This window comes from Stegostoma tigrinum, unplaced genomic scaffold (genome assembly GCF_030684315.1).
Source record: "Stegostoma tigrinum isolate sSteTig4 unplaced genomic scaffold, sSteTig4.hap1 scaffold_445, whole genome shotgun sequence".
Taxonomy (NCBI): Eukaryota; Metazoa; Chordata; class Chondrichthyes; order Orectolobiformes; family Stegostomatidae; genus Stegostoma; species Stegostoma tigrinum.
Genome location: NW_026728373.1, coordinates 13793 through 77602, shown reverse-complemented (window position 1 = coordinate 77602; position 63810 = coordinate 13793). Strand labels below are relative to the sequence as shown.

The 63810-nt window shown below is 52.4% G+C and overlaps 2 protein-coding genes and 1 pseudogene across 2 annotated transcripts; 1 reads left to right on the top strand and 2 right to left on the bottom strand.

Annotated features, from left to right (window-relative positions):
• The first annotated feature begins 8139 nt into the window (after nucleotides 1-8139).
• On the top strand, nucleotides 8140-38234 carry LOC132208528 (kinesin-like protein KIF22). Its single transcript, XM_059644036.1, has 14 exons — nucleotides 8140-8613; nucleotides 12159-12382; nucleotides 14294-14421; nucleotides 14507-14667; nucleotides 15049-15258; nucleotides 15589-15698; nucleotides 16854-16974; nucleotides 21365-21518; nucleotides 21700-21817; nucleotides 30995-31178; nucleotides 31487-31637; nucleotides 32059-32132; nucleotides 36273-36329; nucleotides 37757-38234. Exons 2-14 carry the CDS (start codon nucleotides 12159-12161, stop codon nucleotides 37784-37786), a joined length of 1722 nt encoding a protein of 573 aa, XP_059500019.1. The 5' UTR covers nucleotides 8140-8613; the 3' UTR covers nucleotides 37787-38234.
• A 748-nt stretch (nucleotides 38235-38982) lies between these two features.
• On the bottom strand, nucleotides 38983-43165 carry LOC125450444 (uncharacterized). The gene is made up of 3 exons (XM_048526441.2): nucleotides 42155-43165; nucleotides 41642-41674; nucleotides 38983-39265 (listed from the first exon to the last, which is right to left on the bottom strand). Exons 1-3 carry the CDS (start codon nucleotides 43062-43064, stop codon nucleotides 39210-39212), a joined length of 999 nt encoding a protein of 332 aa, XP_048382398.1. The 5' UTR covers nucleotides 43065-43165; the 3' UTR covers nucleotides 38983-39209.
• Nucleotides 43088-57450, bottom strand: LOC132208529 (octapeptide-repeat protein T2-like; annotated as a pseudogene).
• Nucleotides 57451-63810: the final 6360 nt, after the last annotated feature.

Genomic DNA, 63810 nt, shown 5'->3' with positions numbered 1-63810 from the left:
AGAGCTCGCGCGCGCGAGAGAGAGAGAACGAGAGCTCGCGCGCGCGAGGAGAGAGAGAACGAGAGCTCGCGCGCGCGAGAGAGAGAGAACGAGAGCTCGCGCGCGAGAGAGAGAGAGAACGAGAGCTCGCGCGCGCGAGAGAGAGAGAACGAGAGCTCGCGCGCGCGAGAGAGAGAGAACGAGAGCTCGCGCGCGCGAGAGAGAGAACGAGAGCGCGCGCGCGAGAGAGAGAACGAGAGCGCGCGCGCCGAGAGAGAGAGAACGAGAGCGCGCGCGCGAGAGAGAGAGAGAACGAGAGCGCGCGCGCGAGAGAGGAGAGAACGAGAGCGCGCGCGCGAGAGAGAGAGAGAGAACGAGAGCGCGCGCGCGCGAGAGAGAGAGAGAACGAGAGCGCGCGCGCGCGAGAGAGAGAGAGAGAGAACGAGAGCGCGCGCGCGCGAGAGAGAGAGAGAACGAGAGCGCGCGCGCGCGAGAGAGAGAGAGAGAACGAGAGCGCGCGCGCGAGAGAGAGAGAACGAGAGCGCGCGCGCGAGAGAGAGACGGACGCCGCGCGAGAGAGAGAGAACGAGAGCGCGCCGCGCGAGAGAGAGAGAGAGAACGAGAGCGCGCGCGCGAGAGAGAGAGAGAGAACGAGAGCGCGCGCGCGAGAGAGAGAGAGAACGAGAGCGCGCGCGCGAGAGAGAGAGAGAACGAGAGCGCGCGCGCGAGAGAGAGAGAGAGAACGAGAGCGCGCGCGCGCGAGAGAGAGAGAGAACGAGAGCGCGCGCGCGCGAGAGAGAGAGAGAACGAGAGCGCGCGAGAGAGAGAGAGAACGAGAGCGCGCGCGACGAGAGAGAGAGAGAACGAGAGCGCGCGCGCGCGAGAGAGAGAGAGAACGAGAGCGCGCGCGCGCGAGAGAGAGAGAGAACGAGAGCGCGCGCGAGAGAGAGAGAACGAGAGCGCGCGCGCGCGAGAGAGAGAGAGAACGAGAGCGCGCGCTGCGCGAGAGAGAGAGAGAACGAGAGCGCGCGCGCGCGAGAGAGAGAGAGAACGAGAGCGCGCGCGCGAGAGAGAGAGAGAACGAGAGCGCGCGCGCGAGAGAGAGAGAGAACGAGAGCGCGCGCGCGAGAGAGAGAGAGAACGAGAGGCGCGCGCGCGAGAGAGAGAGAGAACGAGAGCGCGCGCGCGAGAGAGAGAGAGAACGAGAGCGCGCGCGCGAGAGAGAGAGAACGAGAGCGCGCGCGCGCAGAGAGAGAGAGAGAACGAGAGCGGCGCGCGCGAGAGAGAGAGAGAACGAGAGCGGCGCGCGCGAGAGAGAGAGAGAACGAGAGCGGCGCGCGCGAGAGAGAGAGAGAACGAGAGCGCGCGCGCGAGAGAGAGAGAGAACGAGAGCGGCGCGCGCGAGAGAGAGAGAGAACGAGAGCGGCGCGCGCGAGAGAGAGAGAGAACGAGAGCGGCGCGCGCGAGAGAGAGAGAGAACGAGAGCGGCGCGCGCGAGAGAGAGAGAGAACGAGAGCGGCGCGCGCGAGAGAGAGAGAGAACGAGAGCGCGCGCGCGAGAGAGAGAGAACGAGAGCGCGCGCGCGAGAGAGAGAGAACGAGAGCGCGCGCGAGAGAGAGAACGAGAGCGCGCGCGAGAGAGAGAGAACGAGAGCGCGCGCGCGCGAGAGAGAGAGAACGAGAGCTCGCGCGCGCGAGAGAGAGAGAACGAGAGCTCGCGCGCGCGAGAGAGAGAGAACGAGAGCGCGCGCGCGCGAGAGAGAGAGAACGAGAGCGCGCGCGCGCGAGAGAGAGAGAGAACGAGAGCTCGCGCGCGCGAGAGAGAGAACGAGAGCCGCGCGCGAGAGAGAACGAGAGCGCGCGCGCGAGAGAGAGAACGAGAGCGCGCGCGCGAGAGAGAGAGAACGAGAGCGCGCGCGCGAGAGAGAGAGAACGAGAGCGCGCGCGCGAGAGAGAGAGAGAGAGAACGAGAGCGCGCGCGCGCGAGAGAGAGAGAGAGAACGAGAGCGCGCGCGCGAGAGAGAGAGAGAGAACGAGAGCTGCTGCGCGCGCGAGAGAGAGAGAGAACGAGAGCGCGCGCGCGCGAGAGAGAGAGAGAACGAGAGCGCGCGCGCGCGAGAGAGAGAGAGAACGAGAGCGCGCGCGCGCGAGAGAGAGAGAGAACGAGAGCGCGCGCGCGCGAGAGAGAGAGAGAACGAGAGCGCGCGCGCGCGAGAGAGAGAGAGAACGAGAGCGCGCGCGCGCGAGAGAGAGAGAGAACGAGAGCGCGCGCGCGAGAGAGAGAGAGAACGAGAGCGCGCGCGCGAGAGAGAGAGAGAGAACGAGAGCGCGCGCGCGAGAGAGAGAGAGAGAACGAGAGCGCGCGCGCGCGAGAGAGAGAGAGAACGAGAGCGCGCTGCGCGCGAGAGAGAGAGAGAACGAGAGCGCGCGCGCGCGAGAGAGAGAGAGAACGAGAGCTCGCGCGCGCGAGAGAGAGAGAGACGAGAGCGCGCGCGCGCGAGAGAGAGAGAGAACGAGAGCGCGCGCGCGCGAGAGAGAGAGAGAACGAGAGCGCGCGCGCGAGAGAGAGAACGAGAGCGCGCGCGAGAGAGAGAGAACGAGAGCGCGCGCGCGAGAGAGAGAGAACGAGAGCGCGCGCGCGCGAGAGAGAGAGAACGTGAGCGCGCGCGCGCGAGAGAGAGAGAGAACGAGAGCGCGCGCGCGAGAGAGAGAGAGAACGAGAGCGCGCGCGAGAGAGAGAGAGAGAACGAGAGCGCGCGCGAGAGAGAGAGAGAGAACGAGAGCGGCGCGCGAGAGAGAGAGAACGAGAGCGGCGCGCGCGAGAGAGAGAGAGAACGAGAGCGGCCGCGCGCGAGAGAGAGAGAGAACGAGAGCGGCGCGCGCGAGAGAGAGAGAGAACGAGAGCGGCGCGCGCGAGAGAGAGAGAACGAGAGCGGCGCGCGCGAGAGAGAGAGAGACGAGAGCGGCGCGCGCGGAGAGAGAGAGAGAACGAGAGCGGCGCGCGCGAGAGAGAGAGAGAACGAGAGCGCGCTGTGCGAGAGAGAGAACGAGAGCGCGCGCGCGAGAGAGAGAGAACGAGAGCGCGCGCGCGAGAGAGAGAGAACGAGAGCGCGCGCGCGCGAGAGAGAGAGAACGAGAGAGCGCGCGCGCGCGAGAGAGAGAGAACGAGAGCGCGCGCGAGAGAGAGAACGAGAGCGGCGCGAGAGAGAGAACGAGAGCGCGCGCGAGAGAGAGAACGAGAGCGCGCAGCGCGCGAGAGAGAGAGAACGAGAGCGCGCGCGCGCGAGAGAGAGAGAACGAGAGCGCGCGCGCGCGAGAGAGAGAGAACGAGAGCTCGCGCGCGCGAGAGAGAGAGAACGAGAGCTCGCGCGCGCGAGAGAGAGAGAACGAGAGCTCGCGCGCGCGAGAGAGAGAGAACGAGAGCTCGCGCGCGAGAGAGAGAGAACGAGAGCTCGCGCGCGCGAGAGAGAGAGAACGAGAGCTCGCGCGCGCGAGAGAGAGAGAACGAGAGCTCGCGCGCGCGAGAGAGAGAGAACGAGAGCTCGCGCGCGCGAGAGAGAGAGAACGAGAGCTCGCGCGCGCGAGAGAGAGAACGAGAGCTCGCGCGCGCGAGAGAGAGAGAGAGAGAGCGCGCGCGCGCGAGAGAGAGAGAGAACGAGAGCGCGCCGCGCGCGAGAGAGAGAGAGAACGAGAGCGCGCGCGCGCGAGAGAGAGAGAGAACGAGAGCGCGCGCGCGCGAGAGAGAGAGAGAACGAGAGCGCGCGCGAGAGAGAGAGAGAACGAGAGCGGCGCGCGCGAGAGATAGAGAGAGAACGAGAGCGCGCGCGCGAGAGAGAGAACGAGAGCGCGCAGCGCGAGAGAGAGAGAACGAGAGCGCGCGCGAGAGAACGAGACCGCGCGCGCGCGCTAGAGAGAGAGAACGAGAGCGCGCGCGCGTGCGAGAGAGAGAACGAGAGCGCGCGCGGCGCGCGCGAGAGAGAGAGAGAGAGAGAGAGAGAGAACGAGAGCGTGCGCGCGAGAGAGAGAGAGAGACAGAGAACGAGAGCGCGCGCGCGAGAGAGAGAGAGACAGAGAACGAGAGCGCGCGCGCGCTGAGAGAGAGAGAGAACGAGAGCGCGCGCGCGCGAGAGAGAGAGAGAACGAGAGCGCGCGCGCGCGAGAGAGAGAGAGAACGAGAGCGCGCGCGCGCGAGAGAGAGAGAGAGAACGAGAGCGCGCGCGCGCGAGAGAGAGAGAGAGAACGAGAGCGCGCGCGCGCTCCCCGAGCGAGAGAGAGAGAGAGAACGAGAGCGCGCGCGCGCGAGAGAGAGAGAGAGAACGAGAGCGCGCGCGCGCGAGAGAGAGAGAGAACGAGAGCGCGCGCGCGCGAGAGAGAGAGAGAACGAGAGCGCGCGCGCGCGAGAGAGAGAGGAACGAGAGCGCGCGCGAGAGAGAGAGAGAACGAGCGGTGCGCGCGACGAGAGAGAGAGAACGAGAGCGCGCGCGCGAGAGAGAGAGAACGAGAGCGCGCGCGCGAGAGAGAGAGAACGAGAGCGCGCGCGCGAGAGAGAGAACGAGAGCGCGCGCGCGAGAACGAGACCGCGCGCGCGCGCTAGAGAGAGAGAACGAGAGCGCGCGCGCGCAGCGCGAGAGAGAGAGAACGAGAGCTCGCGCGCGCGAGAGAGAGACGAGAGCTCGCGCGCGCGAGAGAGAGAACGAGAGCTCGCGCGCGCGAGAGAGAGAACGAGAGCTCGCGCGCGCGAGAGAGAGAACGAGAGCTCGCGCGCGCGCGAGAGAGAGAGAGAGCGCGCGCGCGCGAGAGAGAGAGAACGAGAGCGCGCGCGCGCCGAGAGAGAGAGAGAACGAGAGCGCGCGCGCGCGAGAGAGAGAGAGAACGAGAGCCGCGCGCGCGCGAGAGAACGAGAGCGCGCGCGCGGCGAGAGAGAGAGAGAACGAGAGCGCGCGAGAGAGAGAGAGAACGAGAGCGCAGCGCGCGCGCGAGAGAGAGAGAGAGACGAGAGCGCGCGCGCGAGAGAGAGAACGAGAGCAGCGCGCGCGAGAGAGAGAGAACGAGAGCGCGCGCGAGAGAACGAGACCGCGCGCCGCGCGAGAGAGAGAGAACGAGAGCGCGCGCGCGTGCGAGAGAGAGACGAGAGCGCGCGCGCGCGCGAGAGAGAGAGAGAGAGAGAGAGAGCAGAACGAGAGCGTGCGCGCGCGAGAGAGAGAGAGAGACAGAGAACGAGAGCGCGCCGCGCGAGAGAGAGAGAGACGAGCTAGCGCGCGCGCGCGAGAGAGAGAGAGAACGAGAGCGCGCGCGCGCGAGAGCGAGACGAGAAGCGAGAGCCGCGCGCGCGAGCGAGAGAGACGAGAGCGCGGCGCGCGCGCGAGAGAGAGACGAGACGAGAGCGCGCGCGCGCGAGAGAGAGAGAGAGAACGAGAGCGCGCGCGCGCGAGAGAGAGAGAGAGACCGAGAGACAGCGCGCGCGCGCGCGAGAGAGCGAGAGAGAACGAGAGCGCGCCGCGCGCGAGAGAGAGAGAGACGAGAGCGCTTGCGCGCGGCGGAGAGAGAGAGAACGAGAGCGGAGCGCGCGCGAGAGAGAGAGAGAACGAGAGCGCTGCGCGCGAGAGAGAGAGAGATCGAGAGCGCGCGCGCGAGAGAGAGAGAACAGCGAGCGCGCGCGCGAGAGAGAGAGAACGAAGAGCGCGCGCGCAGAGAGAGAGAACGAGCCGCGCGCGCGAGAGAGAGAGACCGCGCGCGCGCGCGAGAGAACGAGACCGCGCGCGCGCGCTAAGAGAGAGAGAACGAGAGCGCGCGCGCTGCGCGCGAGAGAGAGCGAGAACGAAGCGCGCGCGCGCGAGGAACGAGCGCTCGCGAGAGAGACGAGAGCGCGCGCGCGCGCGAGAGATAGAGAGAACGAGAGCGCGCGCGCGAGAGAGAGAGAACGAGAGCGCGCGCGCGCGAGAGAGAGAACGAGAGCGCGCGCGCGAGAGAGAGAGAACGAGAGCGCGCGCGCGAGAGAGAGAGAACGAGAGCGCGCGCGCGCGCGAGAGAGAGAGAACGAGAGCGCGCGCGAGAGAGAGAGAACGAGAGCGCGCGCGAGAGAGAGAGAACGAGAGCGCGCGCGAGAGAGAGAGAACGAGAGCGCGCGCGAGAGAGAGAGAACGAGAGCGCGCGCGAGAGAGAGAGAACGAGAGCGCGCGCGAGAGAGAACGAGAGCGCGCGCGCGCGCGAGAGAGAGAACGAGAGCGCGCGCGCGCGCGCGAGAGAGAGAACGAGAGCGCGCGCGCGCGAGAGAGAGAGAACGAGAGCGCGCGCGCGCGAGAGAGAGAGAACGAGAGCGCGCGCGCGCGAGAGAGAGAGAACGAGAGCGCGCGCGCGAGAGAGAGAACGAGAGGTTTCTCCTTATCTCCGTTCTAAAAGGTCTTCCCTTTAAACTAAGGCTGTGCCTTTGGGTCCTAGTCTCTCCTACCATTGGAAGCATCTTCCCAACATCCACTTAGTTCAGGCCATTCAGTATTCTGAAAGTTTCAGTTAGATTCCCCCTCATCCATCTAAACTCCAATGAGTATGGATCCAGAGTCCTCAAACATTCCTCATAAGTTAAGCTTGCCATTCCAGGGACCATTTTCACGACCCTCCTCCAGGACCAGTACATCCTTCCTGAGATATGCATTTTTGCTGCGTCTCCCGAATTACTCCCAGAAACTTCTGCCATTACTGTTCCACGGTCATTCCTGCTAGGCTCCTTTTCCAGTCAATTCTGCCCAGCTCCTCCATCATGCCTCTTTACTCAGCTGCAATACCGTTACCTCTGACTTTATCTTCTCCCTCTCAAATTGCAGAGTAAATTCTATCATCTTATGATCACCGCCTCCTAAGGGTTCCTTCACCTTAAGCTCCCTTATCAAGTCTGCCTCTTTACGCAACACTAAATCCAGTATTGCCTGTTCCCTTGTAGGCTCCACCACGAGCTGATCCAAAAAGCCATCATGTAGACATTCCACAAACTCCTTTTCTTGCAATCCACTGCCAACATGATTTTCTCAGTCCACCTGCATATTGAAATCCCCCACAATCACTGTGACTTTTGAGAGCAATAATTCTGATAGTATTCCTCTGAGGCAGTAACACACATGATAGTAATAATTCAAACAGTAAAACTCCTGCCAGTAGTAACTCCAGAAATAGAACACCAAGCAGGGATATCTTGGATGGAAATCCTCCTGATAGGGTAACTTTGACAGAAATACTGTTGACAAGAATAAATTTCACAGAACTAATGCCATCAGTAACAACACTAGCACATTGTAACATTCCTGTTAGTAATAACTGGCAGACTGTAATACAATTGATACTAGTAATTCCATCCTGACAAAAGGTTCCAATCTGAAAAATTGACTTTCCTGCTCCTCTGATGCTGCCTGACCTGCTGTGTTCCTCCAGCTCACACTGTATTGACTCTGAACTTCCAGGACTTGCAGTTGCTGCTACAGCCTAGTAATGATTCTGGCAGTAATATTACTGACAGTAACCATTCTGGCAGTAATATTACTGACAGTAACCATTCTGGCAGTAATATTCCGGATAGCGATCACTGTCAGTAACACTCCCGATAGACATAATTCCAGCAGTAATACTCCTGACAGATATTACTCCGGCAGTAATTACTTTGACACAGACCAATACTCCTGACAGTAATAATCCTGTTAGTAATAAATTCAGGCACAAAGGAATCCTCCTGATAGTAGGAGCTGGTTCACTGTAACAATCCTGGCAGTAATAATGCTTACCACGGCGATAGAAGCCCTACAGAAAGTGATAGGTAAGAATACACAGAGACTGAGGGAGTAAAAAGGAATTATTGAAGCAGCGACTTGGAGACACCTCAGTCGGAACGTGGGCGGGAACAGGAATGTCCCGTCTCCGCCGCGGGGGCCGTTCTACTGATAGGCAGCTTCATAAACCAATGGGGAACAGGGTCCGGTGGTTGACACCACGACGAACTAATGGGAGGAGACATCAGCACAGCGGAAGGGGCGGGAAAAAGTCAACAGGAAGTCCCATCCGCCGGAGGCCGGTCTGAGAGTTGATTGACAGTCAATACCGGAAGGGTGGGAAGAGCGTATGGCTAAATCGGCCAATGTGAACCATTAGGGGCGGGAGGTGAATGAGACAGGAAACAAGACTGGTGACTCGGTCTAGGCCCGAATCGGCAGCTTTCCTGCTCTTCTTCTTCTGTTGTGTTCATCCAGCTTCACACTTTATTATCTTGGATTCTCCAGCATCTGCAGTTCCCATTATCTCCCTCCTCCTCCTCAGAGGGGAACAGTTTGCCGTACAGATGATGGACGGTTGAAGCGACCAATCAATGCTGTGATACGAAATCAACATGGACGCCCGTCCAATCGGTAGATCGGTGTGACTAGGATTGACGGTTACGTCTGCCAATCGGAGGCGGTGCTTCTCCCATTCGTGCATGGGGGCGGGCCTGCGCTTTGCTGCCATTGGAGTTCGCGTGACAACAGTGCTGCGGACCAATCAGATGAGGCGCTTGGGGTCTGAGGGGTGGGGCTCTGGTGAGATTTGAATCGGGCGGCGGTTGGGACGAGCGAGCGAACTCGTTCTGGCCGGCACGAGGAGAATTAAAAACAAACAGGTAAACGATTAACTGTAAGGATGTCTTTTTAAGTGTTATGATTGTATGACTTCTTCTGGCAATATGTGGCGCTCTCTGTTTGTGAAGAAAATGTCTCTTTGGATTTTGTTTTTAAAAAACATTACCCTCTGACCTTTAACCTATGGCCCTTGGCCATTCTCCCTGTATTGCCCTTCGTGGTTCTATAAGGTCACCCCCTCAGCCTCTCCCTGTAGCTCAATCCCCCCAATATCCTCTTTAAATCCCACCTCCAGCTTAAACCTATGCCCCTCTAGTTCTTGACATTCCCTTACCCTGGGGAAAAGGCCATGTCTATCCACCCTGTCCATGCCCCTCATTGTTTTATAAATCTCTATAAGGTCACCCCCTCAGCCTCTCCCTGTAGCTCAATCCCCCCAATATCCTCTTTAAATCCCACCTCCCACCTTAAACCTGTGCTTCTCTAGTTTTGGACCCCTCCACCCTGGGGAAAAAACCTTGTTTATTTACGCTACTCATTGGCCCTCATGGTTTTATAAACTCTGTGAGGCCACCCCCTCAGCCTCTGATGCTCCAGGGAAAACAGCCCCAGCCTCTCCCTATGGCTCAAACCCTGGCAAAGCCATTGTAATTCTTTTCTGAACCTTTTGAATTTCACAGCATCCTTCCTACAGCAGGGAGCCTGGAATTGAAGGCAGTGTCCCAAAAGTGGTCTAATATTCATGGCAGCAACACAACCTCCCAACTGCTAAGCTCAATGGAGGCAAACGGGAGGCTGGAAAAACACAGCAAGCCATGCAGTATCTGGAGGAAAGAAGAAGTCAAGTCTCCAGCCCTGAGGAAGGGTAATACCCAAAACATTGACTGCTCGTTTGCTCCTGATGTTGCCTGGCTTGCTGTGTTCTTCCAGCCTCCTGTTTGCCTACGTGGGATTTAAGCATCTGCGGTTTGTTTTTGTCTCTAATCAATCCTGTGCTCAGTGCTCTGACCAATAAAGGAAAAGTGTACCAAATGCTGCCTTCACCACCCTGTCTACCTGCACTCCAAGGTCTCTTTGTTGAGCAACACTTCCCAGTACCTTACCATTAAGTTTATAAGTCCTGCCCTGATTTGCCTTTCCAAAATGCAACATCTTACATTTAGCTAGATTAAACTCCATCTGCCACTCCTTGTGACATCTTCCCTATACCAGAGAGACCAGAGTCGAATGCAGTATTTCAAAAGCGGCCTCACCAATGTCCTGTACATGACATCCTGACTTGTATGTAAGACTTTGGTTCGGCTACATTTAGAGCATTGCATTCAATTCTGGTCGCCGCACGAACGGATGGATGTGGAGGGTGCAAAAGAGGTTTACCAGGACGCTGCCTGGATGAGAGGGTATGAGCTATAAGGAGAGGCTAGAAAATCACTGGTTGTTTTCTCTGGTGTGGCAGAGGCTGAGGGGAGACTTGATAGAAGCTTATAACGTTATGAGATGCAAAGGTAGGGAGAACGGTCAGAATCATTTTCCCAGAGTTGCAACGTACAATATAAGGGGCATGCATTTAAGGTGAGAGGGCAGAATATTGAAAGGAAATGTGAGAGGCAAGTGTTTTGAAACACACTGGTGGGAGCCTAGAATGTGCTGCCAGGGATGGTGGTGGAGGCAGATATGATAGGAGTGTTTAAGGGACTTTTAGATAAGCAAATGGATATGGACCGAGGGCAGGCAGAAAGGAATAGTCTAATTCGGCATCATGTTTGACACGACGTCGTGGGCCAAAGAGCCCATTCCTGTGTTGTATTGTCCTATGCTCTGTACTGATCCATAAACGCAAGCTTTTGATTTGATTTATTGTTGTCATGTGTACCCAACTACAGTGAAAAGTTTTTTGTTTGTTTTGCGAGCAGCAGTCACAGATCATAGCAAACAAGGACAGACGTGATCTGGCAGCATCTGTGAAGGAAGAAACAAAGTTAACATTTCGGATCTGGTGATCCTTCCTCAGTGTGTGTGTGTGTTTTGAGGAAGGGTCACTGGACCTGAACCATTAACACTCTGTTTTCTCCTTCACAGGTGCTGTCAGACTTGCTGAGCTTTTCCAGCAACTTTGTTGTTCCTGATTTGCAGCATCTGCAGTTCTTTTGATTTTTATTTCGGAAGGACGGGCACCCAGTCAGAATGAGGCACCCAATGTTACGACTGCACAAGAGGTGTACCAAAAGTAATTTGAATCTAGAGAGGTCTGTTTAGCAGTCTATTAACAGGGGAGAGAAGCTGTTCTTGAACCTGTTGGTGCATGTGTTCAAGTCTCTATCTTCTGCCTGATGGAAGAGAATATTACCAGGGTTGGAGGGGTCGATGACGATGTTGGCAGCCTTTCCACGGCAACAAGAAGCGTAGATGGAATATTAAACACAGCCTTCACCAACCTGCCTACCCGCAACTCTGCTTTCAAGGAACAACAAATCCACACCCCATCAATGTCCCGTTCGACTGAGTGTGATATCAAGACTGGAATCAATGGGCACCGGGGAGCTGCAGGTTAGAGTCGTACCTGGCATGTAGGAGAATGGTCATGCTCACTCAAGTTCAGTCATTGCAGTTTCAGCACGTTTCTGCAGGATTTCCTCAGGGTCGTACCCCAGAGCTCAACCACCTTCACCTGTTTCATCATTGACCACCTTTTGTATCGTAAGGTCAGAAGTGGGGGATATTTGCCGATAATTGCACAATCTTCACCATTCACGGCTCCTAGGACACTGCAGCAGTCCAGAAGCAGCAAGAACTGGACAATGTCCACACTTAGACTGACAAGTGGCAAGTGACATTTGTGCTGTACAAGTGCCAGGCCATGACTGTCACTTAGTGGGACAGTCTAACCACTGTCCCATTGACATTCCATGGTATTATCATCACTGAATTTCACCCCCCCCCCCACCCCAACTACCAAAATCCTTGGGGTTACCATTGACCAGAAACTGAACTGCACTCACCATAGGAATACTATGGCTATTAGAACAGGTCAGAGGCTGGATATACTGCAGCAAGTAATTCACCAGCTGACTCCCAAAAGCCTGTCCAAAATCTGCCACTGCCACCACTACCGATGCTCAGTAGCAGCAGTGTGTACCATCTACAAAATGCTGCAGAAAGTCACCAAAGATCCTCAGGCAGCACCTTCCACGGTCACTTCCATCCAGAAGGAGAAGGGGCAGCAGATACGTTGGAACATCAACCCTCTGCAAGTTCCCCACCAAGCCACTCCCCATCCTGGCTTGGAAATATATCGGCTGTTCCTTTTTTAACTGGGTTAAAATTCTGGAATTGCCTCCCTGATGGCACTGTGGGTCTTACTGACAGCATGTGAAGTACAGCGGTTCAAGAAGGCAGCTCACCCCCACCCCATCAAGGGGCAACTAGGAAGAGTAGTAAATGGACCCGACTGGTGACACTCCCTTCCAACAAAGGAATAAAAGCGTGGCACTCCCTGCATAGTGATGAACCCATTATTCTCTCTCTCTCTCGCTCTCTCTCCCTCTCCCTCTCCCTCTCTCTCTCTCTCTCTCTCTTTCCCCACCAGATGCAGTCGAAGACGTCCAGCTTTCCTCCACCTCCTGCAGACGTCCAGTCCTCCAGGAAGGTGGCTGGTCCACACCATCGCCGCCAGGTGCAGGTGGTGGTCCGCCTCCGGCCGTACCAGGCCACCGAGGATGACCAGCAGCAGGGCCCCTGTGTGCGTGGCCTGGACACCCGCTCGCTGGAGATCGTGAACTGGAGGAGTCGTATGGAGACCATGCAGTACAAGTGAGTGTCCCGCGCACAGACCCAAAAACGCTCTCCCTTCCTTCACCGCCTAGCGGAGATGGCGACACGGCTGTAAGGTCAAAATGGACTGTGATTGCAGAGCTTGGTGTTCTCTCATGGTAGCAACTGACACCCCTCCTCACCCTAAAGTTAGGGGAGACAGCAGGATATAGAGAGGCTGGAGACTTGGGTGGAGAAATGGCAGATGGAATTTAATCCAGACACACCTAGTCACACTGGGCTGGGGAGGGGTTTTTGGGGAAACCATCCTGTGACGAGAGATTGGGACAAACTGGTGAGAGTGATGGTGACACTCAGCCAGTATGAAATTGAGTCCTTGATCAAATAGTGGGCTGATGAGTTTAAGAGCCGGCTTCTGGCTGGGGACAGCAGTTCCTCCCCCTATAACAATTGATTTGGTCATTATCTTACTCTCACTCACTTGTAGTTTTTTTTGCATTGGGTTCAACATGTTGCAGACAGCCTCTTCAGAGATGCTGTTGCAAGTTTCATTGGCAGGTGGGACTTGAACCTCCTGATCCATAAGTAGGGACAGAACCACTGTGCAACAAGAGTCGCTCAGGTTTTAGTTAATGTTGTGATGCCCTTTGTGTGGTGGGATGTGGCAAGAGGTTCCTGAGTTTCATTTTTTTAAAAATTTCATGGTGGCTCAGTGGTTAACACTGTTGTAAGGGGCCTGGGTTCGATTCCACCCTCAGGCGACTGTGTGGACTTTGCACGTTCTCCCCATGTTTGCTTGGTTTCCCTCTGGGTGCTCCGGATTCCTCCCACAGTGCAAAAGCTGTGCAGGCTAGGGTGGATTGGCTGTGCCATGTTGCCCTGTAGTGCCCAGGGATGTGAGGCATAGGTGGATTGGCCACGGGAAATCGAGGGTTACAGGAATAGGGAAGGGGGAGGTGAGTCTAGGTGGGAGAGTCAGTGTGGACTTGCTGGGCTGAAAGGCCTGTTTCCAATCTGAGGATCCTATGAAAAAATAAACAAACCACTGTGTCTTTCTGTGTCCATGACCGTGTGTGTGCAGGTTGTGGGAGGTTGCACACTGTTTTCATTTTCTTAAGAAATCTTTGTCATTTCAGCACCTGTTCTTTAAGCATTCAAGGCTTTGTGGGCCTTGCTAACATAGGTAAGTAGTAACAGCCCACCTCTTCACCCAGCTGCAGATTTGACTGCAATGGTGAGGGAGCATGTGGTGATAACTGACATGTTTGTTAACACCCAGTCACACTTCACTCCATTGAATGATTTAACTTCCTGAACTGGACAGCTGCAGCAAATTACATGAGCAAAGTGATTTTACTTTTTCCAAAAAAAGTCATAAATTTGTTCATAGCTATTGTTCTGAATTTGTACTGCACCTTTTTGAAGTTGTTCAGGCCAGCTGGGCACTCTTTTTCCCCTGTCCAACATTATTTTATTTCCATTCCCATAGTTAGTCTTTGGTTTTGGTACACATTACAGTTTTTTCCCCCGCAGTGGGCAATTGTCACTTTTTTCATTTGGCTTATCTGAAAAAATGGAGCTGGGTTTTTCTCCAGTAGGGAGTTTACCTCTGAACAGGGAAAGGTTTTAAGCTACTGATTTTAAAATCAAACGCTTGTAAATCTCAAAGGTGTTGCTGCCCAATGCAATGTCTGGGTATCAGTCTGTGGAAGAACCAGGACCCCCTCTTGATCAGATAGTCCCTCGCTGTGTTCTGCGCTGTGCATCTCAAATAGGAACAGGAACCCTTGGCTCTTAGAGCCCTGACCCTACCATACAATATGAACACATGGCTGGTCTCATGACTGCACATTCCCAGCTTCCCACAGAAGAAGAGGGAATGGGTGAAAGGTTATGCGCATTTCCCCAGCTATACACGTATACTAAACCTCCCATCCTCCTGTCTTTCAGTTTTGATGCATTTTACAGTGATGACGCATCACAACAGGAGATCTATGTGCACTCGGTGAAACCGATCCTGTCGCATATCCTGAATGGACAGAATGCCAGTGTCTTTGCCTACGGCCCTACAGGAGCAGGTAAGCAACTGAGTGAGTGGCTGTGTGCTGCCGAGCCTCCGCAGTTGGAGAACAGCCCAAACTGTTTTTGTTTTCTAATTGACAGGCAAGACCCACACGATGCTGGGCAGTGCCAAGCAGCCTGGGGTGGTGCCTCGTTCCCTGCTGGACATATTTCGCATGGTGCGGGAGCAGAGGGACCAGCTGGGTGGGCCCTCCTGGAGTTTTTCTGTCACAATGTCCTACCTGGAGATCTACCAGGAAAAGGTGAGTTTTCTTCACTGTCCTCGTTGGGTTGGGTTGGGAAGAGGAGAGACATGAATTCAGAGATCCAGGCTCAAATCCCACCTGGGGATGCTGGGGAATTTGACTTCAATTAGTCAAATTCTCACACTGAAGAAGTTAGACACAATAACGGTGACCATGAAACCAGCATCAATTGTTGTAAAGAGCCACCACCTCTGGGGGCACCACGTGGTGCTTTTCCCCTTGACCCTGTGTCCTGTCCATGTGGAAAACAGCTCTGGCTTATGGACGCATGGCTGTGCCACCTCTGCAATCCATTCCCCAGCCCCTGCGTAGCTCGCGGTCTGCTTACACTGTCCCAGCAGCCTATTGGAGGATGGTAACGTTGCCAACGTGTCTCAGGTGTTGGATCTGCTGGAGACCAAGCACCAGGATTTGCCTATCCGAGAGGACCAAGACAAGAACATTTTCATTCCCAAACTGACGGAGCAACCGATCACCAGCTTCGTGGAGTTTGAGCAGTTCTTCCTGCCTGCCACACAAAGACGGACCACGGCCCGCACCAAACTGAATTGTCGTTCCAGTCGCAGTCACTCTGTGCTACTGATCAAGGTACAGAAAAGAGGAGACACGTTGCTTCTATCTCATCCCTTTGTTGCTCTTTCACTTACTTTTCAGTTGCTGATACCCTTCTGGTCTGTCTCGGTATCTCAACACGCTCCCTCTCACTCCTGTATTGTAAATGATGTCTCAGTAGCTGCTGCTTGGACCTGAGGCTACAAGATCACTGTCCCGTTGTGCTCAGAGTGTAACTCCACTTCAAAATCCTCCTACCCACCCCTTTGCTGTCTCTCCTCCTCCTCCCACCTTCCCCCCCCCCCACCCCCCCAAGTGCTCTGTGTAACGTTCTCGTGCCCTGATCCAGTACTGGTTCTGTTGCAGGTGGTGAAATTGCAGCGAGAGGCTCCGTTCCGACAGCTGACAGGGAAACTCTACCTCATCGACCTGGCAGGATCCAAGGATAATCGCAAGACCGGGAATGAAGGTGTCAGGTGGGTGCACTGCTGCTTTGGCAGGATCTGGCTCAGGACCCTGTCTCAAATCAACTGTTAGATTCAGGGAACTTGATGGGGGAAATACCTCAAGATTGTACATTCTTGAACAACGTATAGTGAAGTTGTTTGTTAATCCAATGTTAGAACTTTAGATCAATCTCCATTACGTGTGCAACATATGTTATTGGTAGATGTTAGTAATATTTGTTAAAGACAAATAATAGATCTTGATGGAATAGCCCGCAGTACACATTAAATAGTAAATCATTGCTCAGCAACTCCCCTCAGACATTAATGACACAGGGGGCCATCAAATCTTTATACTTCAAACAGGATCACCATTCTTCACTTGTTGCGTTGGCCTTGAACCACGTTTTCTCCAGTCACGCTGTCATGGAATTTTCTCAGCAACTGTTCTGGTTGTCTGTCGGCGACTGAGCAGACACACACACGCACACAACCCCGAGTCCTTCACCAAGCCCATACCACCACTGGATTTTCTCAACTTCATGCTTACCCCATTGCATTCAGCAAATTCTACCTGTTTTTCCAATCTTCACTCTCCCACCCTCTCTGAAGAACTGATGTTCATAAAGTTCTTCCAAGCTCTTTACAAAGAGCCGGTGATTTTCCCAGGACTACTACTGAGTCCTGACCCCATTGCTAAGCTGTCTAATAATTCCCAAACTTTTCTCCCTAGATTCTGACCACATAGAACCGTGCACATGCTCATGAGTCCTTCCCACAGAATCTGTGCAGTTGAGCTGCCTTCCCAGCTGTGCAGTGAACTCCTGACATGGAATCTCCTTCTGTTTGTCTCTTGCACCCTCTCTCTCTCTTGATGCAGATATCCTTTTTAAATTCTTCTTTAGTGTCTCCACCGATGATCACTGCCCGCAAACCCCCCCCCCCCCGCCCACCAATCATCAACCTCATAATAATCTTGTCCCTTATTTCTAGGCAGAACTGAACGCTTCCACTGAACAGCTCTTGCAGCTATCTGTTCTGTATATGTTGCCATCAGGTTATTTTATTGCAAGCCAGCAAAGGGTACAAAAGGAGGTTTTGGTCAGCTACCAGAAGCGGGTGGGACATGACATTGCTGGGAGTAACTGTCACTGTGTCTTAATGTTACTTCACTATATTTCTCAGGCTAAAGGAGAGTGGAGCCATTAACACCTCCCTGTTTGTGTTGAGCAAAGTGGTGGATGCACTAAACCAGGGCTTGTGCAGGATTCCCTACAGGGACAGCAAGCTAACCCGCCTGCTGCAGGTAAAACTCATCCCAAAACTATTTACTTGCCTCAGTTTTTGTTGAGTCAGCTGCTGAGGGATTTGTATGGCAGGTTGCTGTCGCAGTGGGAAGCAAAGTCTTTGCTCAGCAGTTCAGAGATGGAGCTCTTTAATGAAGGTAGAGGGTACTGTAGTAGATTTGGTGACTAGGCTCCTGAATCTGAACAGAGGAAGCTGTGATGGTATGAGGCATGAGCTGGCAATGATAGTTTGGGGAACGTGAAGCAGGCAGATAATGGCAAATCTATAGAATGTACGTAGGGGAACCGCAACACCTGTTCTTTGCTCTCGGGCTGAAAAAATACAAATGTGAAAGGTGGCCCAATGTGGAGGACATTAGCAAGGTTTGAGAAGAGTCAGTATCAAAAAGACTGTGACAGATGACGTTAAAGGGGTGTTCAAACCCCACGCCCCGCCCAGTTCTTGCTAACTGCTATCTTCGTAAAACCTAATCACATTTTTGCCCCAGTCAGAAAAATAAGTGCATGTTAGCTAAACATTAACATAAGAACAAAGCTTGCAGCTCAGGAAAATGATGAGATTTCTGGAGAACGTTGAGGTTTGGATCACGTGAACACTGTTATCTGTCACATTGACGACTTTGTCTCTCTGTATAAATATCCCGTAACTCTGCATTGCTGCAGAGTCTTCGGTATCTAACCTTCGTTAGTGCTGACGCTGTGTAATATCAAGAACAAAAAGTTCTCTTTGCCTCGAAGTCTGACAGCTGCAGTCCTGTTATTCGAACTTGTCCAACAGCCAACTGTGGCTAACCAGGGGAATTGGATCGAAGGTGGGAGTGTACACATGAGCTAAAATAAGTATCAGACGTGAAGATTGGGAGCAGTTTGGATGTCAGCAAAGCAGGATGAAGGAAACACAGAAATTGATTTTATAAAAGCTGTGTGAAGAGAGAGTTTAGTGAAGACCATTGGAGGTCCCTGACAGTCAGAAATGGAGGCACTCATAACGGGGAACACTGAGATGGCAGGCCAATCAAATACATAACACACAAAAACAGAACTTGCTGGAGAAACTCTGCAGATCTGGCAGCATCCATGGACATCAAATCCATTCCGCTTTCTTCTGAACTGATGGGTGGGGAATAAGTGGTATATATGCTGATGCCAGGGGGCAGGAGAGAAAGGATAGAGCCGATAGGTAGAGGCAGAGCCTGGAGAGTGCGAAAACAAAGTGGGCAGACAAGGGGATTATTGACGATAAGGTAGGGAAGAGGAGAAAGTGGATAGGTTAATATTGGGGCTGAGTGGGTGGACATGGGCAGTCCTGGGCAATGGAAACCCTTGGGCTGAGTGGGTGGACATGGGCAGTCCTGGGCAATGGAAACCCTTGGGCTGAGTGGGTGGACATGGGCAGTCCTGGGCAATGGAAACCCTTGGGCTGAGTGGGTGGACATGGGCAGTCCTGGGCAATGGAAACCCTTGGGCTGAGTGGGTGGACATGGGCAGTCCTGGGCAATGGAAACCCTTGGGCTGAGTGGGTGGACATGGGCAGTCCTGGGCAATGGAAACCCTTGGGCTGAGTGGGTGGACATGGGCAGTCCTGGGCAATGGAAACCCTTGGGCTGAGTGGGTGGACATGGGCAGTCCTGGGCAATGGAAACCCTTGGGCTGAGTGGGTGGACATGGGCAGTCCTGGGCAATGGAAACCCTTGGGCTGAGTGGGTGGACATGGGCAGTCCTGGGCAATGGAAACCCTTGGGCTGAGTGGGTGGACATGGGCAGTCCTGGGCAATGGAAACCCTTGGGCTGAGTGGGTGGACGGGTCATAAATGTGGAAACAGGTGTCAGTGCTCTGAGATTGTGAACGTCGGTGAAGGCTCTCGGGTCCACAAACGGAAGAGGAAGTGTTGCCCTTCAGCTTGGGTTGAGTCCCTTTGCAGTGTTGTCGTATGCTTGGGACCGACATGTTGGCCGTGAGCGCTGGTGTGTTGAAATGGCAGGCAACTAAAAAGTTGGTTGTTCCTGTAGACAGAACAGAGGTGCAAAGTGGTCACCAGTCTGTGACTCCTTTTTATAGACGAGACGACATTGTGAGTGGCAAATACAGTAGGCTCCGACTGTAAAATCGTTCCTTCACATGGGCAGTGTCTGGGGCCTTCGATTAATAAGGGCAGAGGAAGTAAAACCGGCAAGTGTTGCACCTTCTGCAGTTGTACAGACAGTGGGGAAGTGTTGGGAATGGACCAGGGTATCCCAGAGGGAAAAGTCTCTGTGGAATGCTGACAAGGGAGGGGAAAATATGTCTGTTGGGAGCTGCTGAAAATGGCAGCTTTTCACCCTTTTGGATGTGGAGGCTGGTGGAATAGCAAGTGAGGATTGATGGACTCAATTATGTTCTGGGGGGAAGAGGCAGTCATATGAGAAAAGGGTGAGACATGACTCAGAGCCCTCTTAACTGTGTGGCAGAGCATCCTTGGTTGAGGAGAAAGGCAGATGTTTGAGGCTCCCTGCAGGAAAATACACAATGAATAGAGTGTCAGTTGATGGGTTTGTAATGGACATCAGACAGTCCAGGAGACCCTGGGCCACCTTGCCTCAGCTCTGCTGCCAGACCTGAGTTTCTCCAGAAACCTCTGGTTTTGTGTTTCAGATCTCCAGCAGTCTCCATTTGTCATTTTTAATTCTGCATTTTGGTTCTGCCTTCACATAGAAAGACCCACATAGTGTCCCAAAAATGTTGGTGAGGGCAATGTCAAGCAAGAGGGAAGAACTGAAGCAAATCAGGATCAGTAGGGAAAAGGGTGTTGGGAAAATTGATGGAATTGAAGCCCGATTAAAATCCACGGGGCTTGGGTAATCTGCATCCCACTGTAGAGTCATGGAATCATACAACATGGAAACAAACCCTTTAGTCCAACTCATCCATGCGGACCAGGTTTACCAATTTTCCTGTCCTTAGCCCGTATCCCCTCTGAACCTTTCACATGTATGTAGCTGTCCAAATGTCAATTAAATTTTGTAACTGTACCCGCATTTAGGACTTCCTCCGGCAGTTCATTCCATAAATGCACCACCCTCAATGAGAAGGGGTAAAACTTCCCCGTCAGGTCCCTTTGTAAGTCTCGCACATCTCACCTTTAAACCTACGCCCTCCAGTTTCGAACTCTTACCACCACACCCCCCCCGCCCCCCACCCTCGGGAAAAGACCTTTTCTACTCACCTTATCGATGTCCCTCAATTTTATAAACTTCTACAAGGTCATCCCTCAATTTCTCATGCTCCCACTGTAAAAAGGCCGAACCCATCCAGACCCCCTCTTAACTCGAATGGTCCAGTTCCAGTAACGTCCTGATAAGTTTTTTTTTCTGTGCCCTTTACAGTTGAATAATATCCTTGTATAACAGAGTAACCAGACTGTACTCCACTAGTAGCCTCACAAATGTGCTGTGTAGCGCCAACATGACCCCCCCCAACTTCAACACTGAATGCTCTGAACAGCAAAGGCAAGCATGCCAAATGCTGCCTTCATCCTGTTATGCCACTCCCAAGGAATTATGTACCTGAACCCCTAGGTCTCTCTGTGCATCATCACTGTCCAGGGCCCCTACCATTGAATGTATAAGTCTTTCCCTGATTTGTCCTACCAGAATGCAACGCCTTGCATTTATCTAAATTCAACTCCGTCTGCCTCTTCTCGGCTATTAGCCCAGCTGATAAAGGTTCCGTTGTACTTCAGGATAAGCTTCATTGTCCGCTATGCCACCAATTTTGTGTCACCTGTAAACTTAGTGCCCACGGCCTCCTGTATTCTCATCCAAGTCATTTATATAAATGACAAGCGACAGTGAACTGAGCTGTGGAACACTGCTCGTCGCAGGCCTCCATTCACAAATAAAATCCCTTGACCACCACCCTCTGTCTCCTGCAGTCAAGTCAAGATTTGTATCCAACTGGCTGCATTGGGGATCCAATTGCAAGATTTGGTAGACTTTGGAGCTGTTCCCACAGATGTGAGGAAAACTGGGAATTACAGACCAGTCAACCTGACATCTGTAACGGGGAGAATTCTAGAGTCTGTTGTAAACGAGTTAATAGAGTATTAGGAAAAGAGTGACAGCATTGGACAGTGTCATTGTGGGCTTACGAAAGGGAAATCAGGCTTGGCAAGTCTACAGAAGTTTTCTAAGGATGTGACTAGTAGAGTGGATAAGGAGGAGCCAGTGGATGTGGTTCACCAGGGCTTTGAGAAGGCTTTTCATAAAGGCTGCACAAAGGGAGATTCAGGTGTAAAATGTGTGGCTCAACCCTGTGATCATTGAGTTTAAATGTTGTTCTATTCTTCCTTCCTGATCTTGCTGCTTCTGTCATATGCTTTGCTTCCAATGATCTGTTTGGTTTGGTACTAGGATTCCCTAGGAGGCACTGCCCACAGTGTAATGATAGCCAACATCGCTCCAGAATACAAACACTACTTTAACACCCTCACTGCCCTCAACTTTGCTGCCAAATCCAAGCTGGTGGTCAACCGTCCCTTCACACAGGAAACCATCCAGCCGATAGGTAAGTGTGGTTACAACTGAAAACCTCTCCGTCTATGCAGTTTGGAAAGACCTGATATTCCCTGTAATGGGACTGTAATTGCACACGGAGCTGTACTGCACGGGGAGGGATTCCCTGTAATGTTACTGTAATTACTCAGAGGCATAGGCTGTGAGTATTCTTTTGTTCTTTGATCATCCAGGCATTTGCCATCTGAAGCGTTCCAATGAGGGAGTTTCCTCAAGTTCACAGCATCCAGCCAAGAGAATGAAATCAGCAGAGTCGGAGAGTGCTGAAGACTCAGAGGAGCTGATTCTGAGGTGAACAGTGGTCCTGGTGCCTGATTCGTTGTTCCTGTCTGTCCAGCAATTGAGGTTCTTTGACAAGGTGTCCAGATGAGCTTGAGGACTGTCAGGTGGTTGAGCCAAGTGGCGTGGGTGGCTTTCAAATGGTCTGAGCAAGTAGGAATCCATAATAGAGATGGGTATGGATACTGTGCTGTGTAGCTGTGATCATGAATCCTGAAGGCTATCTTGCTCAGGCTGAAGGACACCATTCAGGCCAGTCTAACGGTAACCATGTAACTGTTGATTGTGGTACAATCACATCTGGTTCACTCATGGCCTTTAGAGAAGCACATCTGCCATCCTTACCCAGTTTGGCGCACACGTGACTCCCAGCCAATGGCTACTGGGCAACAAATGCTGGCCTGATCAGCGTTGCCCATGGGCCACGAGCAAATGAAATCTGAAGGCTGGAGAAGAACATGGGAGGGAGGGAATCAGTTGTTAGTGTCAGTGCTAGGAATGGAAAGGAGTTCTGTCAAAAGACTGAACAGTTCGGGGCGAAATTAAAAGGTAGAGGTTATAATCTCTGGATTACTACCCAAGCCACAGGCAAATCGAGTGGATGAAGTCGGCAGTTAATTTCATTGCACAAAGATTGGTGTGGGTGGAATGGGTTTCAGTTAATGGGGCATTGACACGAGTATTGGGGTAGAAGGGAGCTGTTCGGCTGGGACAGGCTTCACGCCATTCCAAGGAAGGGACACCGGACCCAAAACATTAACTGCCATTTCTCTTTACGGATGCTGCCAGACCTGTTGAGCTTTTCCAAACACTTCTGTTTTTGTTTATTTGAACTGGGCTGGGACCAGTGCCCTGGCAAGTCCAATAGTTATGACCATGTAGAGACACATTTAAAGGGGGGGGGGGGTGAGGGTTTGGGAGGAGGGCAATGTAGAACTGTAGAGCAAAAAGAGGTGGCAGCATTACAAGACAGCTCTTTGGGTAACAACATCCAGAGTGGGATAGCAAGGGACGGAGTATGGGCAAAAAACAGTAAATAGGGTCAAAGAACATACAACTGTACAACAGTATGTTGTACAACTGTACATTTACCAGGATGTTACCTGGTCTGGAGCGAAGGCCTTATTAGGAAAGGCTTAGGGATTTGAGTCTTCTCATTGGAGAGAAGAAGGCTAAGAGGGTATTTAGTAGAGACACAGAAGATGATCAGAGGATTAGATAGGGTGAACAGTGAGAGTCTTTTTCCAAGGATGATGACGTCAGCTTGTACAAGGGGGCATAGCTGCAAATTGAGGGGTGATAGATTTAAGACAGATGTCAGAGGCAGGTTCTTTATTCCGAGTGGTGAGGGCGTGGAATGCCCTGCCTGCCAATATAGTTAACTCAGCCACATTAGGGGCATTTAAACAGTCCTTGGAGAAGCGCATGGATGATGATGGAATAGTAGAACATAGAACATTACAGCACAGTACAGGCCCTTCGGCCCTCGATGTTGTGCCGACCTGTCATACCGATCTCAAGCCCATCTAACCTACACTATTCCATGTGCTTGTCCAAAGACGACTTAAATGTACCTAAAGTTGGCGAATCTACTACTGTTGCAGGCAAAGTGTTCCATACCCTTACTACTCTGAGTAAAGAAACTACTGCTGACATCTGTCCTATATCTTTCTCCCCTCAATTTAAAGCTATGCCCCCTCGTGCTCGCCATCACCATCCTAGGAAAAAGGTTCTCCCTATCCACCCTATCTAACCCTCTGATTATTTTATATGTCTCAATTAAGTCACTCTCAACCTTCTTCTCTCTAATGAAAACAGCCTCAAGTCCCTCAGCCTTTCCTCATAAGACCTTCCTTCCATACCAGGCAACATCCTAGTAAACCTCTTCTGCACCCTTTCCAAAGCTTCCACATCCTTCTTGTAATGCGGTGACCAGAACTGTACGCAATACTCCAAGTGCAGCCGCACCAGAGTTTTGTACAGCTGCAGCATAGCCTCTTGGTTCCGGAACTCGATCCCTTTATTAATAAAAGCTAAAACACTATGCCTTCTTCACAGCCCTGTCAACCTGGGTGACAACTTTCAAGGATCTGTGTACATGGACACCGAGATCTCTCGGCTCAACTACACTACCAAGAATCTTGCCATTAGCGCAGTACTTTGCCTTCCGGTTACTCCTACCAAAGTGTATCACCTCACACTTGTTCGCATTAAACTTCATTTGCCACCTCTCAGCCCAGCTCTGCAGCTTATCTATGTCTCTCTGTAACCTACAACATCCTTTGTCACTATCCACAACTCCACCAACCTTAGTGTCGTCTGCAAATTTACTAACCCATCCTTCTACTCCCTCATCCAGATCATTTATAAAAATGACAAACAGCAGTGGACCCAACACCGACCCTTGCGGTACACCACTAGTAACTGGTCTCCAGGATGAACATTTCCCATCAATTACCACCCTCTGTCTTCTTTCAGCAAGCCAATTTCCAATCCAAACTGCTATATCTCCCACGATTCCATTCCTCCGGATTTTGTACAATAGCCTATTGTGGGGAACCTTATCGAACGCCTTGCTGAAATCCATATACACCACATCAACCGATTTTACTCTCACCTACGTGTTTGGTCACCTTCTCAAAGAACTCAATAAGGTTTGTGAGACACAACCTACCCTTCACAAAACAGTGCTGACTCTCCCTAATCAAATTTATTCTTTTCTAGATGATCATAAATTCTATCCCTTATAACCTTTTCCAACACTTTCCCAACAACTGAGGTAAGGCTCACTGGTCTATAATTACCAGGATTGTCTCTACTCCCCTTCTTGAACGGGCGAATCACATTTGCTATCCTCCAGTCTTCTGGTACTATTCCTGTAGACAATGACGAGTCAAAGGTCAATGCCAAAGGCTCGGCAATCTCCTCCCTGGCTTCCCAGAGGATCCTAGGATAAATCCCATCCGGCCCAGGGAACTTATCTATTTTCACCCTCTGCAGGATTTCTAATACCTCTTCCGTGTGAAGCTCAATCCCACCTAGTCTAGTAGCCTGTATCTCAGTATTCTCCTCGACAACATTGTCGTTTTCTAGAGTGAATACTGTCAAAGAAATTCATTTAGTGCTTCCCCTATCTCCTCTGACTCCACACACAACTTCCCACTACTATCCTTGATTGGCCCTAATCTTACTTTCGTCCATTCTTTTATTCCTTAAATACATATAGAAAGCCTTAGGGTTTACCCTGATCCAATCCGCAGGCGTTTCTGTTCCGTCCTTCCCGTCCTTCCTTCTTTCTCTCCCCCCCCCCCCCCCCTCGTGTGCCCCCACTGAACCTTCACATCCCCCCCCTAACAGAGGCCGCCCGTGTTGGGAAGCCCTCCTGCACACACTGGACAAAAACCGACCCATCTATAGTACTCAAACTATAGTGTTCCCAGTCAATATTTGGAAAGTTGAAGTCCCCCATGACAACCTCTCTCGCTCTCGCGCTCTCCTTTGCTATCCTACATATCTGGAACTATTTAGAGGCCTGTACAAAACTCCCAACAGGGTGACCTCTCCTTTCCTGTCTCTAACCTCAGCCCATACTCCCTCAGTTGACGAGTCCCCAAGCATCCTTTCTGCAAATCTAATACTGTCCTTGACCAACAATGCCACACCCCCCCCTCTTTTACTATCTTCTCTGTTCTTTTCAAAGTGAGAAGAGGAAAGTTCTTTTCAGAGGGTGGTGGATGCCTGGAACACATTGCCAGCGGAGGTGATAGACGCAGACACGTCAGCGTCTTTTAAGATATATTTGGACAGGTACATGGATGGGCAGGGAGCAAATGGACACAGACCATTAGAAAATAGATGACAGGTTAGACAGAGGATCTTGATCAGCACAGGCTTGGAGGGCCAAAGGGCCTGTTCCTGTGCTGTAGGTTTCTTTGTTCTTACTGAAACCTCTAAATCCCGGACCCTGCAACAACCATTCCTGTCCCTGCTCTATCCATGTCTCCAAAATGGCCACAACGTCGAAGTCCCAGGTACTAACCCATGCTGCAAGTTCACCCACCTTATTCCGGATGCTCCTGGCGTTGAAGTAGACACGCTTCAAACCAACTTCTTGCTTGCTAGTGCCGTCTTGCATCCCTGAAACTTTATTTTGGACCTCCCTACTCTCAACTTTTTCTATACTTGAACTACAATTTTGGTTCCCATCCCCCTGCTGAATTAGTTTTAAACCCACCCGAATAGCCTATAGCGAATTCCACCCCCCCCCCCCCCCCGCCAAGGATATTGGTACCCCTCTGGTTCAGGTGAAGACCATCCTGCTTGTAGAGGTCCCACCTGCCCCAATTATCCAAGAATCTGAAACCCTCCCTCCTGCACCATCCCTGTAGCCACGTGTTCAACTCCTCTCTCTCCCTGTTCTTCACCTCACTAGCACGTGGCATGGGCCACAAACTAGAGACGACAACTCTGTTCGTCCTAGCTCCCTGAATTTCTGCCTTAGATCCCCATCTCTCTTCCTACCTATGTCATTGGTGCCTATGTGGACCATGACTTCGGGCTGATTTCCCCCTCCCCCTTAAGGATCCCAAAAATACGATCAGAGACATCATGAACCCTGGCACCTTTGGAGGCCACACACCAACCGTGAGTCTCTCTTGTCCCCACAGAACCTCCTATCTGTCCCCCTAACTATGGAGTCCCCAGTGACGAATGCTCTGCTCCTCTTCTCCCTTCCCTTCTGAGCAGCAGGGACAGACTCTGTACCAGAGACCTGTGCCCCACTGCTTTCCCCTAGTAAGTGCCCCCCCCCCCCCCCCCCCCCTGCGCCAACAGTATCCAAAACGGTATACTTATTGTTGAGGGGAATGGTCACAGGAGATCCCTGTACTGCCTGCCGGTTCCCTTTCCGGCCCCTGACTGTAACCCATGTGCCTTTTTCTTGTACCTGAGGAGTGACTACCTCCCCGTAACTCCTCTCAATAACTCCCTCTGCCTCCCGAATGATCCGAAGTTCATCCAGCTCCAATTCCCTAACGTGGTTTTCGAGGAGCTGGAGTTGGGTGCACTTCCCGCAGATGTAGTCAGCAGGGACACAGTGGTGACCCTTACCTCCCACGTTCTGCAGGAGGAACATTCAACTGCCCTGACCTCTATTCCCGTTATTCTAAATTCTCAAACATAGTGTAGGGGGAATGGCTTAGATAAGTTCACAGGTCGGCACAACATTGAGAGCCAAAGGGCCTGTTCTGTGCTGTATTGTTCATGTTCTAACATAGGAATGGGGCCCTTCGTCCCATGAAGCTGTGCCAAATATGATGCCAAATTGATCTCCTCCCTTCTGCTTGCCCTTGGTCCATAGCCCTCCATTCCTTGTATATTCATGTGCTTACCTAAAATCTGCTTAAATGTCCTATCTTAGCTGTCTTGACCACCAACCCCTGGTAGCATGTTCCAGGCTCCTACCACTCTGTAAAATCTATTGCCCCTCACATCTCCTTTGAACTTTCCCCTTCTCACCTTAAATGCGTACGCCCTAGTATTAGACACTTCAACTATAGGGGAAAAAATTATGACCGTGAACTCTATCTGTGCATTTTATAATTTTATGAACTTCTATCAAGTCTTCCCTCTGCCTCTGTCGCTCTAGAGAAAACATGCTGATATTTTCCAGCCTCTCCTTTTTATACCTCAGACCCTCTAATCCAAGCAGCATCCTGGTAAACCTCTCCCCACCCTCCCCAAAGTCTCCACATCCTTCCTGTAATGGGGTGACCAGAATTGAACACAGAACCCTAAGTGTGGCCTAACCAAAGTCTTAATAAAGCTGCAGCATGACATCCTGGCTCTTGTGCTCAATTCTCCGATCAATAAAGACAAGCATTGCCATACACCTCCTTTACCATCCTATCTACTTGTGTGGCCACTTTCAGGGAACTATGGACCTGATCCCCAAGATCCCTCTGTACATCGATGTTGTTCACAGGGCCTTATCATTAACTGTACACTTTCCCTTAACATTTGATCTCCCAAAATGCAGCACCTCACACTTGCCCAGATTAAACTCCATCTGCCATTTCTCTGCCCATATCTGCAACTCATTTATATCCTGCTGTATCCTATCACAACCTTCTACACGATCCACAACTCCACTGATTCCAGTATCGTCTGCCGACTTAATGACCCATCCATCTACATTTTCATCTGAGTCATTTATATATAAATCACAAACAGCAGAGGCCCTAGCATGAACTCTGCGGAACACACCACTTGTCACGGACCTCCGGCCAGAAAAGCACCCTTCCAACGCTACCCTCTACCTTCCATGGATGAGCCTGTTCTAAAATCTATGCAGCCAAGTCACAAAGGATCTTGTGCATCCTGATCTTCTGGATGAGCCTACCATGAGGGACCTTGTCAAAAACCTCACTAAAATCCACGTAAACAACATCCACTGTTCTACCCTCATCGATCACCTCTGTCACCCCCCTCAAAATTCAGTCAAGTTAGTTAGACATGACCTGGCCAGCACAAAGCCGTACTAACTGTCCCTAATTACACCATGCTTTCCCAAATGTGTATAAATGTGGAGGAATGGAATTGTGGGAGAAATAGCAGTTTGGATCGGAAATTGGCTTGCTGAAAGAAGACAGAGGGTGGTAGTTGATGGGAGATGTTCATCCTGGAGAGCAGTTACTAGTGGTGTACCGCAAGGGTCGGCGTTGGATCCACTGCTGTTTGTCATTTTTATAAATGACCTGGATGAGGGACTAGAAGGATGGGTTAGTAAATTTGCAGACGACACTAAGGTCGGTGGAGTTGTGGATAGTGAAGAAGGATGCTGTAGGTTGCAGAGAGACGTTGATAAGCTGCAGAGCTGGGCTGAGAGGTGGCAAATGGAGTTTAATGCAGACAAGTGTGAGGTGATGCACTTTGGTAGGAGTAACCAGAAGGCAAAGTGCTGGGCTAATGGTAAGATTCTTAGCAGTGTAGATGAGCAGAGAGATCTCGGTGTCCATGTACGCAGATCCTTGAAAGTTGCCACCCAGGTTGACAGGGCTGTTAAGAAAGCATACAGTGTTTTAGCTTTTATTAATAGAGGGATCGAGTTCCGGAACCAAGAGGTTATGCTGCAGCTGTACAAAACTCTGGTGCGGCCGCACTTGGGAGTATTGCGTACAGTTCTGGTCACCGCATTATAAGAAGGATGTGGAAGTTTTGGAAAGGTTGCAGAGGAGATTTACTAGGATGTTGCCTGGTATGGAGGGAAGGTCTTACGAGGAAAGGCTGAGGGACTTGAGGCTGTTTTCATTAGAGAGAAGAAGGTTGAGGGGTGACTTAATTGAAACATATAAAATAATCAGAGGGTTAGATAGGGTGGATAGGGAGAACCTTTTTCCTAGGATGGTGACGGTGAGCACGACGGGGCATAGCTTTAAATTGAGGGGCGAAAGATATAGGACAGATGTCAGAGGTAGTTTCTTTGCTCAGAGTAGTAAGGGTATGGAACGCTTTGCCTGCAATGGTAGTAGATTCGCCAACTTTAGGTACATTTAAGTCGTCATTGGACAAGCATATGGACGTACATGGAATAGTGTAGGTTAGATGGGCTTGAGATCAGTATGACAGGTCGGCACGACGTCGAGGGCTGAAGGGCCTGTACTGTGCTGTTATGTTCTAATTAAAAATTCTATCCTTAAGAATTCTCTCCAATAGCTTGCCAACCACTGATGTGAGACTTGCAGGTCTGTAGTTTCTTGGATTATCCATTTCCTTTATTGAACAGAGGAACAACATTAGTGAATCGCCAATCTTGCAGGGTCTCTCCATTGGCTAGTGAGGACATAAAAGTCTTGATCAAAGCTCCAGCCATCTCCTCTCTTGCTTCTCCCAATAACCTGGGGTAGATACTGTCGAGCCCTGGGGTCGCATTCACCTTAATGCTCTTCAAGAGACCCAGCACCACTTCTTTCAAAATCCCCCAGCGTATTAGCATGCTCCACATCATTCTCACGATCCTCCATATCCTTCTCTTGGGTGTATACTGACTCAAAGTATTAATTTAGGATCTTGCCCACATCCTCTACCTCCCAAGTACAAGTTCCCTCCTTTATCCTTGAGTGGTCCTACTCCCTCTCAGTTATCCTCTTGTTGTTAATGTATGAATAGAATGCCTTGGCATTGTCTTTTAAAGTGACTTTCCAAGGTCATTTCATGGGCCCTTCTTGTTCCCCTAATTCCTGGCTTGAGTTCCTTCCTGCTTTCTTCTTATTCCTGAGAGGGGCCCATCTGATTTTTAGTTTCACAAAATCTTACATAACAAGAAAGAAATGGTGAAAAGGCATGTCAAATGGTTCCCTACGTGAATGCGTGCGGTGGTTGAAACAAAATAGATTGCAGGTTAATGAGTAGGGTCTTGTAGCCATTGCGGAGACCTGGTGACAAGCCGATCAAAGGTGGGATGTACATGTTCAGGGGTGTGGGACTTTTTGAAAGGAAAAGGGTGAGGTGGTTTTGTTGGTACAACATAAAATAAGGACCAGAACAAGAAGTGGTCTCGATTTGGAAGTTGCCGAATCCGTGTAGGGAAGAAATAAAAAGGGGGAGGTGACACTGATGGGAGTGGTCTATGAGCTCCATAACGGCAACCTGGTGGGACGGGGATTAATCAGGAGGTAATTAATGAGAGCCATGCATTGAGTCGATAGCCAGAGACTTTTCCCCAGGGCAGGATTGACTGCCACGAGGGGTCATAGTTTTAAGGTGTTCGGAGGAAGGTATAGAGGAGACGTCAGAGGGAGGTTCTTCACCCAGAGAGTTGTGAGCGCATGGAATAGTTTGCCAGCGGTAGTCGTGGAAGCAGAGTCATTAGTGACATTTAAGCGACTGCTGGACATGCACATGGACAGCACTGAATTGAGGGGAATGTAGGTTAGGTTATCTTTGGATAAGGATTACTCCACGGCACAGCATCGTGGGCCGAAGGGCCTGTACTGTGCTGTACTTTTCTACGTTCTATGTAACGAGGCCATGTAAGAACAGCACATTGACTGCTGGTGAGTTTTAACCTTCATGTGGATTAGGGAAGTCTGAGGAGGCTGGGGACCAGGTTTCACAGTGACATCAATGATTGCTCTGCATGGTGGGGGTTTAAAAGCACAGTCTCACTGCTAACACTCTTCTCCCATCCAGCCCTCTCCTGAAGGCGGGAGAGTACGACCCAGACGCCTTTGACTCGGATATGTTGGAACGAATTTCCAATCTGGAAAAGATGCTGCAGAAACATGGGAAGAATGGCCTTCCTTTGCTGGGTACTCCCAAAGAGGAGCATCTACAGCTCCTGAAAAAGCTGGAAGAAAGTAGACTTCAAATAGAGGTAACGCAGCTTGGACCCAGGTAGTTAGTGCCAGTTCCAGCCTGGGGTGAACAGCCCAGTGGGGTGCTGGGGGTCTCAAGGTGGAGCCTGGTTTGCAAAAGCAGATGCTGGAGGGAAAAAGAGGGGACAAGGGGATTGGTGAGGGGTGTGTGTGTGTGTGTGTGTTGGCCGGGGTGGGGGTGCTGTGTGCTCCTGATTGCTGTTAAAAGCTCAGTTGTATTCCACACTGAGGTGAAATACCTATTTGTGAGGGTGTGTGTGTGTGTGTCTGTCAAACAGCCAAGTCAGCTTTCCTTGTGTTGAAATAGAAACTGGAGCAGAGGCAGAAGCAGCTGGAAAGAGCAATCAGTTTGCAGGAAACTGCCGCAGAACAGGCCATGAACAATAATCGTTTGGGAGTCTTGCGCAGAGCCTCGGTGGCAAAGCAGAGAAAACAGGCTGTTGTGACCCCGCTGCAGTGTAAGTAATGTGATGGTGGGGTGCCTGGCTGGGGACGAGAGCGTGGTGTGACGGAAACTGGACAGGCGGAGAGCTTGATCACTGTGTTATGGCTCAGTCCCGAACCGAGGTTCTGGGGCCAGGTCTGACTGTGTGTGTGTGTGTGTGTGTCACCGCTTTATACGCCAGGGGCTGGGTCTGACTGTGTGTGTGTGTGTGTGTGTGTGTGTGTCACCGCTTTATACGCCAGGGGCTGGGTCTGACTGTGTGTGTGTGTGTGTGTGTGTGTCACCGCTTTATACGCCAGGGGCTGGGTCTGACTGTGTGTGTGTGTGTGTGTGTCACCGCTTTATACGCCAGGGGCTGGGTCTGACTGTGTGCGTCAGAGCTCCCGCCCCCTCCCCAGTCCCTCGGTCTGCCTGTGTCCCATCTGTTGTTCCAGGTCTGGATAACGGCGAGCTGCTCAAAACAGGCAACGTGCTTGTATTGAAGAGGAAAGAGAAACAGGAAATGAAGGTGTGTGTATATCCTGGTTTGGTGTGTTCCCGCCCAGAGCAGGTGCTAGAGGCTGCATGAACCCAAGGGGAGTTCATGCCGTCTGCTGTTCAAACTGACTCACCCACTTTCACAGCAACTCGAGCTGGGCATAGACCTAGCAGAACCACTTGAATTTGTGGTCACCCTTCCTGAGACTGGCGTTGGCCATGGGCCCTGTTGGAATTTCTTCTATGCATTACTGATCGAAACAGCAGCACCCCTGCTGCCTGATCCTACTGAGAGCATCAAAAGCAGGTCATGGCATGCGCTGCTGACCATGTCTGTTTTGACAAAATTCTAACACCAAGCCTACTCTTGTTTTTCCAGCCTTTGGACTGTTGTCCCACATGTCACTTGCTGCTGTGTACATAGCGCACTTTTTCTTTAAACGAGCTGAGAGTGTCTGCCTCTCAAACCCTTTTTAAGACATGCCTGCCAGAACAATGGCGGATTGACAAGAAATGTCAGCCTGGCTTCCGATGCTCACAGCTCATTAACCAACGTTTATAAAACAGTCTCTGCACCCTCCTCACTAACCACTTTACTAACACAGGCCCCTTCTCGTCCACGCTATCCAGGCCTTTCATTTCAATGCCATCTCCCGTCAGCCACCTCCGTTCATGAATTCACGAGGAACTTGGGGACCGAGCTTAGTGATACAGCCCATTGAGCCAGCCCCCAGTGTACATTACAGGAGCAGGAGCTGAGGAGCAGGAAAGCTGACCTTTTGTGTCTAGACCCTTCTTCAGAAATGGAGGAGGGGAAGGGGAAATTGAAATAAATAGGGAGAAAGAGGGAGGTGGATAGAAGATGGATAAAGGAGAGGAGACAAGCAGGTCAAGGAGGCAGAGTTGGAGCCTGTAAAGGTGAGTGGAGGTGGGGAGTTAGGGAGGGGATAGGTTGGTCCAGAGAGGACGGACAGGTCAAGGAGGTGGGATGGGGCTTCAAGTGGGAGGAGGGGATAGGTGGGAGGACAGGTTAGGGAGGCAAGTCCGAGCTGGTCTGGCTTTGGGATGCGGTTGGGGGAGGGGAGATTTTGAAGCTTGTGAAGTCCACATTGACACCATTGGGCTGCAGGGTTCCCAAGCAACATATGAGTACTGTTCCTGCAACCTTCGGTGGCATCATTGTGGCACTGCAGGAGGCCCAGGATGGACATGCCATCCAAGGAGTGGCGGTGGGGGGGGTAGTTGAAAAGGTTTGCGACCGGAACGTGCAGTTGTTTGTTGCAAACTGTGTAGGTGTTCCACAACAGTGGTCCCCAAGCCTCTGCTCGGTTTCCGTGATGTCGAGGAGGCCACAACGGCAACAGTGCATACAGTATACCACATTAGGAGATGTGCGGGTGAACATCTGCTTGATGTGCAAAGTCTTCTTGGGGCCTGGGATGGGGGTGAGGGAGGAGGTGTGGGGGCAGGTGTAGCACTTGCAGGGAAAAGTGTGGGAGTGGTGGGGAGAGTGGAATGGGCAAGGGAGTTGTGGAGAGAGTGGTCCCTCTGGAAAGCAGATAAGAGTGGGGAGGGAAAAATGTCTTTGGGTTTGGATTGCAGATGGCAGAAGTGTCGGAGGATGATGCATTGGATCTGGAAGTTGGTGGGATGGTATGTGAGGACGAGGGGGTTTCTGTTTTGGTTATTATTCCAGGGTGCGGGTGTCAGGGATGACTCATGGGAAATGCAAAAGACACCGGTCGAGGGCGTTTTCGACCACTGTAGAGGGGAAGTTGCAGACCTTGGAAAAACTATGAGATCTGGGATGTCTGGGAATGCCTTATCTTGGGAGCAGATGCGGCTGAGGCGAAGGAATTGGGAATAGGGGTTGTCAGACCCCCTTTGTCTGTAGGAAGTGGGTGGAATTGAAGGAGAAATTATTAAGGGTGAGGACGAGTTCAGCAAAACAGATGAAGGTGTCAGTGGAGGGAGATTGGTTGGACCTGTGGGACAGAAAGAAGGGGAATGCAGGCGTATAGGGACTGGACGTCCATGGTAAAGATGGGGTGTTGGGGACCAGGGAATTGGAAGTTTTGGAGAAGGTGGAGGGCATGGGTGGTGTCATGGACATAGGCAGGGAGTAAATGGAGTTGAGATAGGTGGAGATGAGTTCGGTGGGACAGGAGCAGGTGCCGACAATGGGTTGACCAGGGCAGTCAGGTTTGTGGATTTTGGGAATGAGATAGAAGCGGGTGGTGCAGGGTTGGGGAATGATGAGGTTGGAGATTCTGGGTGGAAGGTCACCTGAGGTGATGCTGTTATGGATGGTCTGGCAGGTGAGGTCATGATTGAGGAGGCAGTAGGAGGAGGTGTCAGAGAGCTCGTGCCCGGCCTCGGCAATATAGAGGTCAGTGTTTATTCCAAATGTGGTTTGACCAGACCCTTATACAGCCTCAGCAGTACATCTGTTATTGTATTCTAGCCCTCTTCAAATTAATGCTAATATCGCATTTGCCTTCCTAACTGCCAACTGAACCTACGTTGTTAGCCTTAAGAGAATCCCAAGTTAGGACTCCATTTCCCCATTTAGAAAACGGTCTATTCTCCTCCTATTCTTCCTACTGACCTCACACTTTTCCACATTGTAGTCCATCTGCCACTTCTTTGCCCCCTCTCTAAGCCAGTCCAAGTCCTTCTGCAGCCTCCCTACCTCCTCAATGCTACTTGTCCCTCCACCTGTCTTTGTATCATCTACAAACTTAGCAACAATGCCCTCAGTTCCTTCATCCAGGTTAGTAATGTAAAATGTTGTGGTCCCAACACTGACCCTTATGGAACTCCAGTAATCACCTTCTGCCATCCTGAAATAGACCCATTTATCCTGAATTTTTGCCTTGTACTGTTCAGCCAATCCTCTATCCCTAATACAATGGGGTTTTTATCTTATTTAGCAGCCTTTTTTTTGTGTTAACTTGACAAAGGCCTTCTGGAAATCCTAACAGATCACTTTGACTGGTTTCGCTTTGCGAAGATGCTTGTTCCCATCTTGAAGAATTTCAACAGATTTGTCAGGAATGACCTTCCCGTGACAAAGTCTTACCATGCATTCCACAATCTCATCCATCATAATGGACTCTCAAATATGATCAACAACCAAGGTCAGGTTAACTGGGCTAGTTTTCCTATTTTCTGCCTTTCTCCCTTAAACAGGGTGTTACATGAGGTATTTTCCAGCCCTCGGAGACCCTCCCTGACTCCAGTGATTCCTGACAGATCACCACCAATGCCTTCACAATCGCCTGAGCTACGTCCTTCAGAAGTCGAGGGTGTAGTCCATTTAGTCCTGATCATTCAATCCCCTCCAGTCCTTTCAGCTTCCCCAGCACCTTCTCCTTAGTGATGGCCCCTGTGAATCTGACGCAAAGTCTCCATTAGGTTCCCCATTACTACTGCTCCAACCTCATTTTCCCACGGCCCAATGTCCACTTTGTTGCCCCTCCCTTACCTTTTTGTGTATATCAAAGTTTTGAATACTGTGTGCATTTAAGTATGATACCCTCAGCCCTGCACTGACTGCTTTCCTTTTTACAGCTGTCCCCTTATCAACTGTGCCTGCAGTGAGTTTCCCGACCCTTTGTGTACTCTGTCCTATTAATTATTTGTGCAAACTTCAACATCACCTGAGCCCTTTTCCATAATTTTCCATGCAGCCAAATCCTCACACTCAGTAACAGCAGTGTGTACCATCTACAAGATGCAGAAATTCACCAAAGATCCTCAGGAAGCACCTTCCGAACCCCACAGCCACTTCCAGGGCAAGGGACAGCAGATCCATGGGAAAACCCAGCCCCCTGCAAGTTCCCCTCTGAGCCACTCCCCATGTTCTTTCAGTGTCACTGTGTCAAAATCCTGGAATTCCTTTCCCAAGGGGACACTGGGTCAAACTCACGTGACACAAATTGCAGCAGTTCAAGAAGGCAGATCAACCATCACCTCAGGGAGCAATTAGGAACAGGCAATAATTGCTGGGCCCAGCCAGCGACACCCATCTCCCATTCAGTAATAATGAGAGAAACCTTAAAGAGAGAGAGGTGGAGACTGAGTGCTCAGCTCAGAAAATGGGCAGGTGTGCCATGCAATGTTTGCTGAGGGCTGAGTGGTTTAAACTGTCCCCTATCTATGTTTTCAGATTGAGGATCTGGAGAAGATTGGGATGTCATCGAGAACAGTGTCCACTTTCATGAAGGTAAGAGTCTGATCCAGACCTGTGTCGGTGGGGGCGGGGTGCCTCTTGTAGAATTGGTGACCCTTCCCTCGAAATAAACACTGACTGCAGCTACACAGTGAGGTTTAACGTGGAGGTGCCGCTGTTGGACTGGGACGGACTAAGTCAGAAGTTGCATGACACCAGGTTATAATCGAATGGCTTTATGTGAAATCACAAGCGGTGGCTTCACCTGATAAAGGAGCAGTGCTCAGAAAGCTTGTGTTTGCAAATAAACCTGTTGGATTATAACCTGGTGTTGTGCCACTCAGACAGTGTGAATTGGACATTTTGGAGTGAACGGACAAACGTGGCAAGATGCAGTGTAATGTGGATAAATGTGATTATTACCTGAACAGCAATAAATTGGAAAAGGGGCATGAGACCTGTGGGGTCTTGCGCCTCAGTTGTTGAGAGTAAGCTTGCAGGCAAATGGTATGTTGGCCTGCATAGTGCAAGGAGGATTCACAAACAGGAGCAGGGTGAGTTTGCTGCAGCTGGGTAGCATGGTGGCTCAGTGGTCAGCGCTGCTCCCTCACGGCACCAGGGACCCAGGTTTGATTCCACCCTCAGGCGACCGTCTGTGTGGAGTTTGCACGTTCACCCCGTGTCTGAGTGAGCTTTCTCCCGCTGTCCAAAGATGTGCAGGTTAGGGGTGGGTTGGCTGTGGGAAATTACCCATAGTGTTCAGGGATGTGTAGATTAGGTGGGTCGCAGGGTTTGGTTGGTATGGACTTCTTGGGCCAAAGGGCCTGTTTGCACACTGTAGGGATTCTATGAAATTATACAGGGCCTTAGCGAGACTACTGTTGGAGAATTGTGTACAGGTTTAGTCTTGTTGTGTGAGGAAAGATGCTGTTTGCTGTGGAGGGACAGCAGCCAAGCCTTATTGGACTGAGTTCTAGGATGGTGGGAGTGATGTACAAGGAGAGACTAGATCAGTTAGGATTGTATTTGCGGAGTTCAGCAGAATGATGGAGGAGAGAAATTTTAATAGAAAACCTATAAAATGCTAATACAGGATCTTCCCGATCGATTGGAGAGTCCAAAACCGGGGGTCACTGCCCTAAGGCTATGGGATAGGATTGAAATGAGGGAAAATGTCTTTGTCCAGAAAGTGGTGAGCCTGTGGAATTCTCTGCTGAAGGCAAAATGAGGAGATTTTCCCATCAAGCTCTTGGTGCTAAGTGGGGCAGGGAAGCAGGACCAGGGATTGAGTTGGACGGTAAGCCATGATGGTATTGAATAGCAGAGCAGGCTCGAAGGGCCGAATGGGCTTTTCCTACACCGTTGCTATTCTTTTGCTTTCTTTTGAAGTGACCTTGTGAATAAACTGGTATGATCAAAGCAAAACCTATTTTTCTGGGTGTCTTTGGTGAATAACAATTCTTCTGTTGTCTTCACTCTAGGCCAATGTGGTGAGCTGTATGGTGAAGTGAATGCCTGGTGTGGGCGAAGGATCCCAACCTCCTCCAATGCTGATCTTAACATCTTTTACCTTTGCTGTACATTCCAGAGTCTGGTGTGAAAACAGAAGCCTTCAGTGTGTGTCTTCTACCTGTTCCCACACCAAGCACCAAGACTGTAATTATGACAAGGAACTTGTGACTGAGAAAGTGATTAATAACTGTCAAGTGCATCCAGTCTGGAGATTGCTTTGTGCAGGGAATGAGCAGGAGTCATGGGCCCTGCTGTTACTTTTCAGTTTAAACTTTCCTCCAGGCCCTTAGCAATCCACGCTTTACAGCAAGTTTCTCTTTTTTTATATAAGGACATAGAAAGTGGCTGTACATGGAACTGTCTCTATCTTAGCCCATGTGTCACTGCTGTTGCATTTTAACCACTTCTGTATTTTAAATAAAGGGCCAGTGAAATTTGTCTCCACAACTCTGGTAGTCCTGCTGCACCTGTGGTTAGAGATATGCAAACCATGTTCGACTAGATTACCCCTCGTAGTCTCCCTCAGTACACTGCACAATCAGCAAACATTCCCCACTTCCGACCTTGATAGAGGGAAGGTCATTGAAACAGCTGAAGATGGTTGGGCTAAGGACCCTACCCCGAGGAACTCCTGCAGAGATGTCCTTGAGCTGAGATGACTGACCTCCGATAACCACAGCCACCTTCCTATGTCAGGTATGACTCTAATCACCAGAGAGTTTGCCCCCTTGTTCCACATTGTTTCCAGTTTCGTCAGAGCTCCTTGATGCCAAGGGCTGTCACTCTCACCTCACCTCCAGAAATCAACTATTATTTTTGTGCCTGTGTTTGAACTGAGGCTGTAATGAAGTCAGGAGCTGAGCGGCCCTGGAGGAACCCAAACTGGGTGTCACTGAGGGAGTGCTGCTTGATAGAACCTCCATTGCTGACCCGATCCACACTTTGTTAATGATTAAGAGGAGACTGAAGGGGTGGTATTCGTCCTGCTTTTGTACGTGGGACATGATTGTCCGACCCGGTGGGGTTGATACCACAGATGTAACTTCTGGAGCACATCTGTGATTACTGTTGTCAGTCATCTCTCAAACACAAGACGTGGGCGAGGTCCCCTCAACTGGTCTTATTTTACTCTCTTCTTCCCTCTTCCCCCCAACCAGTGAGTGAGCCAACAGTAATGAAGAGTAGGCACAATAGGTTTGGAAAAAACAGGCCTTTAATCACTTGTCTGCAACATTTCCCAACTTGCTGCGTGACTGGTTATCCTGAGTTTTGAGTTTGACCCTCCTTCCTGCTTTTGATAGGTGCAGTTCAGTGCCGGACAGCAGGCGGGGGGAGGGGGGGGTGGAAGCCACAGACCTGCAACCTCTCCTCGCTTTTCCAAAGCCTTGTCGCAAATTGCCTGGAGCCAGCAGTGTCACTCAATCAGACACAATCAGTGGTGTTTGGTGATTCCTCATATAGCACAACCACAGATGGTTCTGTAACAGGCAGAGAGAGAGAGAGAGTTAGCAGCTGTCTCACCTCACCCTAACACCTCTGCCCAGTGGATCTCAGAACTTGCCAGATAACCCTCGTGACCAACAATAGACTGCAGCAGCAGTAGCCTGGGAGCTCTGTTGACTTCACGCTGAATCCTCCCTCAGGCTAAGGCCGTAAGGAATCCAAGCAGATCGCTAACTTCAACCCAATGAAATAACAATTAGAGATAACGAGCTGGATGAACACAGCAGGCTGAGCAGGAAACTTTGTTTCAGGCCTAGACCCTTCCTCAAAGGCCTGCTGTGTACATCCAGCTCTTGTTATCTCAGATACTCCTGCATCAGCAGTTCCTACTATCTCTGAAATAACAATTAAAAGCCCAACATCACGGTCAGCATATTGAGTTACAGGAGTTGGAAGGTCACCTTGTGTCTAAACAGGACATTAGTGATAAAATGTGAGGCTGGATGAACACAGCAGGCCAAGCAGCATCTCAGGAGCACAAAAGCTGACGTTTCGGGCCTAGACCCTTCATCAGAGAGGGGGATGGGGAGAGGGAACTGGAATAAATAGGGAGAGAGGGGGAGGCGGACCGAAGATGGAGAGAAAAGAAGATAGGTGGAGAGAGTATAGGTGGGGAGGTAGGGAGGGGATAGGTCAGTCCAGGGAAGACGGACAGGTCAAGGAGGTGGGATGAGGTTAGTAGGTAGCTGGGGGTGCGGCTTGGGGTGGGAGGAAGGGATGGGTGAGAGGAAGAACAGGTTAGGGAGGCAGAGACAGGTTGGACTGGTTTTGGGATGCAGTGGGTGGAGGGGAAGAGCTGGGCTGGTTGTGTGGTGCAGTGGGGGGAGGGGACGAACTGGGCTGGTTGAGGGATGCAGTAGGGGAAGGGGAGATTTTGAAACTGGTGAAGTCCACATTGATACCATTGGGCTGCAGGGTTCCCAGGCGGAATATGAGTTTCTGTTCCTGCAACCTTCGGGTGGCATCATTGTGGCAGTGCAGGAGGCCCATGATGGACATGTCGTCTAGAGAATGGGAGGGGGAGTGGAAATGGTTTGCGACTGGGAGGTGCAGTTGTTTGTTGCGAACTGAGCGGAGGTGTTCTGCAAAGCGGTCCCCAAGCCTCCAAGGCCACTTTTGGAATACAGTGTTCAATTCTGGTCTCTCTGCTACAGGAAGGATGTTGTGAAACTTGAAAAGATTTATGTGGATGTTTGAGCTATGGGGAGAGGCTGAATACACTGGGGCTATTTTCCCTGGAGTGTTGGAGGCTGAGGGGTGACATTATAAAGGTTTATAAAATTGTAAGGGGGATGGATAGGATAAATAGAGAAGATCTTTTCCCTGAAGTGGAGTCCAAAACTAGAGGGCCATAGGTTTAAAAGGGAACCAAGTGGCAACTTTTTCCACAGTGGTGCTTGTATGGACTGAGCTGCGATAGGGAATGGTGAAGGCTGCTACAATTACAACATTTAAAAGGTACCTGGATGGGTTTATGAACAGGAAGAGTTGAGAGGAAAGGGAGCCACATGAACGAGTTGAGCCGCAGGGTCTGTTTCTGTGCTGTGTGACTCTAAAACTCTTTCTCGTTCAATACCATTCAACGTACAAGTTCTGCCCTGAAGTGCCGTTCCAAAGTGCGGCAGCTCACACGTATCTAATTTGAACTCGATCAGATGGGACAATGGGCCGAGGTAACCTTCTTCGCTGTCCACTACATTTCCAATCTTGGTGCCGTCTGCAAACTTACTAACCATCCCTCCTACTTTCACATCCAAATCATTTATATAAATGACGAAAGGCAGTGGACCCAGCACCAATCCCTGTGGCACAGGCCTCCAGTCTGAAAATCAACCATCAGCTTCTGTCTCTTAGCTGCAAGCCAATTTTGTACCCAAACAGCTATTTCTCCCTGCATTCCATGCAATCTAACCTCGCTAACAAGTCTACCATGAGGAACCTTGTCCAACGCCTCACTGAAGACCAAATAGACAACTTCCACCATTCCACCTTCAACAATCCTCATCGTCACTTCTTAAGAAAAAGACTCAAGTTATTCCCCACGCACAACACCATGTTTACTGTCTCTAATCAGTCCTTGCCTTTCCAAATATATGTAAATTCTGTCCCTCAGTGAGCTCAGGCTCACCGGTCTGTAGCTCCCTGGATTTTCCCTCCCACTATTTCTTAAATGGTGGCACTCTCAGCCAGGGGCCCTGCAGTCACAAAGTCACGCAGGGAGAAGGAGGAGGCTGGTGGATGGGGAGAGAGATTAATTTTTGGAGACTGCGGGAGGACGAAGCTGAAACATTGGCCAGAGTACAGTTGGAAGGTCCCCCCCACCCCTTTCTCGCTGCTGACATAACCCTCACCTCGTTTGTGTCTCTCCCAAATGCGATCCCATTCTAGAAAAACAAGAACAAGATGGAGATTAGCAGAGATAACTACAATCCGTGCCCGCCCTCCCTCCTTCAGTCCTCAAAGAATTGCCCCACCACTATACCATCCCCCTCCCTCAGCGCCACCCCTCAGTCTCTCCACACTGCCCGATTCGCTCCCTCCCTCCTGCGCTCAGCGCCACCCCTCAGTCTGCAAACTACCGCATTCCCGACCTCCCTACCTCTGTCTCCAGTCACTCCCTTTCTTCCTCGGAACTAAAATGCTGCGATCACTGAGACCCTACCCGCTCCCACTGTCCCTTGGTCCCTGCACCCATCTTCCTCCTCTCAAACCCCCTTCCTCACAGACAGAGGGCAGGGACAGACCCCTCAGTTGTGCAGACAAGGGGGCATGGATAGCCCTCTCTGTGTCTCTCTTTCTCTCTCTCTCACACACACACACAGTGGGCAGAAACAACACCCTCAACCTCTCTCTCTGTGACCGACCTCTGGAGAAGTACCGCACGACATCCTGCAGCTCGAGCGGGTCAGAACCTCTCCACTGCTCGCAGTCGGGGCTCAGTCTGTTTGCGGGCGGCGAGGTTTCTGGGCTGGGGCCTCCCAGCCGGCCAGGATCCAGGGCCTGCTGACAGTTCAGTCCTGCCCGCTGCTGGGTTCTCGAGCCATCGCTGCCCGTGCCAGGCTCAGTGATGAAAGACAGGCCCCACTGATTGTGGAAGATGGCCCTCAGTCCCTGACCCAGCCTGGGGCCAGTTTCACTGCTATCGCATGCTTGTCCCGTGCCAGCCGTGTCAACACTGAGGTTCTCCTTCAGCTTGCTGGCGTAACTGATCCTGGCGCTGCTGCTGTCGATGGGGAAAGCCGCTGGTGGTTTGAACAGGGCCCAGCGATGCTGCGGCTCCTCCACCTCCTCCTCGTCCTCCTCCTCCTCTTCACCAGCGCCGCCACTCCCCTCCGCGTCGTCTGGGGAAGCTGGGGAATCCCGCCCTTCGCCATGGCGAGGCGCGGTCACCCGGCTCCCTGGACAGCCCCTCCCCAGGGGCCTGGGCTTCCATCTGCGGGCAAAGCCGTTGGCCGAACCTTCAGCCGGCTTCCGGTCGAAGCGCCTCCCGAAGCTCCTCCTGTCTCCCTGCGCCTGGACATGCCCGCAGCCCCGGACCCTGCCGTCTCCCGGCTGCAGCTTCCCCGCCACACGGCTGTACCCACCCACGGGGCGGTGGTACCCCCCCTCACCCGGAGACCTGCCCAGGGGGCGATAGTAAGTGCCACCCCCACCAGCTGCTCCTCCTCCTCCTCCTCCTCCTCCGTCTAGGGTCCGTCGGTACTTCACCCCCACGCCATTCGCTGGGCCCAAGCTCCTCAGCTCCTCTGCCTCGCGACTGACCGAACTGTCCATTTTTCTCGTCAGCGTTGTGTGGGTTATGCCCAGCCCCTGCCCAGCTGGACCTGCAGAGAAAGACAGACATTGCGAGGTTTACACCAGGTAGACAGGGCAGCTTTCAGGGCAATGCCAGCTTTTGTCGCTCAGAGTACAGGAGCTGCGCGCATCACCCTGCTACAGGAAGGATAGGACCAGTTCCACAGAGCGTGCAGAAAGGACGCTGCCTGCTCTGGAAAGTTTTGAGTTCAGGGCTGGCACGGTGGCTCAGTGCTGTTGCCTCATGGCGCCAGGGATCCACGCCACCCTTGGGCGACTGTCTGTGTAGGGTTTGCACATTCTCCCTGTATCTGCACGGGTTTCCTCCGGGTGCTCCGGTTTCCTCTCACAGTGCACAGTGGAAATTGTCCCATATTGCCCAGGGACATGCGGGTTAGAGTGCGTTGGGAAATTGGGGTATGGGCCAAACGCATGGAAATATGAATAGATTAATTGTGAAAATTGGGCAGCACAGACAAACATGAAAGACAGATGCAGGAGGCAGCCTTCAATGCAGTCGACACAATCATGGCTATGATGCTGTGCTGAACATGACACCAAATTAAACTAATCCCTCCTGCCTGCCCTCGGTCCATCTCCCTCCACTCCTTCTATATCCATGTGTTTAACTAAAAGCCCCTTAAATGCCCCTATCGTATCTGCCTCTACGACCACTCTAAAACAAATTTACCCCTCACATCTCCTTCAAACTTCACCCCCCTCCCCACCTTAAAGGCATTGTTTTCGACATTAACTCTGGGAAAGAGATTCTGACCATCAACCCTGTCTAAGCACCCCACAGTTTTATAAACCTGTATCGAGTCTTCCCTCAGCCTCTGTAACTCTAGAGAAAACATCCTGAGATTTTCCAGCCTTTCCTTATAGCTCAGACCCTCTGATCCTAGCAGCATCCTGGTAAACCTCTCCCCCACCCTCCCCAAAGTCTCCACATCCTTCCTGTAATGTGGAGACCAGAACTGAACACAGTACCCTAAAGTGTGGCCTAACCAAAGTTCTTGTAAAGCTGCAACATGACATCCTGGCTCTTATGCTCAATTCTCTGACCACTAAAGACAAGCATTGCCATACACCTCCTTTACCATCCTATCTACTTGTGTGGCCACTTTCAGGGAACTACGGACCTGATCCCCAAGATCCCTCTGTACATCGATGCTGTTCACAGGGCCTTATCATTAACTGTACACTTTCCCTTAACATTCGATCTCCCAAAATACAGCACCTCACACTTGCCCAGATTAAACTCCATCTGCCATTTCTCTGCCCATATCTGCAACTGATCTATATCCCACTGTATTCCGTGGCTATACCATCCACCGATCTCTGCAGACTTAATAACGCACCTATATACAAGATAACTAAGTGTGGAGCTGGATGAACACAGCAGGCCCAGCAGCATCTCAGGAGCACAAAAGCTGACGTTTCGGGCCTAGACCCTTCATCAGAGAGGCTTGAGCAAGTCAGACCATAGGCACAGTACACAGGTGCAGTGAAAGCAATACCAGCCAACTGGAATCAATGAGTATCAGGAACCAATAACACAGCACAGTACAGGCCCTTCGGCCCATGATGTTGTGCCCAAATTTTACCCGAATCCTAACGTCTCTCTAACCTCCACCCTACCTTATACTATCATCCATTTGCCTATCTAATAGCCATTTAAATGCCCCTAATGAGGCTGACTCCCCGACCCTCTCCGGCAATGCATTCCACACCCCAACCACTCTGAGTAAAGAACCTACCTCTGACGTCTCCCCGATATCTACCTCCACTCACTTTAAAACTATGGCCCCTCGTAATAGCTACCTCCACCCAAGGAAAAACTCTCAGACTGTCTATCCATACCTCTGCTCATGTTGTACACCTCTATCAACTCACCTCTCATCCTTCATCGTTCTGAAATAAAAAGCCCTAGCTCTCTCACCCTTTCCTCGTAAGACCTTCCCTCCATTCCAGGCAATATCCTGGTACCTCCTCCTCTGCTCCTTTTCCAACACCTCCACATCTTTCCTGTAATGAGACAACCAGGATGGGACACAATATTCCAGATGTGGCCGAACCAGGCTTTTGTATAGCTGGAGCATAACTTCACGGCTCTTGAACTCAATCAATCCTTCCATTAATGAAAGCTAACACACCATATGCTTCTTAACAAGTCTATCCACCTGGGTGGCAGCTTTCAGGGAACCGTGAATGCGAACCTCAAGATCCCTCTGCTCCTCTGCACTGCCAAGAATCTGTTAACCCTGTATTCTGTTTTCAAGTTTGTCCTTCCAAAATTAATCACCTCACACTTTTCAGGGTTAAACTCCATCTGCCACTTCTCAGCCCAGCTCTGCATCGTATCAATGTCCCTTTGTAACCTATAACAGCCCTCCGCACTGCCCATAACGCGACCCACCTTCGTATCGTCTGTGAACTTACTAATCCACCTTTCCACTCCTTCATCCAAATCATTCACAAAAATCACAAATAGAAAAGGACCCAGAACAGATCCTTGTGGTACACCACTCATAACTGAGCACCACGTTGAATATTTTCCATCTACTACCTCCCTTTGTCTAAGGGTCAGCCAATTCTAAATCCAATCTGCCACATTTCCCCCTATCCCATGCCTCCTTACCTTCTGCATGAGCCTACCGTGGGGAACCTGATCAAACACCTTACTTAAATCCATAGATACCACATCCACTGCTCCACCTTCATCCACGTGTGTGGTCACCTCTTCAAAGAATTCAGTAAGGTTTGAGAGGCCTGATCTACCCCTCACAAAAATAACATTTCTGTGCACAAATGCAAGGCGATGATGGACTCCAACAGGAGACAATCCAACCACCAGCCCGTGACATTCAACAGCTTCACCATCATCTACATCTGCCCTGAAGAAGCTCACCCAAGACCCTCAGGCAGCACCTTCCAAACCCCACAGCCACTTCCATCCAGAAGGACAAGGGGCAGCAGATACATAGGAACACCCCGCCCCTGCAAACACCCTCCTCCGGGTCCGAGCCACTTTCCATCCCGACTCGGAAATATATCCCGGTTCCCTCAGTGTGGCTGGGTCACAATCCTGGAACTCCCTCCCTAAGTGATTGGAATATTGTAGCAGGGACCCATCTGATCTACTCAGGACCCGCTCGTGGAGGACGTCTGCCACCCTCACTACCCTACACGTGACTCCAGGCCCACAGCAACACAGTCGGCTCTTAACTGTCCCCTGGGCAATTAGGGAGGGGAGAGAAATGTTCATCCAGCCAACGATGCCAAAACTCACAGTTTAAGGTGGGAATCCACCACCACCTTCTCAAGGTTTTTTTTGGGGGGGGGGGGGGGGTGGTTGCTGGTTGGGCCCAGCCATTCTTGTCCACGCGACATGAACAGAATCACACAGAGTTCAAACGAGACCACAAATGGAGCACTGCAGGCTCGGGAAGGATATTTTGACTGGAAGCAGTGCGGGCCCCAGTCACTGAGGAGAGGCGAGATGAAATGAAATGAAATGAAATAGCCAGACATTGCGAGCAAGAGAGAAGCTGGAGTTCTGAAGGGGAAAGCACGAGAGTAGTTTGAGGGAAGAGTGACCATAAGCGTTCAGGCTCGGCAAACACCTCAGCGCGCGCGCAGTGCTAACAGACATTTGCCACATACAGTTATCATATTCCCTTCCACATTCTATCCCATTTCTGTCGGGCTGTCTGTTCACACACACTGACCCCTGCCACTCATTTCCTCCCAAAGCCCGCCCTCATTTTCTCTTTCTATTCCTCACACCCTTCCGATCTGTTTCACCGGCTCCTGCATCCCTTTCACCCCTTCACGCTCGCTTTCAGCCTGTCTGTCCACGACACTCGCTTTCCCTCCGGCCCACTCATTTTCTCTCTCCTTCCTTCTCACTTTCAATTCCTCCATCCCCATCCGACCACCCTTCCTCTGCTCTCTCCCGATCACTCGTTCCTCGCCCCCAACCCTTCACTCTCCCAACCCTCCTTGATTCCTCATACCTCCTTCATAGGTTCCACGCCTCCGCTTCCTCCATTACACACCCGTCTCACTCCCACCTCTCTCTCCCCAAACTTTCTACCTTCCTCCCGCTCTCGCTCGCCATCTACCACACTCCCACACCCGACTCCACGTCCCTCCTTCCTCGATCGCACCCCACTTCACTCCGGCTCACCCCCGTCCCTTCTCACTCTCTCGTCCCTTCTCTCTCTCTGTCTCGCTCTCGTCCCTTCTCTCTGTCTCTCTCTCGCCCCTTCTCTCCCTCGTCCCTTATCTCTCTATCTCTCTCTCTAATCCCTTCTCTCGCTCTCTCTCTCGTCCCTTCTCTCTCGTCCCTTCTCTCTCTCTCTCGTCCCTTCTCTCTCTCTCTCACTCTCTACACTTCTCTCTCTCTCACTCTCTACCCTTCTCTCTCTCTCTCGTCCCTTCTCTCTGTCTCTCTCTCGTCCCTTCTCTCCCTCGTCCCTTCTCTCCCTATCTCTCTCGCTAATCCCTTCTCTCGCTCTCTCTCTCTCTCGTCCCTTCTCTCTCTCTCTCTCTCTCTCTCTCTGTCTCTCTCTCTCTCTCTCACGTCCCTTCTCTCTCTCTCTCTCTCTCTGTCTCTCTCTCTCTCTCTCTCGTCCCTTCTCTCTCTCTCTCTCACTCTCTACACTTCTCTCTCTCTCACTCTCTACCCTTCTCTCTCTCTCTCGTCCCTTCTCTCTGTCTCTCTCTCGCCCCTTCTCTCCCTCGTCCCTTATCTCTCTATCTCTCTCTCCAATCCCTTCTCTCTGTCTCTCTCTCTCTCGTCCCTTCTCTCTCTCTCTCGTCCCTTCTCTCTCTCTCGTCCCTTCTCTCTCTCTCTCTCGACCCTTCTCTCTCTCGTCCCTTCTCTCTCTCTCTCACTCTCTACCCTTCTCTCTCTCTCTCTCGTCCCTTCTCTCTCTCTCTCTCGACCCTTCTCTCTCTCGTCCCTTCTCTCTCTCTCTCACTCTCTACCCTTCTCTCTCTCTCTCTCGTCCCTTCTCTCTCTCTCTCTCGTCCTCTCGTCCCTTCTCTCTCACTCTCTCTCGTCCTCTCGTCCCTCCTCTCTCTCTCTCTCTCTCACACTCTATCCTTCTCTCTCTCTCTCGTCCCTTCTCTCTCTCTCGTCCCTTCTGTCTCTCTCGTCCCTTCTGTCTCTCTCTCTCTCGTCCCTTCTCTCTCTCTCTCTCTCATCCTCTCGCCCCTCCTCTCTCTCTCATCCTCTCGCCCCTCCTCTCTCTCTCTCTCGTCCCTTCTCTCTCTCGTCCCTTCTCTCTCTCGCCCCTCCTCTCTCTCGCCCCTCCTCTCTCTCGCCCCTCCTCTCTCTCGCCCCTCCTCTCTCTCGCCCCTCCTCTCTCTCTCTCTCTCGTCCCTTCTCTCTCTCTCTCGTCCCTTCTCTCTCTCTCTCTCTCGACCCTTCTCTCTCTCGTCCCTTCTCTCTCTCTCTCACTCTCTACCCTTGTCTCTCTCTCTCGTCCCTTCTCTCTCACTCTCTCTCGTCCTCTCGTCCCTCCTCTCTCTCTCTCTCGTCCCTTCTCTCTCTCGTCCCTTCTCTCTCTCACACTCTACCCTTCTCTCTCTCTCTCTCGTCCCTTCTGTCTCTCTCGACCCTTCTCTCTCTCGTCCCTTCTCTCTCTCTCTCACTCTCTACCCTTCTCTCTCTCTCTCTCGTCCCTTCTCTCTCTCTCTCTCGTCCTCTCGTCCCTTCTCTCTCACTCTCTCTCGTCCCTCCTCTCTCTCTCTCGTCCCTTCTCTCTCTCTCTCTCACACTCTATCCTTCTCTCTCTCTCTCGTCCCTTCTCTCTCTCTCGTCCCTTCTGTCTCTCTCGTCCCTTCTGTCTCTCTCTCTCTCGTCCCTTCTCTCTCTCTCTCTCTCATCCTCTCGCCCCTCCTCTCTCTCTCATCCTCTCGCCCCTCCTCTCTCTCTCTCTCGTCCCTTCTCTCTCTCGTCCCTTCTCTCTCTCGCCCCTCCTCTCTCTCGCCCCTCCTCTCTCTCGCCCCTCCTCTCTCTCTCTCTCTCGTCCCTTCTCTCTCTCTCTCGTCCCTTCTCTCTCTCTCTCTCTCGACCCTTCTCTCTCTCGTCCCTTCTCTCTCTCTCTCACTCTCTACCCTTGTCTCTCTCTCTCTCGTCCCTTCTCTCTCACTCTCTCTCGTCCTCTCGCCCCACCTCTCTCTCTCTCTCGTCCCTTCTCTCTCTCGTCCCTTCTCTCTCTCTCTCTCACTCTCTACCCTTCTCTCTTCCCTTCTCTCTCTCTCTCGTCCCTTCTCTCTCTCTCTCGTCCCTTCTCTCTCTCTCTCGTCCCTTCTCTCTCTCTCTCTCGACCCTTCTCTCTCTCTCTCTCGACCCTTCTCTCGCTGGTCCCTTCTCTCTCTCTCTACCCTTCTCTCTCTCTCTCTACCCTTCTCTCTCTCTCTCTCGTCCTCTCGTCCCTTCTCTCTCACTCTCTCTCGTCCTCTCGTCCCTCCTCTCTCTCTCTCGTCCCTTCTCTCCCTCTCTCACACTCTACCCTTCTCTCTCTCTCTCTCGTCCCTTCTCTGTCTCTCTCGACCCTTCTCTCGCTCGTCCCTTCTCTCGCTCGTCCCTTCTCTCTCTCTCTCTCTCGTCCCTTCTCTCTCTCTCTCTCTCGTCCCTTCTCTCTCTCTCTCTCTCGTCCCTTCTCTCTCTCTCTCGTCCCTTCTCTCTCACTCTCTACCCTTCTCTGTCTCTCTCGACCCTTCTCTCTCTCGTCCCTTCTCTCTCTCGACCCTTCTCTCGCTCGTCCCTTCTCTCTCTCGTCCCTTCTCTCTCTCTCTCTACCCTTCTCTCTCTCTCTCTCGTCCCTTCTCTCTCACTCTCTCTCGTCCTCTCGTCCCTCCTCTCTCTCTCTCGTCCCTTCTCTCTCTCTCTCACACTCTACCCTTCTCTCTCTCTCTCTCGTCCCTTCTCTCTCTCTCTCGTCCCTTCTCTGTCTCTCTCGACCCTTCTCTCGCTCGTCCCTTCTCTCGCTCGTCCCTTCTCTCTCTCTCTCACTCTCTACCCTTCTCTCTCTCTCTCTCTCTCTCGTCCCTTCTCTCTCTCTCTCTCGTCCCTTCTCTCTCTCTCTCACTCTCTACCCTTCTCTCTCTCTCTCTCTCTCGACCCTTCTCTCTCTCGTCCCTTCTCTCTCTCTCTCTCTCGTCCCTTCTCTCTCTCTCTCTCACGTCCCTTCTCTCTCTCTCTCTCACGTCCCTCCTCTCTCACTCTCTCCCCTTTTTCTCCCTCTCGTCCCCTCTCTCTCTCGTCCCTTGTCTCTCTCTCTCTCTCTCACGTCCCTTCTCTGTCTCTCTCTCTCCCTCACGTCCCTTCTCTCTCTCTCACTCTCACGTCCCTTCTGTCTCTCTCTCTCCCTCACGTCCCTTCTCTCTCTCTCTCTCACGTCCCTGCTCTCTCCCTCTCTCTCACGTCCCTTCTCTCTCTCTCTCTCACGTCCCTTCTCTCTCTCTCTCTCTCACGTCCCTTCTCTCTCTCTCTCTCTCTCACGTCCCTTCTCTCTCTCGCTCTCTCACGTCCCTTCTCTCTCTCGCTCTCTCACGTCCCTCCTCTCTCACTCTCTCCCCTTTTTCTCCCTCTCGTCCCTTCTCTCTCTCGTCCCTTGTCTCTCTCTCTCTCACGTCCCTTCTCTGTCTCTCTCTCTCGTCCTCTCGTCCCTTCTCTCTCTCTCTCGTCCTCTCGCCCCTCCTCTCTCTCTCTCTACCCTTCTCTCTCTCTCGTCCCTTCTCTCTCACTCTCTCTCGTCCTCTCGTCCCTTCTCTCTCTCTCTCTCTCTCTCGTCCTCTCGCCCCTCCTCTCTCTCTCTCTCGTCCCTTCTCTCTCTCGTCCCTTCTCTCTCTCGTCCCTTGTCTCTCTCGTCCCTTGTCTCTCTCGTCCCTTGTCTCTCTCGTCCCTTGTCTCTCTCGTCCCTTCTCACTCTCGTCCCTTCTCACTCTCGTCCCTTCTCTCGCTCGTCCCTTCTCTCTCTCTCTCACTCTCTACCCTTCTCTCTCTCTCTCTCTCTCTCGTCCCTTCTCTCTCTCTCTCTCGTCCCTTCTCTCTCTCTCTCTCGTCCCTTCTCTCTCTCTCTCACTCTCTACCCTTCTCTCTGTCTCTCTCGACCCTTCTCTGTCTCGTCCCTTCTCTCTCTCTCTCTCTCTCGACCCTTCTCTCTCTCGTCCCTTCTCTCTCTCTCTCTCTCGTCCCTTCTCTCTCTCTCTCTCTCTCACGTCCCTTCTCTCTCTCTCTCCCACATCCCTTCTCCCTGCTCTCTCTCACGTCCTTTTCTCTCTCTCACGTCCCTCCTCTCTCACTCTCTCCCCTTTTTCTCCCTCTCGTCCCCTCTCTCTCTCGTCCCTTGTCTCTCTCTCTCTCTCTCACGTCCCTTCTCTGTCTCTCTCTCTCCCTCACGTCCCTTCTCTCTCTCTCACTCTCACGTCCCTTCTCTGTCTCTCTCTCTCCCTCACGTCCCTTCTCTCTCTCTCTCTCACGTCCCTGCTCTCTCCCTCTCTCTCACGTCCCTTCTCTCTCTCTCTCACGTCCCTTCTCTGTCTCTCTCTCCCTCACGTCCCTTCTCTCTCTCTCTCTCACGTCCCTTCTCTCTCTCTCTCTCTCTCACGTCCCTTCTCTCTCTCTCTCTCTCTCACGTCCCTTCTCTCTCTCGCTCTCTCACGTCCCTTCTCTCTCTCGCTCTCTCACGTCCCTCCTCTCTCACTCTCTCCCCTTTTTCTCCCTCTCGTCCCTTCTCTCTCTCGTCCCTTGTCTCTCTCTCTCTCACGTCCCTTCTCTCTCTCTCTCCCACATCCCTTCTCCCTGCTCTCTCTCACGTCCTTTTCTCTCTCTCACGTCCCTTCTCTCTCACGTCCCTCCTCTCTCACTCTCTCCCCTTTTTCTCCCTCTCGTCCCTTCTCTCTCTCGTCCCTTGTCTCTCTCTCTCTCACGTCCCTTCTCTGTCTCTCTCTCTCGTCCTCTCGTCCCTTCTCTCTCTCTCTCTCTCTCTCTCTCTCGTCCTCTCGCCCCTCCTCTCTCTCTCTCTCGTCCCTTCTCTCTCTCTACCCTTCTCTCTCTCTCTCTCGTCCCTTCTCTCTCACTCTCTCTCGTCCTCTCGCCCCTCCTCTCTCTCTCTCTCGTCCCTTCTCTCTCTCGTCCCTTCTCTCTCTCGTCCCTTCTCTCTCTCGTCCCTTCTCTCTCTCTCTCTCACTCTCTTCCCTTCTCTCTCTCTCTCGTCCCTTCTCTCTCTCTCTCGTCCCTTCTCTCTCTCTCTCTCGACCCTTCTCTCGCTCGTCCCTTCTCTCTCTCTCTCTACCCTTCTCTCTCTCTCTCTACCCTTCTCTCTCTCTCTCTCTCTCGTCCTCTCGTCCCTTCTCTCTCACTCTCTCTCGTCCTCTCGTCCCTCCTCTCTCTCTCTCGTCCCTTCTCTCCCTCTCTCACACTCTACCCTTCTCTCTCTCTCTCTCGTCCCTTCTCTGTCTCTCTCGACCCTTCTCTCGCTCGTCCCTTCTCTCGCTCGTCCCTTCTCTCGCTCGTCCCTTCTCTCTCTCTCACTCTCTACCCTTCTCTCTCTCTCTCTCTCGTCCCTTCTCTCTCTCTCTCTCGTCCCTTCTCTCTCTCGTCCCTTCTCTCTCTCGTCCCTTCTCTCTCTCGTCCCTTCTCTCTCACTCTCTACCCTTCTCTGTCTCTCTCGACCCTTCTCTCTCTCGTCCCTTCTCTCTCTCGACCCTTCTCTCTCTCGTCCCTTCTCTCTCTCGTCCCTTCTCTCTCTCGTCCCTTCTCTCTCTCTCTCTACCCTTCTCTCTCTCTCTCTCGTCCCTTCTCTCTCACTCTCTCTCGTCCTCTCGTCCCTCCTCTCTCTCGTCCCTTCTCTCTCTCTCTCGACCCTTCTCTCGCTCGTCCCTTCTCTCTCTCTCTCACTCTCTACCCTTCTCTCTCTCTCTCTCTCTCTCGTCCCTTCTCTCTCTCTCTCTCGTCCCTTCTCTCTCTCGTCCCTTCTCTCTCTCTCTCACTCTCTACCCTTCTCTCTGTCTCTCTCGACCCTTCTCTGTCTCGTCCCTTCTCTCTCTCTCTCTCGACCCTTCTCTCTCTCGTCCCTTCTCTCTCTCTCTCTCTCGTCCCTTCTCTCTCTCTCTCTCTCACGTCCCTTCTCTCTCTCTCTCCCACATCCCTTCTCTCTGCTCTCTCTCACGTCCTTTTCTCTCTCTCACGTCCCTCCTCTCACTCTCTCCCCTTTTTCTCCCTCTCGTCCCCTCTCTCTCTCGTCCCTTGTCTCTCTCTCTCTCTCTCACGTCCCTTCTCTGTCTCTCTCTCTCCCTCGCGTCCCTTCTCTCTCTCTCTCTCACGTCCCTGCTCTCTCCCTCTCTCTCACGTCCCTTCTCTCTCTCTCTCACGTCCCTTCTCTGTCTCTCTCTCTCACTCTCACGTCCCTTCTCTCTCTCTCTCTCACGTCCCTGCTCTCTCCCTCTCTCTCACGTCCCTTCTCTCTCTCTCTCACGTCCCTTCTCTGTCTCTCTCTCTCCCTCACGTCCCTTCTCTCTCTCTCTCTCACGTCCCTTCTCTCTCTCTCTCTCACGTCCCTTCTCTCTCTCTCTCTCACGTCCCTTCTCTCTCTCTCTCTCTCTCACGTCCCTTCTCTCTCTCTCTCTCTCACGTCCCTTCTCTCTCTCTCTCTCTCTCACGTCCCTTCTCTCTCTCGCTCTCTCACGTCCCTCCTCTCTCACTCTCTCCCCTTTTTCTCCCTCTCGTCCCTTCTCTCTCTCGTCCCTTATTTCTCTCTCTCGTCCCTTGTCTCTCTCTCTCTCACGTCCCTTCTCTCTCTCTCTCTCTCGTCCTCTCGCCCCTCCTCTCTCTCTCTCTCTCTCTCTCGTCCTCTCGCCCCTCCTCTCTCTCTCGTCCCTTCTCTCTCTCGTCCCTTCTCTCTCTCGTCCCTTGTCTCTCTCGTCCCTTCTCTCTCTCGTCCCTTCTCTCTCTCGTCCCTTCTCTCTCTCGTCCCTTCTCTCTCTCGTCCCTTCTCTCTCACTCTCTACCCTTCTCTCTTCCCTTCTCTCTCTCGTCCCTTCTCTCTCTCTCTCGTCCCTTCTCTCTCTCTCTCTCGACCCTTCTCTCGCTCGTCCCTTCTCTCTCTCTCTCTACCCTTCTCTCTCTCTCTCTCGTCCTCTCGTCCCTTCTCTCTCACTCTCTCTCGTCCCTCCTCTCTCTCTCTCTCGTCCCTCCTCTCTCTCTCTCTCGTCCCTTCTCTCTCTCTCACACACTCTACCCTTCTCTCTCTCTCTCTCGTCGCTTCTCTGTCTCTCTCGACCCTTCTCTCGCTCGTCCCTTCTCTCGCTCGTCCCTTCTCTCTCTCTCTCACTCTCTACCCTTCTCTCTCTCTCTCTCTCTCTCGTCCCTTCTCTCTCTCTCTCGTCCCTTCTCTCTCTCGTCCCTTCTCTCTCACTCTCTACCCTTCTCTGTCTCTCTCGACCCTTCTCTCTCTCGTCCCTTCTCTCGCTCGTCCCTTCTCTCGCTCGTCCCTTCTCTCGCTCGTCCCTTCTCTCGCTCGTCCCTTCTCTCGCTCGTCCCTTCTCTCTCTCTCTCTACCCTTCTCTCTCTTTCTCTACCCTTCTCTCTCTCTCTCTCGTCCTCTCGTCCCTTCTCTCTCTCTCTCTCGTCCTCTCGTCCCTTCTCTCTCACTCTCTCTCGTCCTCTCGTCCCTCCTCTCTCTCTCTCTCGTCCCTTCTCTCTCTCTCTCACACTCTACCCTTCTCTCTCTCACACTCTACCCTTCTCTCTCTCACACTCTACCCTTCTCTCTCTCTCTCTCGACCCTTCTCTCTCTCTCTCTCGACCCTTCTCTCTCTCTACCCTTCTCTCGCTCGTCCCTTCTCTCTCTCTCTCACTCTCTACCCTTCTCTCTCTCTCTCTCTCGTCCCTTCTCTCTCTCTCTCTCGTCCCTTCTCTCTCTCGTCCCTTCTCTCTCTCTCTCTCGTCCCTTCTCTCTCTCTCTCACTCTCTACCCTTCTCTCTGTCTCTCTCGACCCTTCTCTGTCTCGTCCCTTCTCTCTCTCTCTCTCTCTCGACCCTTCTCTCTCTCGTCCCTTCTCTCTCTCTCTCTCTCGTCCCTTCTCTCTCTCTCTCTCTCACGTCCCTTCTCTCTCTCTCTCCCACATCCCTTCTCCCTGCTCTCTCTCACGTCCTTTTCTCTCTCTCACGTCCCTTCTCTCTCACGTCCCTCCTCTCTCACTCTCTCCCCTTTTTCTCCCTCTCGTCCCCTCTCTCTCTCGTCCCTTGTCTCTCTCTCTCTCTCTCACGTCCCTTCTCTGTCTCTCTCTCTCCCTCACGTCCCTTCTCTCTCTCTCACTCTCACGTCCCTTCTCTGTCTCTCTCTCTCCCTCACGTCCCTTCTCTCTCTCTCTCTCACGTCCCTGCTCTCTCCCTCTCTCTCACGTCCCTTCTCTCTCTCTCTCACGTCCCTTCTCTGTCTCTCTCTCCCTCACGTCCCTTCTCTCTCTCTCTCTCACGTCCCTTCTCTCTCTCTCTCTCTCACGTCCCTTCTCTCTCTCTCTCTCTCTCACGTCCCTTCTCTCTCTCGCTCTCTCACGTCCCTTCTCTCTCTCGCTCTCTCACGTCCCTCCTCTCTCACTCTCTCCCCTTTTCCTCCCTCTCGTCCCTTCTCTCTCTCGTCCCTTGTCTCTCTCTCTCTCACGTCCCTTCTCTCTCTCTCGTCCCTTCTCTCTCTCGTCCCTTCTCTCTCTCGTCCCTTCTCTCTCTCGTCCCTTCTCTCTCTCGTCCCTTCTCTCTCTCGTCCCTTCTCTCTCTCACCCCTTCTCTCTCTCACCCCTTCTCTCTCTCACCCCTTCTCTCTCTCTCTCTCACTCTCTTCCCTTCTCTCTCTCTCACGTCCCTTCTCTCTCTCTCACGTCCCTTCTCTCTCTCTCTCTCTCACGTCCCTTCTCTCTCTCGCTCTCTCACGTCCCTTCTCTCTCTCGCTCTCTCACGTCCCTCCTCTCTCACTCTCTCCCCTTTTCCTCCCTCTCGTCCCTTCTCTCTCTCGTCCCTTGTCTCTCTCTCTCTCACGTCCCTTCTCTGTCTCTCTCTCTCTCTCTCTCGTCCCTTCTCTCTCTCGTCCCTTCTCTCTCTCGTCCCTTCTCTCTCTCGTCCCTTCTCTCTCTCGTCCCTTCTCTCTCTCACCCCTTCTCTCTCTCTCTCTCACTCTCTTCCCTTCTCTCTCTCTCACGTCCCTTCTCTCTCTCTCACGTCCCTTCTCTCTCTCTCTCTCTCTCACGTCCCTTCTCTCTCTCTCTCACGTCCCTTCTCTCTCTCTCTCTCTCACGTCCCTTCTCTCTCTCTCTCTCACGTCCCTTCTCTCTCTCACGTCCCTTCTCTCTCTCACGTCCCTTCTCTCTCTCACGTCCCTCATCTCTCTCTCTCTCTCTCACATCCCTTCTCTCTCTCTCTCTATCTCTCACGTCCCTTCTCTCTCTCTCACGTCCCTTCTCCCTCTCTCACACGTCCCTTCTATCTCTGTCTCTCTGCTCTCTCTCACGTCCCTTCTCTCTCTCTCTCACGTACCTTCTCTCACGCTCTCAGGTCCCTTCTTTCTCTCACGTCCCTTCTCTCTCTCTCTCACGTCCCTTCTCTCTCTCTCTCACGTCCCTTCTCTCTCTCTCTCTCTCTCACGTCCCTTCTCTCTCTCTCTCTATCTCTCACGTCCCTTCTCTCTCTCTCATGTCCCTTCTCTGTCTCTGTCGACCCTTCTCTCTCTCTCGTCCCTTCTCTCTCTCTCTCTCTCTCACTCTCTACCCTTCTCTCTGTCTCTCTCGACCCTTCTCACTCTCTACCCTTCTCTCTGTCTCTCTCGACCCTTCTCTCTCTCGTCCCTTCTCTCTCTCTCTCGTCCCTTCTCTCTCTCGTCCCTTCTCTCTCTCGTCCCTTCTCTCTCACTCTCTACCCTTCTCTGTCTCTCTCGACCCTTCTCTCTCTCGTCCCTTCTCTCGCTCGTCCCTTCTCTCGCTCGTCCCTTCTCTCGCTCGTCCCTTCTCTCTCTCTCTCTACCCTTCTCTCTCTTTCTCTACCCTTCTCTCTCTCTCTCTCGTCCTCTCGTCCCTTCTCTCTCTCTCTCTCTCGTCCTCTCGTCCCTTCTCTCTCACTCTCTCTCGTCCTCTCGTCCCTCCTCTCTCTCTCTCTCGTCCCTTCTCTCTCTCTCTCACACTCTACCCTTCTCTCTCTCTCTCTCGACCCTTCTCTCTCTCTACCCTTCTCTCGCTCGTCCCTTCTCTCTCTCTCTCACTCTCTACCCTTCTCTCTCTCTCTCTCTCGTCCCTTCTCTCTCTCTCTCTCGTCCTCTCGTCCCTTCTCTCTCACTCTCTCTCGTCCCTCCTCTCTCTCTCTCTCGTCCCTCCTCTCTCTCGTCCCTCCTCTCTCTCTCACACACTCTACCCTTCTCTCTCTCTCTCTCGTCGCTTCTCTGTCTCTCTCGACCCTTCTCTCGCTCGTCCCTTCTCTCGCTCGTCCCTTCTCTCGCTCGTCCCTTCTCTCTCTCTCTCACTCTCTACCCTTCTCTCTCTCTCTCTCTCTCTCGTCCCTTCTCTCTCTCTCTCGTCCCTTCTCTCTCTCGTCCCTTCTCTCTCTCGTCCCTTCTCTCTCACTCTCTACCCTTCTCTGTCTCTCTCGTCCCTTCTCTCGCTCGTCCCTTCTCTCGCTCGTCCCTTCTCTCGCTCGTCCCTTCTCTCTCTCTCTCTCTACCCTTCTCTCTCTTTCTCTACCCTTCTCTCTCTCACTCTCGTCCTCTCGTCCCTTCTCTCTCTCTCTCTCTCGTCCTCTCGTCCCTTCTCTCTCACTCTCTCTCGTCCTCTCGTCCCTCCTCTCTCTCTCTCTCGTCCCTTCTCTCTCTCTCTCACACTCTACCCTTCTCTCTCTCACACTCTACCCTTCTCTCTCTCACACTCTACCCTTCTCTCTCTCTCTCTCGACCCTTCTCTCTCTCTACCCTTCTCTCGCTCGTCCCTTCTCTCTCTCTCTAACTCTCTACCCTTCTCTCTCTCTCTCTCTCGTCCCTTCTCTCTCTCTCTCTCGTCCCTTCTCTCTCTCGTCCCTTCTCTCTCTCTCTCTCGTCCCTTCTCTCTCTCTCTCACTCTCTACCCTTCTCTCTGTCTCTCTCGACCCTTCTCTGTCTCGTCCCTTCTCTCTCTCTCTCTCTCTCGACCCTTCTCTCTCTCGTCCCTTCTCTCTCTCTCTCTCTCTCGTCCCTTCTCTCTCTCTCCCACATCCCTTCTCCCTGCTCTCTCTCACGTCCTTTTCTCTCTCTCACGTCCCTTCTCTCTCACGTCCCTCCTCTCTCACTCTCTCCCCTTTTTCTCCCTCTCGTCCCCTCTCTCTCTCGTCCCTTGTCTCTCTCTCTCTCTCTCACGTCCCTTCTCTGTCTCTCTCTCTCCCTCACGTCCCTTCTCTGTCTCTCTCTCTCCCTCACGTCCCTTCTCTCTCTCTCTCTCACGTCCCTGCTCTCTCCCTCTCTCTCACGTCCCTTCTCTCTCTCTCTCACGTCCCTTCTCTGTCTCTCTCTCCCTCACGTCCCTTCTCTCTCTCTCTCACGTCCCTTCTCTCTCTCTCTCTCTCTCACACGTCCCTTCTCTCTCTCGCTCTCTCACGTCCCTTCTCTCTCTCGCTCTCTCACGTCCCTCCTCTCTCACTCTCTCCCCTTTTTCTCCCTCTCGTCCCTTCTCTCTCTCGTCCCTTGTCTCTCTCTCTCTCACGTCCCTTCTCTGTCTCTCTCTCTCGTCCTCTCGTCCCTTCTCTCTCTCTCTCTCTCTCTCTCGTCCTCTCGCCCCTCCTCTCTCTCGTCCCTCCTCTCTCTCGTCCCTTCTCTCTCTCGTCCCTTCTCTCTCTCGTCCCTTCTCTCTCTCTCTCTCTCTCTCTCGTCCCTTCTCTCTCTCTCTCTCGTCCCTTCTCTCTCTCTCTCGTCCCTTCTCTCTCTCTCTCTCGACCCTTCTCTCGCTCGTCCCTTCTCTCTCTCTCTCTACCCTTCTCTCTCTTTCTCTACCCTTCTCTCTCTCTCTCTCGTCCTCTCGTCCCTTCTCTCTCTCTCTCTCTCGTCCTCTCGTCCCTTCTCTCTCACTCTCTCTCGTCCTCTCGTCCCTCCTCTCTCTCTCTCACGTCCCTTCTCTCTCTCTCTCTCTCTCTCACGTCCCTTCTCTCTCTCGCTCTCTCACGTCCCTTCTCTCTCTCGCTCTCTCACGTCCCTTCTCTCTCTCGCTCTCTCACGTCCCTCCTCTCTCACTCTCTCCCCTTTTTCTCCCTCTCGTCCCTTCTCTCTCTCGTCCCTTGTCTCTCTCTCTCTCACGTCCCTTCTCTGTCTCTCTCTCTCGTCCTCTCGTCCCTTCTCTCTCTCTCTCTCTCTCTCGTCCTCTCGCCCCTCCTCTCTCTCTCTCTCGTCCCTTCTCTCTCTCGTCCCTTCTCTCTCTCGTCCCTTCTCTCTCTCGTCCCTTCTCTCTCTCTCTCGTCCCTTCTCTCTCTCTCTCTCGACCCTTCTCTCGCTCGTCCCTTCTCTCTCTCTCTCTACCCTTCTCTCTCTCTCGTCCTCTCGTCCCTTCTCTCTCACTCTCTCTCGTCCTCTCGTCCCTCCTCTCTCTCTCTCGTCCCTTCTCTCCCTCTCTCACACTCTACCCTTCTCTCTCTCTCTCTCGTCCCTTCTCTGTCTCGCTCGTCCCTTCTCTCGCTCGTCCCTTCTCTCGCTCGTCCCTTCTCTCTCTCTCACTCTCTACCCTTCTCTCTCTCTCTCTCTCGTCCCTTCTCTCTCTCTCTCTCGTCCCTTCTCTCTCTCGTCCCTTCTCTGTCTCTCTCGACCCTTCTCTCTCTCGTCCCTTCTCTCTCTCGACCCTTCTCTCGCTCGTCCCTTCTCTCTCTCGTCCCTTCTCTCTCTCGTCCCTTCTCTCTCACTCTCTACCCTTCTCTCTCTCTCTCTCGTCCCTTCTCTCTCACTCTCTCTCGTCCTCTCGTCCCTCCTCTCTCTCTCTCTCGTCCCTTCTCTCTCTCTCTCGACCCTTCTCTCGCTCGTCCCTTCTCTCTCTCTCTCTCTCTCTCTCGTCCCTTCTCTCACTCTCTCTCGTCCCTTCTCTCTCTCGTCCCTTCTCTCTCTCTCTCACTCTCTACCCTTCTCTCTGTCTCTCTCGACCCTTCTCTGTCTCGTCCCTTCTCTCTCTCTCTCTCTCTCTCTCTCTCGACCCTTCTCTCTCTCGTCCCTTCTCTCTCTCTCTCTCGTCCCTTCTCTCTCTCTCTCTCTCACGTCCCTTCTCTCTCTCTCTCCCACATCCCTTCTCTCTGCTCTCTCTCACGTCCTTTTCTCTCTCTCACGTCCCTTCTCTCTCACGTCCCTCCTCTCACTCTCTCCCCTTTTTCTCCCTCTCGTCCCCTCTCTCTCTCGTCCCTTGTCTCTCTCTCTCTCTCTCACGTCCCTTCTCTGTCTCTCTCTCTCCCTCACGTCCCTTCTCTGTCTCTCTCTCTCCCTCACGTCCCTTCTCTCTCTCTCTCTCACGTCCCTGCTCTCTCCCTCTCTCTCACGTCCCTTCTCTCTCTCTCTCACGTCCCTTCTCTGTTTCTCTCTCTCCCTCACGTCCCTTCTCTCTCTCACGTCCCTTCTCTCTCTCTCTCTCTCTCACGTCCCTTCTCTCTCTCTCTCTCTCTCTCTCACGTCCCTTCTCTCTCTCTCTCTCTCTCACGTCCCTTCTCTCTCTCGCTCTCTCACGTCCCTCCTCTCTCACTCTCTCCCCTTTTTCTCCCTCTCGTCCCTTCTCTCTCTCGTCCCTTATTTCTCTCTCTCGTCCCTTGTCTCTCTCTCTCTCACGTCCCTTCTCTCTCTCTCTCTCTCGTCCTCTCGCCCCTCCTCTCTCTCTCTCTCTCTCTCTCTCGTCCTCTCGCCCCTCCTCTCTCTCTCGTCCCTTCTCTCTCTCGTCCCTTCTCTCTCTCGTCCCTTCTCTCTCTCGTCCCTTCTCTCTCTCGTCCCTTCTCTCTCTCTCTCTCACTCTCTACCCTTCTCTCTTCCCTTCTCTCTCTCTCTCTCGTCCCTTCTCTCTCTCTCTCGTCCCTTCTCTCTCTCTCTCTCGACCCTTCTCTCGCTCGTCCCTTCTCTCTCTCTCTACCCTTCTCTCTCTCTCTCTACCCTTCTCTCTCTCTCTCTCGTCCTCTCGTCCCTTCTCTCTCACTCTCTCTCGTCCCTCCTCTCTCTCTCTCTCGTCCCTCCTCTCTCTCTCTCTCTCGTCCCTTCTCTCTCTCTCACACACTCTACCCTTCTCTCTCTCTCTCTCGTCGCTTCTCTGTCTCTCTCGACCCTTCTCTCGCTCGTCCCTTCTCTCGCTCGTCCCTTCTCTCGCTCGTCCCTTCTCTCTCTCTCTACCCTTCTCTCTCTCTCTACCCTTCTCTCTCTCTCTCTCTCTCTCTCTCGTCCCTTCTCTCTCTCGTCCCTTCTCTCTCACTCTCTACCCTTCTCTGTCTCTCTCGACCCTTCTCTCTCTTTCTCTACCCTTCTCTCTCTCTCTCTCGTCCTCTCGTCCCTTCTCTCTCTCTCTCTCGTCCTCTCGTCCCTTCTCTCTCTCTCTCTCTCACGTCCCTTCTCTCTCTCTCACGTCCCTTCTCTCTCTCTCACGTCCCTTCTCTCTCTCTCTCACGTCCTTTCTCTCTCTCTCTCTCACGTCCCTTGTCTCTCTCTCTCTCTCTCACGTCCCTTCTCTCTCTCTCTCTCGTCCCTTCTCTCTCTCTCTCTCGTCCCTTCTCTCTCTCTCGTCCCTTCTCTCTCTCTCTCTCGACCCTTCTCTCTCTTTCTCTACCCTTCTCTCTCTCTCTCTCGTCCTCTCGTCCCTTCTCTCTCTCTCTCTCGTCCTCTCGTCCCTTCTCTCTCTCTCTCTCTCACGTCCCTTCTCTCTCTCTCACGTCCCTTCTCTCTCTCTCACGTCCCTTCTCTCTCTCTCTCACGTCCTTTCTCTCTCTCTCTCTCACGTCCCTTGTCTCTCTCTCTCTCTCTCACGTCCCTTCTCTCTCTCTCTCTCGTCCCTTCTCTCTCTCTCTCTCGTCCCTTCTCTCTCTCTCGTCCCTTCTCTCTCTCTCTCTCGACCCTTCTCTCTCTCGTCCCTTCTCTCTCTCTCTCCTACTACCCTTCTCTCTCTCTCTCTCTCGTCCCTTCTCTCTCTCTCTCTCGTCCTCTCGTCCCTTCTCTCTCACTCTCTCTCGTCCTCTCGTCCCTCCTCTCTCTCTCTCTCGTCCCTTCTCTCTCTCTCTTCGTCCCTTCTCTCTCTCTCTCTCGTCCTTCTCTCTCTCTCTCTCACACTCTATCCTTCTCTCTCTCTCTCGTCCCTTCTCTCTCTCTCGTCCCTTCTCTGTCTCTCTCGTCCCTTCTCTCTCTCGTCCCTTCTCTCTCTCGTCCCTTCTCTCTCTCTCTTCACTCTCTCCCTTCTCTCTCTCTCTCGTCCTTCTCTCTCTCTCTCTCGTCCCTTCTCTCTCTCTCTCTCTCTCTCTCATCCTCTCGCCCCTCCTCTCTCTCTCTCTCGTCCCTTCTCTCTCTCGCCCCTTCTCTCTCTCCGCCCTCCTCTCTCTCGCCCCTCCTCTCTCTCTCTCTCGTCCCTTCTCTCTCTCTCTCGTCCCTTCTCTCTCTCTCTCTCCGACCCTTCTCTGCTCTCTCGTGCCCTTCTCTCTCGTCTCTCTCACTCTCTCTACCCTTGTCTCTCTCTCTCTCGTCCCTTCTCTCTCACTCTCTCTCGTCCTCCTCGTCCCTCCTCTCTCTCCTCTCTCGTCCCTTCTCTCTCTCGTCCCTTCTCTCTCTCACACTCTACCCTTCTCTCTCTCTCTCTCGTCCCTTCTGTCTCTCTCGACCCTTCTCTCGCTCGTCCCCTCTCTCTCTCGTCCTTCTCTCTCTCTCTCTACCCTTCTCTCTCTCTCTCTACCCTTCTCTCTCTCTCTCTCGTCCCTTCTCTCTCACTCTCTCTCGTCCTCTCGTCCCTCCTCTCTCTCTCTCGTCCCTTCTCTCTCTCTCTCACACTCTACCCTTCTCTCTCTCTCTCTCGTCCCTTCTCTCTCTCTCTCGTCCCTTCTCTGTCTCTCTCGACCCTTCTCTCGCTCGTCCCTTCTCTCCGCTCGTCCCTTCTCTCTCTCTCTCACTCTCTACCCTTCTCTGTCTCTCTCTCTCTCGTCCCTTCTCTCTCTCTCTCTCGTCCCTTCTCTCTCTCTCTCTCTCTCGTCCCTTCTCTCTGTCTCTCTCGACCCTTCTCTGTCTCGTCCCTTCTCTCTCTCTCTCCTCTCTCGACCCTTCTCTCTCTCGTCCCTTCTCTCTCTCTCTCTCTCTCGTCCCTTCTCTCTCTCTCTCTCTCACGTCCCTTCTCTCTCTCTCTCCCACATCCCTTCTCCCTGCTCTCTCTCACGTCCATTTCTCTCTCTCACGTCCCTCCTCTCTCACTCTCTCCCTTTTTCTCCCTCTCTCGTCCCTCTCTCTCTCGTCCCTTGTCTCTCTCTCTCTCTCTCAACGTCCCTTCTCTGTCTCTCTCTCTCCCTCACGTCCCTTCTCTCTCTCTCACTCTCACGTCCCTTCTCTGTCTCTCTCTCTCCCTCACGTCCCTTCTCTCTCTCTCTCTCACGTCCCTGCTCTCTCCCTCTCTCTCACGTCCCTTCTCTCTCTCTCTCACGTCCTTCTCTGGTCTCTCTCTCCCTCACGTCCCTTCTCTCTCTCTCTCTCACGTCCCTTCTCTCTCTCTCTCCCTCACGTCCCCT

Bases quoted from the DNA above. Each gene is read 5' to 3' on its own strand.
- LOC132208528 (XM_059644036.1), top strand. From the start codon at position 12,159: ATGCAGTCGAAGACGTCCAGCTTTCCTCCACCTCCTGCAGACGTCCAG. The intron at 14,668-15,048 runs GTGAGTTTTCTT...AACGTGTCTCAG, and splicing joins TGGAGATCTACCAGGAAAAG to GTGTTGGATCTGCTGGAGAC. The intron at 15,699-16,853 runs GTGGGTGCACTG...TATATTTCTCAG, and splicing joins ACCGGGAATGAAGGTGTCAG to GCTAAAGGAGAGTGGAGCCA.
- LOC125450444 (XM_048526441.2), bottom strand. From the start codon at position 43,064: ATGGACAGTTCGGTCAGTCGCGAGGCAGAGGAGCTGAGGAGCTTGGGC. The intron at 41,675-42,154 runs GTCGGTCACAGA...TTGTTTTTCTAG, and splicing joins CGTGCGGTACTTCTCCAGAG to AATGGGATCGCATTTGGGAG. The intron at 39,266-41,641 runs GTGAGGGTTATG...TGCCTGTTACAG, and splicing joins TTGGGAGAGACACAAACGAG to AACCATCTGTGGTTGTGCTA.